This window comes from Salmo salar, chromosome ssa03, assembly GCF_905237065.1.
Source record: "Salmo salar chromosome ssa03, Ssal_v3.1, whole genome shotgun sequence".
NCBI classification, from domain to species: domain Eukaryota; kingdom Metazoa; phylum Chordata; class Actinopteri; order Salmoniformes; family Salmonidae; genus Salmo; species Salmo salar.
In genome coordinates, this window is record NC_059444.1 from 10,751,375 (window position 1) to 10,804,684 (window position 53,310).

The 53,310-nt window shown below is 41.1% G+C and overlaps 3 protein-coding genes across 3 annotated transcripts; 2 read left to right on the forward strand and 1 right to left on the reverse strand.

Moving 5' to 3' along the window:
* The first annotated feature begins 1,115 nt into the window (after window positions 1–1,115).
* LOC123741603 (uncharacterized) lies at window positions 1,116–22,500 on the forward strand. The gene is made up of 6 exons (XM_045714489.1): window positions 1,116–1,189; window positions 15,375–15,428; window positions 15,639–16,340; window positions 17,117–17,173; window positions 17,712–18,947; window positions 19,095–22,500. The coding sequence occupies exons 1-6, from the start codon at window positions 1,159–1,161 to the stop codon at window positions 21,134–21,136; spliced, it is 4,122 nt and encodes a 1,373-aa protein (XP_045570445.1). The 5' UTR covers window positions 1,116–1,158; the 3' UTR covers window positions 21,137–22,500.
* A 14,650-nt stretch (window positions 22,501–37,150) lies between these two features.
* LOC123741656 (uncharacterized) lies at window positions 37,151–38,906 on the reverse strand (the record flags this gene model as incomplete). The annotated part of the gene is made up of 1 exon (XM_045714880.1): window positions 37,151–38,906. A coding segment is annotated over one exon (1,116 nt), but the record flags the coding sequence as incomplete, so codon positions are not given.
* A 2,651-nt stretch (window positions 38,907–41,557) lies between these two features.
* Window positions 41,558–52,981, forward strand: LOC123724052 (GTPase IMAP family member 8-like). Its single transcript, XM_045714490.1, has 6 exons — window positions 41,558–41,642; window positions 47,645–47,698; window positions 47,840–48,538; window positions 49,315–49,371; window positions 49,910–51,145; window positions 51,294–52,981. Exons 1-6 carry the CDS (start codon window positions 41,612–41,614, stop codon window positions 52,094–52,096), a joined length of 2,880 nt encoding a protein of 959 aa, XP_045570446.1. The 5' UTR covers window positions 41,558–41,611; the 3' UTR covers window positions 52,097–52,981.
* Window positions 52,982–53,310: the final 329 nt, after the last annotated feature.

A 53,310-nucleotide genomic window follows, 5' to 3' on the forward strand; every position in this document is an offset into this window, starting at 1 on the left:
TCCTAGCCACCGTGCTTCTACACCTGCATTGCTTGCTGTTTGGGGTTTTAGGCTGGGTCTCTATAGAGCACAGTGTGACATCAGCTGATGTAAGAAGGGCTTTATAAATTCATTTTATTGATTGATTGATTGATTGATTGATTGATTGATTGATTGATTGATTGACTCTCAGACCATGAGAAACAAGATTCTCTGGTCTGATGAAACCAAGATTGAACTCTTTGGCCTGAATGCCAAGAGTCACGTCCGGAGGAAGCCTGACACTATCTCTACGGTGAAGCATGGTGGTGGGAGCATCATGCGGTGGGAGTGTTTTTCAGTGGCAGGGACTGGCAGACTAGTCAGGACCGATGGACAGATGAATGGAGCAAAGTACAGAGAGATCCTTGATGAAAACCTGCCCCAGAGTGCACAGGAACACAGACTGGGGCGAAGATTCACCTTCCAAAAGGACAACGACCCTAAGCACACAGCCAAGACAATGAAGGAGTGGCTTCAGGACAGGTCTCTGAATACCCGTGAATGGCCCAGCCAGAGCCCGGACTTGAACCCAATCGAACATCTCTGTAGAGACCTGAAAATAGCTGTGCAGCGATGCTCCCCATCCAACGTGACAGAGCTTGAAAGGATCTGCAGAGAAGGATGGGAGAAACTCCACAAATACAGGTTTGCCAAGCTTGTAGCGTCATACCAAAGAAGACTTGAGGCTGTAATCACTTCCAAAGGTGCTTCAAAAAGTACTGAGTAAAGGGTCTGAATACTTATGTAAATGTGATATTTCAGTTTCAAAATTTGCAAAAATGTATAAAAACCTGGTTTTCGCTTTGTCATTATGGGGTATTGTGTGTAGATTGATGTGGGGAAAAAAATATTTAATTCATTTCAGAATAAGGCTGTAACATAACAAAATGTGGAAAAAGTCAAGGGGTCTGAATATTTTTCCAAATGCACTGTATGCCAGGTGGAGAACATTCAGTCATATTGTTATTCTCTTTACAAATGCTCAAGTTAGTGGTTTGTAACAAATTCAACATGTAGATTGCAGTCTCTCCACAACTCCACAAAACGAATTGTCCCTTTAACAGGTAGGAGGAATATGTTTTTCTTCAAGTTTCACTTTCACATTTATCTGTCCAGTGCAGACATTTGAAGGATGAAATGGCAGACGCTGCATCATTCAGAGACGAAGGTAAGAGCAGTAAAACCTCAACAATATATATATATATTGGCCTGATGTTCATCAAATCTTGTAACGTATCATTCATATTGTTGGCCTACATTTCTAACTCAATTTGCCGAACTGGCTAAATATTTTTTTTTGTTGGCTCATCTTGGGCAACTGCTCTTCGTCTAGTATGGCCTACAACACTCTATGCTGTATCTTTGGAAAATCATTTACAGGAAATATCTGAAACATGGGGTTCTGGAGAAATGCCTTCACCAGGCAGGCACCATATTATTGTTTTCCAGTTTATTTATAAAAATGTAATACCTGAATGCTAATAATGTAAATAATGTCACGGGTCTGTGTCAGAACGGATATGATTGTCACAGGTCTCGGGTATGTGTAATTTTAACTGACTTGTCGGGAAGGGTCCATACAGATCCGCACACGACTGCTGCAGTAGAGAGAGAGAAATGTTTTCATTTATGCTGACAATCATACATCAAAGCGGCAATAGGCTACAGTCAAAGAGCCTCCGCTTGTGGCAAAAGTTAGGAGATATATAATAAATGGAAGATGGAATTAAAATGATGAATGTAGGTTAGGCAGCACCCACACCTTTCTGATTCAGATGGGTTGGGTTAAAATGCGGGAAGACACATTTCAGTTGAATGCATTCAGTTGTGCAACTCCCTGTGTCATTAGCTCTTAGTACGGCCAAAGACAGTTCAATATAAAGATGGGCTAAAACTGCTTCTCCAGTAGAAATCCCTGATCACACTTGTAGGAGATGTCATGGCAAGCTAAGCTCATGCTCAGCTCACGTCATTGGGTCTAAAGGTCGTCTCGCGCCAAACTGCGCATGTGCAGGCCGTCAAATCAAAGGCACTCCTTAGATATAAAGTCGTTTTTGACTAAAATAAAAACGTGTCAGTTTGTCACTTAATAACATGTTCAGCTACTTAAGACATTGGCTCAAATCTAGGTTGTGCCTTTAGATTTTGAGAAAATGAACAACTAAGGAATACTTTTTCACGTCTCTCATTAACTTCTCAAAGCCCAAACCCCAGCTTGTTCCACATAGTCTCCTTCGCAAGCTTTCCCCAAAGTCTTGCAATGTTGTATCTCTGGGTTTAGAAACTCTGTGGTACGGCCCCTCCCCTGCCTGCTAGAGCGGTGCCTCTCTCCCTCCTCGTGCTTTATCAGCTACGGTTAATAAAGTGAGTATCCACACGAGTTAATGATCAATAGGCATGACTTGCACTTTACATTTTCAACATAGTTGGGAGTTAAATTGGTGGCAAAATTTTCTGTGTTGGATAATCACTGTTTAAAGATCCATCATGAACTAATTTACTGGAGTGCCAATGACAATAGTACAGTAACCGTGGCATAGCTAGTTGGCTGTGGCTGCAGTGCCGTGGTCTGGAATGTGGAAAAGGGTCATGGGTACAGGGTTCGCCTCTCCCGAGTCCGTATGGGAGTTGCAGCGATGGGACAAGACTGTAACTACCAATTGGATACCACGAAAAAGGTGGTAAAAAGTACCAAAAATAATCATAACAAAAAATAACAAGAAGTTAATTATTGCGAGTTTAAGAATATGTTGCAAGAGAAACGATAAATCGCCCTTATTAAACTCTCCAGATCATTTTCCATCAATGGATGTTAATTTAACTTGTTTTGACTGCTATGATTAAGCAATAAGTTCCGAGGAGGTGTGCTATATGGCCATATACCACGGCTAAGGGCTGTTCTTAGGACATAGCCCTTAGCCGTGGTATACTGGCCATATACCACAAACCCCTGAGGTACCTTATTACTATTATAAACTGGTTACAACATAATTAGAACAGTAAAAAGTATGTTTTTGTTTTTCCCATGGTACACGTCTGATATACCAATGTCTTTCAACCAATCATCATTCAGGGCTCAAACCACCCAGTTTATAATTGTGAATAAATCCCTTTTGTGCATGTGCATAACTATAGATAAATCCGACAGGAGAGTTTGAGTGATGAAAGTTGGACAGAGGATCTTGAAATCTCTGTGCAAGAAACACTTGGACGAACTTCTAAAAATGAATGTTATGCTATTTTCTGACAATTGTGTCGTGATTATGTGACAGATGTTAAGACTACAAACCGTTATAAATGGCATATTTGCGAGATTGACTTATTTCAATGGGCATAGAATACTGACTAAAATCTGGGTTTATAATTGCAATTAAATTTTGCCATGGTTATCTGAGCTAGATGCAGGTAGCCTATTACACAACGCTTCAACAACAAACTGAGTTATCGTATTTAATGGTAGGCTACAGTAGCCTGCAATGGCATTGAAATTAATAGCCTACTTGATGGCCAACAGATGCAAATATAGCCTATCATCCTCCTGTCACGCCCTGACCTGAGAGAGATGGTTTATTTCTTTTTATTGGGGTGGGCATTCTATGTCATTATATTTCTATGTTTTGGCCGGGTATGGTTTCCAATCAGAGGCAGCTGTCTATCGTTGTCTCTGATTGGGAACCATACTTAGGCAGCCTTTTCCCACCTGTGTTTTGTGGGTTGTTTTTTCTGTTTTGTGCTTCTGTACCTGACAGAACTGTGCGCTTTCGTTTCCCTTTGTTATTTTTGTTTGGGTGTTTGTTTGATTCAAATAAACAATCAAGAACACGTGCCACGCTGCATCTTGGTCACCTTTCTACGACGATCGTTACACCTCCACATTTCATGTAATTTTCATTGTGGACTTTTTCCCATAACACAAGCACGCGAGGGAGTTCCATAACTTCCATTTCAAATTTCCACCCGTGCAGCGCTCCAGACCTTAGAACTGAGCATGAGTAAAACCCTTAACTGTTATCCATAAGAAAAGTCAACTTAATACTGTTATCCATAAGAAAAGCCGACTTAATACGGTTATCCATAAGAAAAGCCAACTTAATACGGTTATCCATAAGAAAAGCCAACTTAATACTGTTATCCATAAGAAAAGCCGACTTAATACTGTTATCCATAAGAAAAGCCGACTTAATACTGTTATCCATAAGAAAAGCCAACTTAATACGGTTATCCATAAGAAAAGCCGACTTAATACTGTTATCCATAAGAAAAGCCAACTTAATACTGTTATCCATAAGAAAAGCCAACTTAATACTGTTATCCATAAGAAAAGCCAACTTAATACGGTTATCCATAAGAAAAGCCAACTTAATACTGTTATCCATAAGAAAAGCCGACTTAATACTGTTATCCATAAGAACAGTGGACATTAGAATGGAGTTTACTTTAAACCACCTCTGAGCTAATTTATCTAAAGTAGGTTTCCAGTGCTTTGTCTCCGTTATATCAGTTCTAGCACGTTAATATGTTTTATGGAAAAGGAGTGTCTCCATAATCAACAATCTAAGTAGCCTACCTGCCTCTGCTGCAGCATTCTCTCAACCAGTGTACTTTGAGCACACACACCCCTCCGGCCCTCCCCCTCTCCACCACTCACTCACTCACTCACTCACTCACTCACTCACTCACTCACTCACTCACTCACTCACTCACTCACTCACTCACTCACTCACTCACTCACTCACTCACTCACTCAGTAACAGCCTTCTCACTGCCTGATAGTCAGCAGCACAGTGAAATACAGTACCAGTCAAAAGTTTGGACACACCTACTCATTCCAGGGTCTTTCTTTATTTTTACTATTTTCTACATTGATGATTAACAGTGAAGACATCAAAACTCTGAAATAACACTTATGGAATCATGTAGTAACCAAAAAAGTATTGTATGTAACATATATTCTAAAATTATTTTATACAATAGTTTTCATGTTGGTACCAACTTTCATTCAGAAATGATGGCTTAGTAATAATAAAAATGGTGCTCTGGTAGGCTACCCCAAAAAAATACCACTTCACCACTGGTTATAATAGATGTAAAGGAATTACCATGTATGGCCAACTGATGATAATTAAAGCACCATTTTTATTGGGACAGCGTCATTGCGCTGCTTTGAGACAAGCATTGGAACTCATCTTGATAAATAAATCAATGTCAGATTTTTGTTTTCACTGAATCTCCGTTTGGATATTTGGTTACAATTAGAATGGGAATTGTTAGCTAAGTTGAGGTGAGTACTCATGATCATTAGTCAAGCAATTGAAAGCAATGCAGATATTCTCTCTACACACACACATTAGGCCTATTACTTGATGAGTTTCCCTGAACCAATACTTTTCTGATGCAATTCAGTCACTTAGCCTACTGATGCGAATACACATTTGGAAGCTTTTCCCATAGGCTATTCAAGTCATTTTACATCTTTTTTTTTTTTTTTTTTTTTAAAAGGTAGTAAGGCCTACATCATTTCAATGACAATAGAGCTGAGACCGCTATTGGCTTCATTGACGTAAATCAAAATTAAATGAAATGTTATTTGTCGCATACACATGTTAAGCAGATGTTGTTGCGGGTGTAGCGAAATGATTGTGTTCCTAGATCCAACAGTGCAGTATTAACTAACAATTCACAACAATACACACAATATACTAGAGGTCGACCGATTATGATTTTTCAATGCCGATACCGACGTCGATTATTGGGGGGCCAAAAAAATGCCGTTGCCGATTAATCACCCCATTTTGTATTTTTTTTAAATGTATTTGTAATAATGACAATTACAACAATACTGAATGAACACTTATTTTATCTTAATATAATACATCAATAAAATCAATTTAGCCTCAAATAAATAATGAAACATGTTCAATTTGGTTTAAATAATGCAAAAACAAAGTGTTGGAGAAGAAAGTAAAAGTGCAATATGTGCCATGTAAAAAAGCTAACGTTTAAGTTCCTTGCTCAGAACATGAGAACATATGAAAGCTGGTGGTTCCTTTTAACATGAGTCTTCAATATTCCCAGGTAAGATGTTTTAGGTTGTAGTTATTCTAGGACTATTTCTCTCTATACGATTTGTATTTCATATACCTTTGACTATTGGATGTTCTTATAGGCACTTTAGTATTGCCAGTGTAACAGTATAGCTTCCGTCCCTCTCCTCGCTCCTACCTGGGCATGAACCAGGAACACTTCGACAAAAGCCACCCTCGAAGCAGCGTTACCCATGTAGAGCAAGGGGAAACAACTACTCCCAAGTCTCAGAGCGAGTGACGTTTGAAATGCTATTAGCGCGCACCCGCTAACTAGCTAGCCATTTCACATCGGTTACACCAGCCTCATCTTGGGAGTTGATAGGCTTGAAGTCATAAACAGCGCAATGCATTGCGAAGGGCTGCTGGCAAAACGCACGAAAGTGCTATTTTGAATGAATGCTTACGAGCCTGCTGCTGCCTACCACCGCTCAGTCAGACTGCTCTATCAAATCATAGACTTAATTATAACATAATAACACACAGAAACATGAGCCTTAGGTCATTAATATGGTCGAATCCAGAAACTATCATCTCGAAAACAAAACGTTATTCCTGTTACATTGCACAACCTTCAGTGTTATGTCATAATTACGTAAAATTCTGGCAAATTAGTTCGCAACGAGCCAGGCGGCCCAAACTGTTGCATATACCCTGACTGCGTGCAATGAACGCAAAATGACACAATTTCACCTGGTTAATATTGCCTGCTAACCTGGATTTCTTTTAGCTAAATATGCAGGTTTAAAAATCTATACTTCTGTGTATTGATTTTAAGAAAGGCATTGATGTTTATGGTTTTCAAATGCGCTTTTGTTAAATCATCCCCCGTTTGGCGAAGTTGGCTGTCTTTGTTAGGAAGAAATAGTCTTCACAGTTCGCAATGAGCCAGGCAGCCCAAACTGCTGCATATACCCTGACTCTGTTTGCAAGAGAAGTGACACATTTTCCCTAGTTAAAAGAAATTCATGTTAGCAGGCAATATTAACTAAATATGCAGGTTTAAAAATATACACTTGTGTATTGATTTTAAGAAAGGCATTGATGTTTATGGTTGGAGCAACGTGTACCTAAGCGATTATATGCAACGCAGGACAGGCTAGATAAACTAGTAATATCATCAACCATGTGTAGTTAACTAGTGATTTTGATTGATTGTTTTTTATAAGATTAGTTTAATGCTGGCTAGCAACTTACCTTGGCTTCTTACTGCATTCGCTTAACCTCATGGAGTGCAATGTGAAGCAGGTGGTTAGAGCGTTGGACTAGCGTAAGGTTGCAAGATTGAATCCCCGAGCTGACAAGGTAAAAATCTGTCATTCTGCCCCTGAACAAGGCAGTTAACCCACCGTTCCTAGGCCGTCATTGAAAATAAGAATGTGTTCTTAACTGACTTGCCCAGTTAAATAAAGGTAAAAAAAAAAAAAAAAGGCCAAATCGACGTCCAAAAATACCGATTTCCGATTGTTATGAAAACTTGAAATCGGCCCTAATTAATCGGTCATTCCGATTAATCGGTCGACCTCTACAATATACCCAACCTAAAAGTAAAATAATGGAATTAAGGAATATATCAATATTAAAATGAGCAATGTCAGAGTGCCATTGACTAAAATACAGTAGAAAAGAATACAGTATATACATATGAGATGAGTAAAGCAAAAATGTGTTAACATTATTAAAGTGACTAGTGTTCCATTATTAAGTGGCCAGTGATTTCAAGTCTATGTATATGGGGCAGCTACCACTAAGATGCAGGGTTACGTAACCGGGTGGAAGCCGCATTGTGATGGCTGTTTAAGAGAGTTGGGCCTGTAACCGAAACGTTGCTAGTTTGAATCCCCGAGCCAGCAAGGTGGCAAAATCTGTCGTTGAGCAAAGCAGTTAACCCCCCAACAACACTCACTCACCGGGTGCCGATGACATGGATGTCAGTAAAGCAGCCCCCCGGACCTCTCTGATTAGAGGTTGGGTTTGTTAGGTTCTAAATATCAGAGTAAGAACTCGACGGACACTATGAAAGCTTAAACCAAGTTTATTCACCCCAAAGGGCCGAACAGCTGAACAGACAAAGACACATTTCAAATAGTGGTAATATATATACCCCAGTTTGGGTGGAGTCTCCTAATTCTCGCTAAACATTACATCTCTGTTGCTAGGCAGGAAATGAAGTGACGCGGGCAATAAATTGTTCCTTCTCCCTTAACGTGACCTGACCTGACCTCGACCCCCTTCATCACTAATCCACAGCTCTCTCCCCTTATCAGTGCTGCCACGTGATCATTTCCCCTCCACTCAGCACATTCCAAGATTAATTGTACCCACCATATACAATCCTCCTACAGATAACCATTAACTTCTGGTGTAAACCCAAGACTATGGCACTCAATATTTCAATAGGACACCTGATAATTAACCCTATTCAAGTTTTAGGAGTCAGAACCCAGAATCCATCAATCCCCCGTTTTGAACATTTAACTCCTTACTGATCAACATTACATCAACTTCGAAAATACTTTTAAATGGACTAACAATGATAATAAAACATGAACAAAAAATAAAACATAATTCATATTCACAGTGAGGTTTACAAACTCAGAGACGTATGGCCTCTGTTCTATAATCACACCATGCACACTCTTATTTCCATTTCTCATAGAACACTGATAATAACGTGTCCGATAGATCTGTTGACTTCTCCCAGTTCAACTTTCTCCTCCTGGTTCCTAAGAGAGTGATAGCACAGGACTTGAAAAGCAACGAGAAACACAAAACATAACAGTATTAACAAGGTGATAAGCTATGCATAATTATATATGCATGACAACCCAAAGTCTGATAACATGACAATTCCCGTTCTCTCTTCGCCTGACTCTGTGCCTCCAGGATACCTTTCTGCTGGATTCCACAAAGACGAAGGCCCTAGGGAACATCATGCTTTCACCCAGTCTTCCCCTTTTCGGCCACAGGCGCAGAGAGGTGTTCACAAGCCATGTCATTTTCACTTTGTTCCCCATCTCCTTCTTCCTCCATTGCCACCTGACAGGCAAGTCCGTAGCCCTAATCAACCTATCCCTCAACGTGACCAAGACAAAGGAGATAATTGTGGACTACAGGAAAAGGAGGACCGAGCACGCCCCCATTCCCATCGACCGGGCTGTAGTGGAGCAGGTTGAGAGCTTCAAGTTCCTTGGTGTCCACATCACCAACAAACTAGAATGGTTCAAACACACCAAGACAGTCGTGAAGAGGGCACGACAAAGCCTATTCCCCCTCAGGAAACTAAAAAGATTTGGCATGGGTCCTCAGATACTCAAAAGGTTTTACCACTGCAACATCGAGAGCATCCTGAGTGGTTGCATCACTGCTTGGTACGAGCAATTGCTCGGCCTCCGACCGCAAGGCACTACAGAGGGTAGTGCGTACGGCCCAGTACATCACTGGGGCTAAGCTGCCTGCCATCCAGGACCTCTACACCAGGCGGTGTCAGTGGAAGGCCACTAAAAATTGTCTAAGACCCCAGCCACCCCAGTCATAGACTCTTCTCTCTACTACCGCATGGCAAGCGGTAACGGAGTGCCAAGTCTAGGACAAAAAGGCTTCTCAACAGTTTTTACCCCCAAGCCATGAGACTCCTGAACAGGTAATCAAATGGCTACCCGGACTATTTGCACCTAAAATTATATTGAAAAATGATATTGACATGAACAGGGAAGAGAGAAAGTACATGTTTAATAATTTCACACCATCCTTGATGTGACTAAGACTGGGGAAAGAACCGTCCATCCGTTCCATTCTATGCTCAGCCCATGTGATGCTGGTCTCCATGCCCGTCTCCTTACTTTTTATCCTTGGGTGTTAACGCAAGACATAGACTATGAGCCTTGTATGCAATTACTTGTATCATATCATCCAGCAATCTATATGTATTGCTGCGATTTAACATTAGAATTCTGATGACATGGTAAAACAAAGAACCCCTTCATGGTTGACCCAAGCTACCGTCCAGTGAGTTCTCTAATAACTTCCCTCTCGGAGAACACTAAAAGATAAGGTTTCTAGAGAGAGAAACCCTCCCTAGACCCAATAAATTAGAGCAGTACCCCCAGCCCCTCACAGTTTGAGAGCAACTCACTCTCGCTTGTATCCGAATCATAATTAAAACATTTTATAAGTTACCAACCCAAACTTAGGTAGCCTTGTGATTAGAGCATTGGGCTAGACACCGAAAGTTTGCTAGATCGAGTCCCCGAGCTGACAAGGTAAAAATCTGTCTGAGAGCGAAACGGTCTGAATTTACCCAGAGGGTTTTTTCGTTTTTCATGGAATAGAAACACCATAATATTAATCTAATTAATTAAGCAAGTACCAGTCAAAAGTTTGGACACACCTACTCATTCCAGGATTTTTCTTTATTTTTACTATTTTCTACATTGTAGAATAATAGTGAAGACATCACAACTATGAAATAACACATGGAATCATTCTTATTTACAAGGACAGCCTACTCCTTCCTCCCTGTCGGTCTCCCGCGTGCTTGCAATATGAAAGACTATCAAATGCTTCTCAAAGATGCCCTCTGGTGGTCAAACTAGCAAAACTTGCATTAACAGAAGAAATGGCTGACAAATAGATGACGTTCCACAGAATGCTGCAGCAGCCCGCAAGGTGTGCCGCAGTATGACACAACTTTTAAAGGAGGAACCACTGTATACGCCTATGTAGATATTACATAAAAAATCTGCAGTTTCCATCTACAACAGTCATTTACAACATTAGCAATGTCTACACTGTATTTCTGATCAATTTGATGTTGATTTAATGGACATTATTTTTTGCTTTTCTTTAAAAAACAAGGACATTTATAAGTGACCCCAAACTTTTGAATGGTAGTGTATATAGTCATTGGTTTTGAGCTACAGACTTCCTGGATGTGTAATTGCCTCATCTATTTGTTCTGGATCTGCCCATAGCAGCCATTCACCTCTGCGGTAGACGGGAGCTACGTTACAACAGAGTTTGTGAGACAAGACAACATCCTGAAAACGGTTCTTCTCACGAAAACGTCTCTAAACTGAACGGTTTGAGCTACAGACTGTTATGACCCCATAATGAAAAGCTTAGACTGTTTTGCTCACAAGCCGCACAGTCAATCAATGAAATGTATTTTGAAAGTTTATTTTGTGCTTTATCCGGGTAGCCACAAAGTAAAGAATTGCAGTAGTCTAATCCAGTGACAAAAGTAGGAATTCGCTTTTCTGGATTATTTTTGGACAAAAAGTTTCAGATTTTTGCAATGTTACGAAGATGGAAAAAAACTGTCTTTGAAATATTCTTGATATGTTTGTCAAAAGAGAGATCAGGGTCCAGAGTAACGCCGAGGTCCTTCACAGTTTTATTTGAGAAGACTGTACAACCCATGAAAATAAATTGTCAGATCCAACAGAAGATCGCTTTGTTTCTTGGGACCTAGAACTAGCAAATCAGTTTTGTCTACATTTAAAAGTAAAAAAATTGATTCCATTCACTTCCTTATGTCTGAAACACAGGCTTCCAGGGAGGGCAATTTTGGGGCTTCACCATGTTTCATCGAAATGTACAGCTGTGTATTGTCCACATAGCAGTGAAATTTAACATTATGTTTCCGAATGACATCACCAAGAGGTAAAATATATAGTGAAAATAGTGGTCCTAAAACGGAACCTTGATGAACACCGAAACTTACAATTGATATGTGTTTGAGGACAAACCATCCACAGTGACGAATTGATATCTTTCCGACAGATAAGATCTAAAACAGGCCATAACTTATCCGTGTAGACAAATTACGGTTTCCAGTCTCTCCAAAATAATGTGGTTATGTCAGAATCCGTGTATGTAGGTGGCAGGGAAGTCAGGCGCAGGAGAAACCAAAGTGGTTAAAAATGGAGTATTTATTAAAGAAAACAAACTACAAAACCAACGTACTAAATAATCTGGGTAAAAAAATTACCCGTCGCACACCGATACATAATCAACACGTACATAACAAACAATCACCGACAAGGATATGAGGGGAAACAGAGGGTTAAATACACAACATGTAATTACTGGGATAAGAAACAGGTGTGTAAGGAGACCAGACAAAACCAATGGAAAATGAAAAAACTGATCAATGGTGGCTAGAAGACCGGTGACGTCAACCGCCAAGCACCACCCGAACAAGGAGGGGCATCGACTTCGGCAGAAGTCGTGACAGGTGATCGATGGTGTCAATAGCTGCAGGACAGATGCCAAACCTTGGTCTGACGGCATCAAAAGATAATTTACCACCTTCACGAGTGCAGTCTCAGTGCTACGATGGGCTATCAACAGCTTTTCCAAACAATTTTGAGAGGAATGGGAGATTCGATATATGCCGATAGTTTTTTAGATTTTCTGAGACAAGGTTTGGCTTTTTCAAGAGAGGCTTTATTACTGCCACATTTAGTGAGTTTGGTACACATCCGGTGGATAGGGAGCCATTTATTATGTTCAACATAGGAGGGCCAAGCACAGGAAGCAGCTCTTTCAGTAGTTTAGTTGGAATAGGCTCCAGTATGCAGCTTGAAGGTTTAGAGGCTATGACTATTTTCGTGATTGTTGTGTTGAGATGGGATTTAAAAACTTGAGTGTCTCCATTGATCCTAGGTCCTGGCAGAGTTGTGCAGACTCAGGCACACTTAGCTTTGGAGAAATACGCAGATTCAAAGAGGATTCCGTAATTTGCTTTCTAATGATCATAATCTTTTCGTCAAAGAAGTTAATGAATTCATCACTGCTGAAGTGAATCTTCTCTTGGGGAATGCTACTTTTTAGTTAGCTTTGTGACAGTATCAAAAATACATTTTGGATTGTTCTTATTCTCCTCAATTAGTTTGAAAAAATAGGATGATCGATATTGCACAGTAATATCTTTCCAAGCTAGTTGTAAGACTTACAGTTTGGTGGAGCGCCATTTCCGTTCCAATTTTCCGGAGGCTTGATTCAGGGGTCGGGTATTTTCTGTATACCAGGGAGCTAGTTTCTTGTGACAAATGTTTTTTTGTTTTTAGGGGTGCGACTGCATCGTGGGTGTTACGCAAGATTAAATTTAGTTCCTCAGTATGGTGGTTAACCGATTTTTGTACTCCGACGTCCTACATAGAAGATCATGAAGAAGTATTGCATTGTGATAATTTCTGATAACTGTCAGACAGATGTGGGAATTGTAATGTGGCACATTTATCGAGACTCGCTAAACTGCCCCCTCCAAACGGGAGGCTAGTCAGTCCCCTCACATGTCCGGGCTATGTACTCCGATGAACTTACGGCTGTCATTCCACTTCTGACACCAATGTAGCGAACGACAGGGAGGGGAAGGAAGTGAACCTGGGTCACTGGCGTGAAAGGCCAACACTCTATGCATTGGTAGGGTTAGTCCACTTGGTGGAAATTGTAAACTGTAAAAACTGTTTTCAGAGGATTGCGGGTAATATATATATTTTTTACATTACAATACTTCTACACAATGTTGTATGCATGTTTGAAGAAACAAAAGCACATTTGTATATTACTATCAAACAGTTTGTTGTGCAATGGATCATGATGAAAGGATAGCAAAACCGTTGGGAAAGATTAAGTAGATCTAATGTACAATAACAGTTCTGGATTTGATACAATTAAGTTAGGTCTTAGCCATTGTTTTATGCTGGACTTAATATATTAGTGTTTGAGAAACATTGAAAGTTAAATATATTATACATAAAAATACATCATCTTGAGAATACCCGAAAAGCTGATGCAAATAATTGCAATTTGATTTTGAAGAGGAACCAGCACAATATTTTATTTATTATTTGATAAATTGTTCACAATAATGTTGATATGACATTAAATTAGCTTAGCAAAAACCTACATAGCTACTCAACAAAAAAATGATTTCAGAAGAAAGTAGCAGGAGCATTCAGTATTCTACAAGAACCACGGTGTTCTTAGAGGGGAATCAGGGTGTCTGACCTGATGGAGCTGATATGTGTTGGTGTATTTTAATAACGTTTTATCCCATACTGACCTGATGGAGCTGATATGTGTTGGTGTATTTAATAATGGTTTATCCCATACTGACCTGATGGAGCTGATATGTGTTGGTGTATTTAATAATGGTTTATCCCATACTGACCTGATGGAGCTGATATGTGTTGGTGTATTTAATAATGGTTTATCCCATACCGACCTGATGGAGCTGATATGTGTTGGTGTATTTAATAATGGTTTATCCCATACTGACCTGATGGAGCTGATATGTGTTGGTGTATTTAATAATGGTTTATCCCATACTGACCTGATGGAGCTGATATGTGTTGGTGTATTTAATAATGGTTTATCCCATACTGACCTGATGGAGCTGATATGTGTTGGTGTATTTAATAATGGTTTATCCCATACTGACCTGATGGAGCTGATATGTGTTGGTGTATTTAATAATGGTTTAGCCCATACTGACCTGATGGAGCTGATATGTGTTGGTGTATTTAATAATGGTTTATCCCATACTGACCTGATGGAGCTGATATGTGTTGGTGTATTTAATAATGTTTTAGCCCATACTGACCTGATGGAGCTGATATGTGTTGGTGTATTTAATAATGGTTTATCCCATACTGACCTGATGGAGCTGATATGTGTTGGTGTATTTAATAATGGTTTATCCCATACTGACCTGATGGAGCTGATATGTGTTGGTGTATTTAATGTTTTAGCCCATACTGACCTGATGGAGCTGATATGTGTTGGTGTATTTAATAATGGTTTATCCCATACTGACCTGATGGAGCTGATATGTGTTGGTGTATTTAATAATGGTTTATCCCATACTGACCTGATGGAGCTGATGTGTGTTGGTGTATTTAATAATGGTTTATCCCATACTGACCTGATGGAGCTGATATGTGTTGGTGTATTTAATAATGGTTTATCCCATACTGACCTGATGGAGCTGATATGTGTTGGTGTATTTAATAATGTTTTTGCCCATACATTAGTGGGTTTTTAATTTTCAAACTCTCACGAGTGCCTGGACTTTGACTTTTTTTTATGCCACTTAGCACCTATTTGTGGTTATAATTGTTCCTTTTTGCTTTTCAAATAATGATTTCAGTTAGTCTTTAAATCGCTCATGTATACCCTGAGTTTCACAAATTCAACTAAAGCAACAATCAATATGAACAACTTTACAAAATACTGAGGCTTGTTAATTGGATGTGTTTTCAGTCTCGAATCCAGTGGCCCAGAAACGCAGCAGTATGGAACTATTGCCCCCAAAGAGTGAGTGATTAATAAAATATCAACCTGATTTATTTCAACTGATTTTTGATTTCTCTAGATTGTAGAGTTGTGGATTTATGTTGTTCTATTGTAATATGGTGTGTAATGTTCATGGTGTTATACTGAAAGAAAAGCAAACAATAATGTTAGTGTCAACAGTGTTTTACAGCAAACATTTTAAATAAGGTTGTTGTGGTGGTTATGTTACAGTGTCTGAAAGTCCTACAGAGATAAGGATTGTGCTGCTCGGCAAGAATGGCTCTGAGAAGTGTGCTGTTGGAAACGTCATCCTGGACACAGTGGCATTTGACACCAACTATGTACAAAACCACTGTGAGAGAGTCAGTGGTCAGGTGGAGGGAAGACACATAGCTGTGATCAACACTCCAGACCTGTTAGACCCTCACATGTCACATGACAAACTCTCAGAGGATCTGCGTTGGTGTGTCACTCTGTCTGACCCGGGACCTCATGTGTTCCTGTTGGTGCTGCAGCCTGAGGAGTTCACACAGGAAGAGGGAGACAGAATCAGGACAATCCTAGACACCCTCAGTGACCGGTCCTTTGACTACTCAATGGTATTGACAACTCATGAAGACAAGAGGGGACACATGGATGAGAATCACCCTCTGAATCAGATGGTCAGAGCCTGTAGAGGGAGGCAGCACCTCAGTGACCGTACTCAACTTATGGCAGATGTTGACAAGATTGTAAAGGAGAATGGAGGAGGCTATCTCACCTGTGATGTATTTGAAGAGAGTTCAAGTGACATGAAACAAGGGAAAGAGGAAATCCACAGGAGTAAAACTGATGGAAGTCTCAAATCTTTCTCTGAGGAAGAACTTGGAAAGGATGTTTTGGAACAAGGTAAATCAGCACAATTGGACAATTGGAAGAAAATGAGAGAAATTGGTAAGTATACAGCACACTGACAAAAGTTATAGTAATATGAGCAGTGAATATAAGTTGACAGTATTAAAGTGATAGTCCCCCCACATTACCCTGTCAGCACTCTTTGGACAAGGTAAAACAGCAACCCACGCTTTGGTTTTGTTTACCTGGCCACTGTCTCCAAATGCTAACTTTTTAGCATCTGTGGCACAAATCCAATGCGACTCCACATCCCTAATATTAGTATTTTTTAAAGCTTCAGGTCAAAATCATCATAGTCTCTTGTGTACAGAACTACGAAAATATTACTTGTACTGTAGAATCTGTCAGGAGGAATGCGACCGTGGGATAGGGAGCAGCAGTAGTACCAGCATTTGTGTTTTTCGTCCTTTATTTGAACAAATCACGATTTCGCAGGTGTTAGCGTCTTTCGACTTTTGGTGGGGGAGGGAACATTTGGCCGTAACTTCCAAAGAGAGAAGGTGGAGCTCCTTGTTCCGGTTCTGCTCCTCGTTCCCGAACTGAATCGAGCAGCTGACCAATTACATATGAATTTAGTTATGGGATAAACGAGATTAAAATCATGTTAAAGTAACTTCATTGAACTACAATCAATTTCAGACACTTTAGGATGATTTGGACTTAAAATGTGAAAAATGCAATTGAACTATAGCATTAATACTGTCAACTTATATTCACTCCTCATTAAGGATGACTGCTTTGTTGTTTCATCATGCTTGGTTGAAAGGGACTGCGAAGATAAAGTCACTGGTATTAATTGTCAACACATTTTTCAGGATTGACGTCAATTAATGAAAACCTGGGGGAGCAATCACGCAGTGGAGAAAAATATGGTGGGTAAAATTCAGTCTCATTTACACCATGTTGACACTTCTATATTAAAGTTGGATGGCTACGGCTCAGTTAGGATCTGTCCACATTATAATTATTTTTGAAGCTGTTTTTATTTTTGAAGCTGTTTTTAAAATGTCTAACAGCTGTGTAAGCAGAATTTACATGTGGAAGTAAATAGATAATTGTTTTCTTATTCACTTGACTAACTATGATGTACTCATCTTGCAGAGCAGGACTGCAAAACTTGTATAATGTAATCGTAAAATTCTGAACAATTGTGAAAACATTCCCAAGAGGGACATGGGTCATGTAATTTGTTGTATTAGTAGTACATTGTATTAGCTTAATTGAGGATTTAATCCACAGGTATTTATTTAATATTACTGACTATTGCTATCAAGCTTTTTAATCACAAGCATCACAAGAAAAGGGCCCATTTTCATTTGCAGCAGGGACAATCCAGTATGAAAATTGATAAACTACATTGTTTTGTTCTGCATATCTTTATATCAATCAATGTGTAAATATGATTTACAGAGTCTCAACTCCGGATTGTGCTTCTGGGGAGGAGTGACGACAAGAAGAAAACAGTGGGTAACATTATCCTACAGCAAAGGGCTTCTCCAGGAATAGGCCTTTCTGCTGGTTTGTTTGGCAAAAAACAGCAATGTGAGTCAGCCAGTGGGAAGATGAATGGCAAATCTGTTACTGTTGTAAAGACTCCAGACTTATTTGCTCTGCCTGTGGAGTCCCTGATGCAGGAGATGGAGAAATGTAAGTCCCTCTCTGCTCCTGGGCCTCATTGGGTCCTGCTGGTGTTGAAGCCTGAGGACTTCACAGAGGAGAACAGAAACACATTCAAGTTGATCCTGAGCATATTTGGTAAAGAGGCCTTCAAACATTCAATGGTGATCATTACTCACAAAAAGGGATTCACAAGAAATCCTCATCTGAGACAAATGATCGAAGAATGTGGAGGAAGGTATCATGAAATGTACAAACAAGGAAGTGACCACGAAGAGTTAACTAAAAAGATAGAAAAGATGGTAGAGGAGAATGAATGGAGATACCTCACCTCCAATGAAGAGACGACACATGATACCATGACACCAAAGGCTCAGAGACTGAACGTGGTGCTGTGTGGCAGAAGAGGAGCTGGGAAGACTTCTACAGCCAATGCCATACTGGGTCAGACAGAGTCCAGTCCAAAGTCCAGCTCCTCCTCAGTGTGTGTGAAGAGAGAAGGAGAGGTGTGTGGTCGGCCGGTCACCCTCATCGAGCTGCCTGCTCTGTATGGAACACCTCTCACTCAGGAGGAAGTGATGCGTGAGACTTTCCACTGTGTCTCTCTCTGTGACTCTGGAGTCCATGCTTTCCTCCTGGTTGTACCTTTGGGTCCAATCACTGATGAAGACAAAGGAGAGTTGGAGACCATCCAGAAGATACTCAGCTCACGAGTCAATGACTTTATCACGGTCCTGTTTAGACAGGATAACATTCCAGTTGATAAAACTGCAGTTAAGTTTGTGGAACAAAATGCAGACACAAAGCAACTGATCAAGATGTGCGGAGGGCGATATAAAATCTTTGATGCGTTGAAGATTGTTAACGCCAAGCAGACGACAGAACTTGTAGCAGAAATAGTCAAAATGATGGATCAGAACAGAACCTGCTACACTCTGTACATGTACATGGAGGCTAAACACCAATCAGAACTGGACCAAAACAGAAGAATCAAGGATTTAGAGGAGAGAATCAGGAACATGTCACAAGGTGAGTTTGTTGAACACAGGGAGGAACAAATATTGGGGGTGATTGGGAAAACAATGATTTAACACTATGAACCTTCTGTGTTGATTTCAATATCAGTTAATGCAGTAATTAACATTCATATCTTATCATTTATTGCTTAATTTCTAGGTGCTGAATTGGAGTGTTCCAGCACAGAGTGCATAAGGGTGGTGCTGATTGGGAAAACTGGAAATGGGAAGAGCGCCTCCGCAAACACTATCCTGGGCAGAAAGGAATTTGAGTCTAAACCCAGCACTGATTCTGTGACAACAGTTTGCAAGAAGGCAGTCGGCAAAGTTGATGGAAGAACAGTTTCTGTCGTGGACACACCTGGACTTTTTGACACAACATTGTCTAATAAAGATGTTCAGCAAGAGATAGTGAAATGTGTTTCCCTGTCAGCTCCTGGACCCCATGTGTTTATCATAGTGTTGAGTATCGGGAGAATCACACAAGAGGAGCTGGACACTTTGGACCTCATAGAGACAACCTTTGGTCCACGGGCAGGAATGTTCTGCTTAGTTCTGTTTACTAGAGGAGATGACTTGGAAAATGAATCAATTCAAGATTACATTGGGAACAGCAAGATTGCCAAACTGAAAAAACTGATCAGAGATTGTGGAGACAGATTCCATGTCTTCAACAACAAAGACAAAACTAACCACACACAGGTCACTGAGCTTCTTAAGAAGATTAACAAAATGGTGTCCATGAACAAGGGCAGTTTCTACACCAATGACATGTTCCAGGAGGCAGAGGCAGCCATTAAACAAAAACAGGAAGCAATACTGAAGGAGAGAGAGATGGAGATAAAGGCTGACATGGAGAAACTGAAGGTCAACCATGAAACAGACATGGAAAAGATGAAGTCAAAGTTGGAAGAGGAGAGATTGAAAGTTCAGGAGGAAAGACAGCTTAGAGAAAAAATGTTGAGAGAGAGAGAGGAAGCTATTAGAAAAGAGCATGAAGACAAGGAGAAAGCAGAGAAGGAAGGAAGAGAGTTGGAGGACAAAAAAAGGAAAGAAGATGAAAAGTTGAAAAAAGAAATATGGGACACAGAAAAAGAGAAGATGGAAAAAGAGATTAAAACTCACGAAATAAAGTTGAAAACCCTCCAAAGAGAAAAGGAAGAAGAATATAACATGAGGATGGAAAAACTGAGAAAAGAAGAGAAAGACAGAGAAGAACAGCTTCAAAATCAAGAAAGGAAGTTTGATCAACTAAAATTGAAACAGGAGGAAGAAATTAAAAGGAGAGAGAAAGAAGAGGATGAGAGGAGAAAGAAGGAAGAGAAAGTAAGACAAGAGTGGCAAAGCAAAATAGAGGAAGCAGAGAAAGGTCAAACAGATCTCCAAGAGGTCATGCGTAGAGAAAAAGAGGCATGGGAGGAACAGTTGAAGAAAGAAAGAGACACACAACAGGAAGAAGAAAGGCTAAGGAGACAGAAGGAGGTAGAAACTCTTGGAGAACAGGAGGAAAAACAGAGGAGATTGAGAGAGCAGTTTGAAAGAGAGAGGGAACAAGATAGAATAAAGATGGAGGAATCAGAAGAGCAGAGGAGAGAAATAGACCAAAAAGAAAGAGACCGAATAGAAAAACACTTTGAAGAAAAGAGGAGAGAGTTGACAGACAAAATGACAATGCAACAAGAGCAGTGGGAGAGAGAACGTAGAGAGGAACAGGAAAGAAGATTTCAAGAGAATGTAAATCGAGGAGTGGAGGAGAGACTAAGACTAAGAAAACTGGAGGAAACATTTCAAGAAGAACGTGAAGAAGAAAACAGGAGGAAAGAGGAGGAAGATAAAGTCAGGAGAGAACAAGAAGAGAAGAAATTGAAGGAAATGAAGGCAGATTATGAAAGGAAAACAAAAGAAAAGAAGGATAAATATGAACAAGAGGCCAGAAGACATGCAGAGGAAATGAATAACTTTAAAGAGAAATATGAAAATGACATCCAAAAACTATTGGATCAACTTGAAGAAGAGAAGGAGAAACTAAGACAAAAGCACAAAGAGGAGTGTGATCGTTTAAAGGATCAATATGGTGATAATGAAAAAGCACTGACTGATAAAATGAAGGAATTGGAGGAAAAACAGAAAGAAGAGATAGAAAACATGACAACGGTAAAGGGAATCGCTAAACAAGTGGTGAACAAATGTACTATGCAGTGAGAGTCTTAACTACACGACAATGTGCATTAGTTTAAACTAGTCCCATTCAAATAAGGCTTAACCCTATGATATTTACTGCCCTAATACATAGATTTGTTTTAAAATAGTAATAACAACATTACTGATGGAAATGAATATGTATATACTGTATGTAAATACAACATAGTACATAAAATGTCAATACCTACTGGACAGTAATGATGATGATGATGAGGAGGATGAAGATGGTGTAATAGCTGAAATAGTATAAAACTAAGATCTTTGCTCCACATTCCTTTAACAACTGTTGTAAATCACATGTTTAAACTGCTATAGCTATAGAACGATAACTATAAATGTGCAGAATGTTCACCTGTACTATCCCAGAGAAATTGGCAGAGGCTGGACACCTGTACCTGCGTCCTAAATAGTAGGCTGTTTGGGTATGCAAAAATAGAAATTTATATAGTAGCCTATGTGAAATTTCTTGCCTACTAATTACTAAAACGACATACTGTGTACTAATCATACTACATACTAGATAGAACGTATCGTTTAGTAAAAACACATTCAGAAAGCAACAAATGTCAACATACTACTTATCCGTACTGAGAAGGCTTCATCTAATGCGCAATCGCGATTGTCCCGCTCCCTTGGTTTATTTTTGTAGAGTGCGTCCCCTATTCTGATTACCAGCTGTTGTCAAACACACTTGTGAGAAGACGATTCTCTTCCTCAATAGGGTGCAGTGAATTCTACTAGATGAAAGGCCAAATGAGTATGACATCCTGGCATTTAAGCATGCTTGATGTTTGAAATTTCAACATACTATAAAACTCTAATTTCACATACACAAAAAGCCTACTATGTAGAACGCAAGTGTGGGTATTCAGTCACGGCAAATGTTTTAAATGCAAGGATGTTATTCTCATTTCGGTTAAGAATTCACTGCATGCTATTGAGGAAGAGAATTATCTTTTCAGACCCAGTTGAGTTTGACAACAGCTGCAAATAAGATCAGGGGACGTGTTGTACCAAAATGAACGTATGGCAGTAAACAACGCAATTGGGCATTAGATCAGTTTCCCAACCCCCAAGTACCCCCAAGAGCACAAATTTTTATTGTAGGCCGGACAAAAACACCTGATTAACACTTGTCAAGGGCTTGATGATTAGATGACAAGTAGAATAAGGGGTACTTGTCTGTGTGCCACAGAAATATGGTACTACTTCTGGTTGTACTTGAGGACCAGAATTGGGAAACACTGCATTAGATGACACATTCTCAGTATGTATGTCCTAGTATGTATGATCCTAGTATGTATGATCCTAGTATGTATGATCCTAGAACATTTATATTTGTTGCTTACTGCATTATTTTTTTTTACTTAACAGTACATTTTAATTAGTATTTAGTATGATTACAGATTTCGTACACACCCATTGCCTTCCTGGCCTGTACTAGCAGCCACTGCCTTGCTTTTATTTGTTGATTTCATATGTTTAACTTTTATATACGTGACTGTGCTTTATATATCCTGATGCTATTTCTGCCTTTTGTGCTGTTCAAACCAGAGAATAACAGACAAAAGAGACATATCAACACATCTGTTAATTATTGATTTATATCAGTTAACAACTGTTCCCAGATATTAATTTCTTCTAGTTCTTGCATTCTAAATATTTAGACTGATTGGGTGTGTGAAAATACAATGTTTTATAGTAGACTATGTGAAATGTATAGTAGACTATGTGAAATAATCATTAAAGGTCCAGTGCACTACAAAAAAAATAAAACAATTGTTGTTTATAAAAAAATATTGGTTTTCTGATTTTTCAGGGGGTGCTCCAGCACCCTCAGCACCCCTACTTCCTGCAGCTATGGCTGCAGATAACCAGCTAATAAAGCATTGCATGGGTTAGGGTTAGGCAATTCTACTTCCTTTTACATGACTGGCAACATTAGCAAAATATTTTTAAGTACCACACAAATGAGAGAAAGTACATGGTTAGTATATAGTTGTAATAGGGCATATTTTCAATAATAAATAGGCTGACCTTATAGAATATCTTACCACTTCCATTGCATTCTCTCTCGCTCTGCTTTATAACTTTCTCGAGCGGGTGTAACGCCCTGGCCATAGAGAAGGGTTTTTTGTTCTTTATTTTGGTTAGGCCAGGGTGTTACATTGGGTGGGCGTTCTATGTTATTTTTCTAGGTTTTTGTAATTCTGTGTTTTGGGCCGTGTGTGTGGCTCCCAATCAGGCACAGCTGAAGTTCGTTGTTGTTGATTGGGAGTCACACATAAGGAGCACGTTTTTCCTTTGGGTTTTGTGGGTAATTGTTTCTGTTAGTGTTTTGTACCTGACAGGACTGCTTTGCTGTCGTCTTTTGTTTATTTTTGTAGTGTTCTCTTTTTCATAAAAAATATTCTAATGATGAACACATCCTCCGCTGCGTATTGGTCCACCTTTTCCGACGATGACTTCTCTGTTTCATCTGACGACGAAGACAGCCGTTACAGCGGGTAGAGACGTGCAGAGAGAGGGGCTCTCAACAGTTTAATGAAATAAGGTTAGTTGTGAAAACATGTCAATATCGATGTTAGCTCTCTTATCCATGTAGTATCTGTGATCTACATCTGTGATCTACATCTGTTTCTATTAGTTACTATGCTGTTACTACGCAGTAATGTATTACGGCAGTGTTACGTTACCAAACCTAATAGGAAATGCACATGCGCACTATTGTGCCGGGGGCTGTAGAGCACGAGGGGTTTTGACTAAAGCAAACTAACTGTACTCCCGTCTCCTGCCTGGTCATTTCTCCACAACACAAATATTACAATCCATAGATTCTTTAATGATAAAGATCAGTGACCAAACCCTTTGAGTAACCATGTCTGTCTAATATTCTATGCAGTTTGTTGTGGTAGGGATGATCCCCGATAGATGCCATATGCCCACATGCTGATCTTAAATTGATTTAAAATTTTAACATGTAATGAATTTTTGAAAAACCAAATAAATTGACCTTAAACGTATTAAGGAAAAAAGAGGCACCAGTTAATTTATATTTAGCCATTAGGTCAGCGCAATACAATAAGAATACACACATAATACAAAAAGTTAAAAAAAAATAGAAATTACAAAATGTCAGAATGAGCAATATGAGAATGAGCAATATATATGCATTCGAAAAGTATTCAGACCCATTACAGCCTTATTCTAAAATGGATTAAATAACATTTTCCCCCTCATCAATCTACACATAATACCCCATAATGAAAAAGTGAAAACTGGTCTTTAGACATTTTTGCTATTGTAAAAAAATGAAATAATACTTATTTACATTTACAAGTATTCAGACCCTTTGCTATGAGACTCGAAATTGAGCACAGGTGCATCCTGTTTCCATTGATCATCCTTGAGATGTTTCTACAACTTGATTGGAGTCCACCTGTGGTAAATTCAATTGATTGGACATTATTTGGAAAAGCAAACACCTGTCTATATAAGTTCCCACAGTTGACAGTGCATGTCAGAGCAAAAATCAAGCCATGAGGTCAAAGGAATTGTCCGTAGAGCACCGAGATGGGATGGTGTCGAGGCACAGATCTGGGGAAGGGTACCAACATTTTTTTGCAGCATTGAAGGTCCCCAAGAAAACTGTGGCCTCCATCATTCTTAAATGGAAGAAGGTTGGAACCACCAATACTCTTCCTAGAACTGGCCAGCAATCGGGGGAGAAGGGCCTTGGTCAGGGAGGTGACCAAGAACCCGATAATAACTCAGACAGAGCTCCAGAGTTACTCTGTGCAGATGGGAGAACCTTCCAGAAGGACAACCATCTCTGCAGCACTCCACCAATCAGACCTTTATGGTAGATGGGCCAGACGGAAACCACTCTTCAGTAAAAGGCACATGACAGCCCGCTTGGACTTTGCCAAAAGACACCTAAGGACTCTTGAGAAATCATGAGAAACAAGATTCTCTGGTCTGATGAAACCAAGATTGAACGCTTGGCCTGAATGCCAAGCGCCACGTGGAGGTAACATGGCACCATCCCTACGGTGAAGCATGGTGGTGGCAGCATCATGCTGTGGGGATGTTTTTCAGTGGCAGGGACTGGGAGACTAGTCAGGATTGAGGGAAAGATGAACGGAGCAAAGTACAGAGAGATCCTTGATGAAAACCTGCTCCAGAGTGCTTAGGACCTCAGACTGGGGTGAAGGTTCGCCTTCCAACAGGACAGCGACCCTAAGCATACAGCCAAGACAACGCAGGTGTGGCTTTGTGACAAGTCTCTGAATTTCTTTGAGACGCCCAGCCAGAGCCCGGAAGATCGAGACCTGAAAAGAGAACCTGTGCAGCAACCCTCCCCATCCAACCTGACAGAGCTTAAGAGGATCTGCAGAGAAAAATTGGAGAAACTCCCCAAATACAGGTGTGCCAATCTTGTACCGTCATACCCAAGAAGACTGGAGGCTGTAATCGCTGCCAAAGGTGCTTCAACAAAGTACTGAGTAAAGAGTCTGAATACTTATGTAAATGTGATATTTCTAAAAACCTGTTTTTGCTTTGTCATGATGGGGTATTGCGTGTAGATTGATTAGTCAAAAAAACTATTGAATCCATTTTAGAATAAGGCTGTAACATAACAAAATGTGGAAAATGTCAAGGGGTCTGAATACTTTCCAAAGGCACTGTACTAGTGCAGGTTACAATTTTGTTAATATTGTTAATGTTAACAGTAAAAAGTACAGGACCCTGAATCGACCCCTGTGGCACAACTTTCGTAATATCCAGGATATACAAACAATTGCACATACTATAAAACGTTCTATTTTCACGCACTCAATCAGTCTACTATTTAGAATGCAAGTAGGGATAATCGGACATGGCCATGCTTTCAGTGAGCAGTAAATCTATAGTAGCCTTAGTAGTGCAATCTTAACGGAGATGACTCTAACTCTTTTAACGAGCAGGATCACACCAGAAACCAAACGTTTACAAGACGACACCTGCAATTTAGGGCATATTTCCACAGGTTTCCAGAAGCACAATTTGGGTTCAGGTAGTCATTACATTCTCCACTGCATGCTACCTGATTTTAAAACTGTCAGCAGCAGTTGGCTACACCTTGAAGCCAATGTGTGTGCTCAACGTCTGGTGACAGTTGAAAAACAAGAGGTTCCCATCACCATTTCTTCTATGCTTCTCAGTCAGGAGTTCTGTAATATACTGTCGGTCCTTTTACGAGGGCTGGATGGAGCTCTGGCAATTCAATGTCCAGTCCAAGATATAAGAAAAGCCATGAAATAGGTGTAGAATCCATGGCTCAGTTTAAATGCATGTTATGTCTTCTACATCTGAGTCTTTATATAATGTTTCAGTCAGCTTTCAGTCATAGAAAAGCTCTGTCATGATACCTTTGTCTGTACATTATTCCTTGAATCTATTCTACTAGACGACCAGTTCTTATAACCTTTAGCCGTACCCTTATCCTACTCCTCCTCTCTTCCTCTGGTGATGTAGAGGTTAATCCAGGCCCTAGCTCCACTCCCATTCCCCAGGCGCTCTCATTTGTTCACTTCTGTAACCGTAAAAGCCTTGGTTTCATGCATGTTAACATTAGAAGCCTCCTCCCTAAGTTTGTTTTATTCACTGCTTTAGCACACTCTGCCAACCCGGATGTCATAGCCGTGTCTGAATCCTGGCTTAAGAAGGCCAACAAAAACCCCGACATTTCCATCCCTAACTATAACATTTTCCGACAAGATAGAACTGCCAAAGGGTGTGGAGTTGCAATCTACTGCAGAGTTCTGTCTTACTATCCAGGTCTGTGCCCAAACAATTTGAGCTTCTACTTTTAAAAATCCACCTTTCCAGAAACAAGTCTCTCACCATTGCCGCTTGCTATAGACCACCTTCTGCCCCCAGCTGTGCCCTGGACACCATATGTGAATTGATTGCCCCCCATCTATCTTCAGAGCTCATGCTGTTAGGTGACCTAAACTGGGACATGCTTAAAACCCCGCCCATCCTACAATCTAAACTTGATGCTCTCAATCTCACACAAATTATCAATGAACCTACCAGGTACAACCCCAAATCCGTAAACACGGGCACCCTCATAGATATCATCCTAACCAACCTGCCCTCCAAATACACCTCTGCTGTCTTCAACCAGGATCTCAGCGATCACTGCCTCATTGCCTGCGTCTGTAATGGGTCTGTGGTCAAACGACCACCCGTCATCACTGTCAAACGCTCCCTAAAACACTTCAGCGAGCAGGCCTTTCTAATCGACCTGGTCCGGGTATCCTGAAAGGATATTGACCTCATTCCGTCAGTTGAGGATGCCTGGTTATTCTTTGAAAGTGCTTTCCTCACCATCTTAAACAGCGAAGTCAATGAATCAGCACAATTACCAATGTGGCTTACAGTACAAATCTCAAACGAAAACAACCAAACCAATGCTGCTTTAGATGACAATTGTCTCTCATAAAAGCCTGGCACACTGCAAATTCCCAGATCAGATGATGCTGTGTGATTGATTGACAGACTTAAATCAGTCTTCGAACACGGATTTTAACTTCTTATGGGTTAGGGGAAGTATTTCGACGTCTGGATGAGAAGCGTGTCCAAAGTAAACTGCCTGTTACTCAGGCCCAGAAGCTAGGATATGCATAGAATTGGTAGATTTGGATAGAACACACTGTAAAGTTTCCAAAACAGTTCAAATGATGTCTGTGAGTATAACAGAACTGATATGGCAGGGGAAAATCTGAGGAAAATCCATCCGGGAAGTGGGATTTTTTTTGATGTGGAAGTTTTCAATTGAATGCCTATTGAGTTTCTAATAGGTTAGGACCCAGATTGCAGTTCCTATGGCTTCCACTAGATGTCAACAGTCTTTAGACATTGTTTCAGGATTGTTTTCTAGCCCTGAGAGGTTAAATAAGCATGCCCCATTCAAAAAATGTAGAACCAGGAACAGGTACAGCCCTTGGTTCACTCCAGACCTGACTACCCTTGACCAGCAGAAAAACATCCTGTGGCGTATTGCATTAGCATCGAATAGCCCCCGCGATATGCAACATTTCAGGGAAGTTAGGAACCAATATACACAGGCAGTTAGGAAAGCAAAGGCTAGCTTTTTCAAACAGAAATTTGCATCCTGTAGCACAAACTCCAAAAAGTTCTGGGACACTGTAAAGTCCATGGAAAATAAGAGCACCTCCTCCCAGCTGCCCACTGCACTGAGGATAGGAAACACTGTCACCACCGATAAATCCACAATAATTGAACATTTCAATAAGCATTTGTCTACGACTGGCCATGCTTTCCACCTGGCTACCCCTACCCCAGTCAACAGCCCTGCACCCCCCACAGCAATTTGCCCAAGCCTACCCCATTTCTCCTTCACCCAAATACAGATAGCTGATGTTCTGAAAGAGCTGCAAAATCTGGACCAATACAAATCAGCCGGGCTAGACAATCTGGACCCTCTTTCTAAAATGATCTGCCGAAATTGTTGCAACCCCTATTACTAGCCTGTTCAACATCTCTTTCATATCATCTGAGATCCCCAAAGATTGGAAAGCTGCCGTGGTCAGCCCCCTCTTCAAAGGGGGAGACACTCTAGACCCAAGGTCTTCGAAAGCCAAGTTAACAAACAGATCACCGACCATTTCGAATCCCACCGTACCTTCTCTGCTATGCAATCTGGTTTCCAAGCTGGTCATGGGTGCACCTCAGCCACGCTCAAGGTCCTAAACGATATCATAACCGCCATCGATAAGAGACAATACTGTGCAGCTGTATTCATCGACCTGGCCAAGGCTTTCGACTCTGTCAATCACCACATTCTTATCGGCAGACTCAACAACCTTGGTTTCTCAAATGACTGCCTCGCCTGCTTCACCAACTACTTCTCAGACAGAGTTCAGTGTGTCAAATCAGAAGGCCTGTTGTCCGAACCTCTGGCAGTCTCAATGGGGGTGCCACAGGGTTCAATTCTCGGGCCTACTCTTTTCTCTCTATACATCAATGATGTCGCTCTTGCTGCTGGTGATTCTTTGATCCACCTCTACGCAGGCAACACCATTCTGTATACTTCTGGCCCTTCTTTGGACACTGTGTTAACTAACCTCCAGACGAGCTTCAATGCCATACAACTCTCCTTCTGTGGCCTCCAACTGCTCTTAAATGCAAGTAAATCTAAATGCATGCTCTTCAACTGATTGCTGCCTGCACCTGCCCGCCCGTCCAGCATCACTACTCTGGACGGTTCTGACTTAGAATATGTGGACAACTACAAATACCTAGGTGTCTGGTTAGACTGTAAACTCTCCTTTCAGACTCACATTAAGCATCTCCAATCCAAAATTAAATCTAGAATCGTCTTCCTATTTCGCAACAAAGCATCCTTCACTCATGCTGCCAAACATACCATTGTAAAACTGACTATCCTGCCAATCCTTGACTTCGGTGATGTAATTTACAAAATAGCCTCCAACACTCTACTCAGTAAATTGGATGCAGTCTATCACAGTGCCATCCGTTTTGTCCCCAAAGCCCCATATACTACCCACCTGTCACGGTTCCGTAAGGCAGGAGGAAAAGGCAGAGTCAAACGCAGGAGACGTAGTCCAGTTGTGCCGTAGAACGGTATATTATTTTCACCGGAAAAAAACCACTCGGCGTAACACAAGGGCATAGGGTGTGCCCAGAGACCACCCGGGAACACAGTTAACCCCGAGAAAACAAAGATACGCACGGGGCGCAGCCCGGCAAATATAACATTCCTCTAGCGAGAAGCCGCTGGGGAAAAATTTGCAAAAACACAAACGTTCACAGACCTGCCCGCTGACGAATAAACAATCCCGCACAAAACACAAACCACAAGGAACAAACTAAATACCCCACCACTAATTACAGAAACGGAAACGGGTGCGGACTTAAACAGACAAAACACAACGAACACAGACCATAGATCGGTGGCAGCTAGTAGACCGGCGACGACGACCGCCGAGCGCCGCCCGGCCGAGGAGGGGCACCATTTTCTGTGGATACTGTGACACCACCACTGTGACCTGTATGCTCTCGTTGGTTGGCCCTCACTTCATATTTGTCGCCAAACCCTCTGGCTCCAGGTCATCTATAAGTCTTTGCTAGGTAAATCCCCGCCTTATCTCAGCTCACTGGTCACCATAGCAGCACCCACCTGTAGCGCGCGTTCCAGCAGGTATATTTCGCTGGTCACCGCCAAAGCCAATTCCTCCTTTGGCTGCCTCTCCTTCCAGTTCTCTGCTGCCAATGACAGGAACAAACTGCAAAAATCACTGAAGCTGGAGACTCATATCTCCCACACTAGCTTTAAGCACCAGCTGTCAGAGCAGGTCACAGATCACTGCACCTGTACATAGCCCATCTGTAAACAGCCCATCTATCTACCTACCTCATCCCCATACTGTATTTATTTATTTATCTTGCTCCTTTGCACCCCAGTATCTCTACATGCATGTTCATCTTCTGTACATCTACCATTCCAGTGTTTAATTGCTATATTGTAATTACTTCGCCACCATGGCCTATTTATTGCCTTAACTTCCCTCATTTGCACTCACTGTATATAGGCTTTTTGTTTTCTTTTGTTTTACTGTATTATTGACTGTATATTTTGTTTATTCCATATGTAACTCTGTGTTGTATGTGTCGAATTGCTATGCTTTTTCTTGGCCAGGTCGCAATTGTAAATGAGAACTTGTTCTCAACTAGCCTACCTGGTTATATGAAGGTGAAATAAAAATAAAATGTACGACGGAGTCCCTGGATACAGCCCTTAGCCATGGTATACTGCTCAAAAAAATAAAGGGAACACTTAAACAACACAATGTAACTCCAAGTCAATCACACTTCTGTGAAATCAAACTGTCCACTTAGGAAGCAACACTGATTGACAATAAATGTCACATGCTGTTGTGCAAATGGAATAGACAACAGGTGGAAATTATAGGCAATAAGCAAGACACCCCCAATAAAGGAGTGGTTCTGCAGGTGAAGACCACAGACCACTTCTCAGTTCCTATGCTTCCTGGCTGATGTTTTGGTCACTTTTGAATGCTGGCGGTGCTTTCACTCTAGTGGTAGCATGAGACGGAGTCTACAACCCACACAAGTGGCTCAGGTAGTGCAGCTCATCCAGGATGGCACATCAATGCGAGCTGTGGCAAGAAGGTTTGCTGTGTCTGTCAGCGTAGTGTCCAGAGCATGGAGACGCTACCAGGAGACAGGCCAGTACATCAGGAGACGTGGAGGAGGCCGTAGGAGGGCAACAACCCAGCAGCAGGACCGCTACCTCCGCCTTTGTGCAAGGAGGAGCAGGAGGAGCACTGCCAGAGCCCTGCAAAATGACCTCCAGCAGGCCACAAATGTGCATGTGTCTGCTCACACGGTCAGAAACAGACTCCATGAGGGTGGTATGAGGGCCCGATGTCCACAGGTGGGGGTTGTGATTACAGCCCAACACCGTGCAGGACGTTTGGCATTTGCCAGAGAACACCAAGATTGGCAAATTCGCCACTGGCGCCCTGTGCTCTTCACAGATGAAAGCAGATTCACACTGAGCACGTGACAGACGTGACAGAGTCTGGAGACGCCGTGGAGAACATTCTGCTGCCTGCAACATCCTCCAGCATGACCGGTTTGGCGGTGGGTCAGTTATGGTGTGGGGTGGCATTTCTTTGGGGGGCCGCACAGCCCTCCATGTGCTCACCAGACGTAGCCTGACTGCCATTAGGTACCGAGATGAGATCCCTCAGACCCCTTGTGAGACCATATACTGGTGTGGTTGGCCCTGGGTTCCTCCTATTGCAAGACAATGCTAGACCTCATGTGGCTGGAGTGTGTCAGCAGTTCCTGCAAGAGGAAGGCATTGATGCTATGGACTGGCCCGCCCGTTCCCCAGACCTGAATCCAATTGAGCACATCTGGGACATCATGTCTCGCTCCATCCACCAATGCCACGTTGCACCACAGACTGTCCAGGAGTTGGCGGATCCTTTAGTCCAGGTCTGGGAGGAGATCCCTCAGGAGACCATCCGCCACCTCATCAGGAGCATGCCCAGGCATTGTAGGGAGGTCATACAGGCACGTGGAGACCACACACACTACTGAGCCTCATTTTGACTTGTTTTAAGGACATTACATCAAAGTTGGATCAGCCTGTAGTGTGGTTTTCCATTTTAATTTTGAGTGTGACTCCAAATCCAGACCTCCATGGGTTGATAAATTGGATTTCCATTGATTATTTTTGTGTGATTTTGTTGTCAGCACATTCAACTATGTAAAGATAAAAGTATTTAATAAGATTATTTCTTTCATTCGGATCTAGGATGTGTTGTTTAAGTGTTCCCTTTATTTTTTGGAGCAGTGTATAATGGCCATATGCTACAAACCCCTGAGGTGCCTTATTGCTATTATAAACTGGTTACCAACATAATTGGAACAGTAAAAATATTTTGGGGTCATACCTGTGGTATACGGTCTGATTTTCCACGGCTTTCAGCCAATCAGTATTCAGGGCTCAAAGCACCCAGTTTATTATAACTAATGAACATTGTAACTTAATACCTGAAATGTAATTAAAAAAAAAAAAATAGACTGCGGTGATATGAACAGCAGTGTGAACCAAAGATAATTCAGAGTGAGCGTGGTGCAAGAGGTTAGACTCCCACACAGAACACCTGTGGCTGTGTGCTTGTGCATGGGAGTTCACTTCACTCTCCTGTGATGTGATAGCTGCCTGATACTATTTTGAATAGATGTTCTCTGTCCTAGAACATCAGTACATAAAGGGGAATTGTCCAAAACTCCATTTATGGTTTCTAAACCCATTTGTTTGATTTGTTTATTATCCTTGTTCACAGCCCTTTCCTTGGACAGATCAGACTGGTCATGACTCATGAAAGTAGAGATGTTGCTGGATTGTTGGTCATTTTTTATCAATGTGCTAGGGTGTCATTTTCCTAAAGTCTGAAATTAGCATGTTGAGCACTTTAGTTAGTCTCCATTCAAGGACACTGTCAGTTTCACTAAATACTACCATCCACAATATACACGTGATAAAGCAGCAGTCTATTGAACCCTATTTGAATGGGACTGGTATAATTAAGCAGTAAGGCCAGAGGAGGTGTGGTATATGGACAATATACCATGGCTAAGGACTGTTCTTATGATGTCATATGTTTCATTTTTCTATCTGTGACTGTGCTTTATATATTCTGATGCTATTTCTGTCTTTGTGTTGTACAAACCAGAGAATAAAAGACAAATCAACAAATGTGTTAAATCTTTATTTCTTACTTTCACTTCATAGTTGTTCCCATAGCCTGGTTTAAAACGCAGCTGAGTTCTTTTAAACTTGGAGGTCCTACATTTATTTTATTTATTTATTTCATCTTTATTTAACCAGGTAGACAAGTTGAGAACAAGTTCTCATTTACAACTGCGACCTGGCCAAGATAAAGCAAAGCAGTTCGACACATATAACAACACAGAGTTACACATGGAGTAAAACAAACATACAGTCTATATACAATGTGAGCAAATGAGGCGATAAGGGAGGTAAAGGCAATAAATAGGCCATGGTGGCGAAGTAAATACAATATAGCAATTAAAACACTGGAATGGTAGATTTGACAGTAGATGAGTGTGCAAAGTAGAAATACTGGGGTGCAAAGGAGCAAAATAAATAAATAAATACGGTAGGGGAAGAGGTAGTTGTTTGAGCTATTTATAGATAGGCTATGTACAGGTACAGTGATCTGTGAGCTGCTCTGACAATTGGTGCTTAAACCTAGTGAGGGAGACAAGTATTTCCAGTTTCAGAGATTTTTGTAGTTCGTTCCAGTCATTGGCAGCAGAGAACTGGAAGGAGAGGTGGCCAAAGCAGGAATTGGCTTTGGGGGTGACAAGTGAGATATACCTGCTGGAACGCGTGCTACGGGTGGGTGCAGCTATGGTGACCAGCGAGCAGAGATAAGATAAATATAGATTCTCCATTGAAAATGTATTATAGTCCAGGACTAGGATTAATGTATGTGAGGGAATTTGGCACTACACGTGAAAACTAAGATAAAACTGCAGAGCTGTTTTACTCAAAGCTGTTTTAAAACCTTTTTGAGAAAAGAGATGGTTTCAGGGAGCAGTAAATCTGATTCATCCTCAGTAGTCCATTCCCTAGTGGAGATGGTTTCAGTGAGCAGTAAATCTGATTTGTCCTCAGTAGTCCATTCCCTAGTGGAGATGGTTTCAGTGAGCAGTAAATCTGATTTGTCCTCAGTAGTCCATTCCCTAGTGGAGATGGTTTCAGTGAGCAGTAAATCTGATTTATCCTCAGTAGTCCATTCCCTAGTGGAGATGGTTTCAGGGAGCAGTAAATCTGATTTGTCCTCAGTAGTCCATTCCCTAGTGGAGATGGTTTCAGTGAGCAGTAAATCTGATTTAGCCTCAGTAGTCCATTCCCTAGTGGAGATGGTTTCAGTGAGCAGTAAATCTGATTTAGCCTCAGTAGTCCATTCCCTAGTGGAGATGGTTTCAGTGAGCAGTAAATCTGATTTATCCTCAGTAGTCCATTCCCTAGTGGAGATGGTTTCAGTGAGCAGTAAATCTGATTTATCCTCAGTAGTCCATTCCCTAGTGGAGATGGTTTCAGTGAGCAGTAAATCTGATTTGTCCTCAGTAGTCCATTCCCTAGTGGAGATGGTTTCAGTGAGCAGTAAATCTGATTTATCCTCAGTAGTCCATTCCCTAGTGGAGATGGTTTCAGTGAGCAGTAAATCTGATTTAGCCTCAGTAGTCCATTCCCTAGTGGAGATGGTTTCAGTGAGCAGTAAATCTGATTTGTCCTCAGTAGTCCATTCCCTAGTGGAGATGGTTTCAGTGAGCAGTAAATCTGATTTATCCTCAGTAGTCCATTCCCTAGTGGAGATGGTTTCAGTGAGCAGTAAATCTGATTTGTCCTCAGTAGTCCATTCCCTAGTGGAGATGGTTTCAGTGAGCAGTAAATCTGATTTGTCCTCAGTAGTCCATTCCCTAGTGGAGATGGTTTCAGTGAGCAGTAAATCTGATTTATCCTCAGTAGTCCATTCCCTAGTGGAGATGGTTTCAGGGAGCAGTAAATCTGATTTAGCCTCAGTAGTCCATTCCCTAGTGGAGATGGTTTCAGTGAGCAGTAAATCTGATTTGTCCTCAGTAGTCCATTCCCTAGTGGAGATGGTTTCAGGGAGCAGTAAATCTGATTTATCCTCAGTAGTCCATTCCCTAGTGGAGATGGTTTCAGTGAGCAGTAAATCTGATTTATCCTCAGTAGTCCATTCCCTAGTGTAGATGGTCTTAACTCAGAAACACCAGAAAGCAAACATTTACAAGACGACACCTGCATTTCAAGGCATATTTACACAGGTTTCCAGAAGCACACTTTGGCCTCAAGGTGTAGCCAACTGCTGCTGACAGTTTTAAAAGCAGGTAGCACCCAGGGGAGAATGTAATGACTACCTGAACCCAGTGTTTGTGATCTGTCTGGTGACAGTTGAAAATCAAGAGGCCCCATCACCAACAGTGGCTGCTAATGCAAACGGATACCTGTGAAACTCAAAACAGTTGTGGTATTTCCTTCTATGCTTCTCAGTCAGGAGGTAATATAATGTACTGTATGTTCATTTGGTTTCAGAGCTTTTATGAGGGCTGGATGGAGCTCTGGTAATTCAATGTCCAGTCCAAGATACAGTGCCCTCCATATTTAATGGGACAGTGAAGCATATTTTCTTGTTTTGGCCTTGGGGTTAAAGTCCAGACGGTCAGCTTTAATCCATATTAAGTGAACCGTTTCGAAATTATAGCACTTGTAAATAGTCCCCCCATTTTAGGAAACTAAAAGTATTCATTTGTATGTGTATCAAAATAGTAAAAAGTGAAGTATTTGGTCCCAGATTCCTAGCATGCAGTGACTACATCAAGCTTGTGACTACGTTTGCTTTTGCTGTTTGTTTTGGTTGTGTTTCAGATTATTTTGTGCCCAATAGAAATGAATGGAAAATATGGTATTGTGTAACATTAATTTGACACAATAAAATATCACTCATCATTATGCACGATTCTTTCGGCAATATCCGTAATCATGGTAGCATCCACATTAATGTAGAAGTGTTTAGAAACATTTTCTATTGTTATTTAGAATAAAGGTGACTCAACACATTATTTACCATTCATTTCTATTGGGCACAAAATATCTGAAACACAACCAAAACAAACAGCATATTCATCCAACAAATGTGTAGTCACAAGCTTGATGTAGTCATTGCATGGTATGAATATGGGAACATAAACTTACTACTTTAATACACACTTTTGGTACCCTAAAATGGGAGGACTACATACAAAAAGTGCAGTAATTTCTTAACTGTCACCCTATATGAATGAAAATACCCTCAAATTAAAAAGCTGACAGTCTGCACTTTAACACATTGCCATTGTCTCATTTCAAATCCAAACTTTTGGAGTATAGAGATAAAATAATAAAAAAATGCTTCACTGTCCCAATAATTACAGAGGGTACGGTCTAAGAAAAGCCATGAAGTATGTGTAAATAATGAGTCCATGGCTGAGTGGAAATACATCTTCTACATCTGAGTCTTTATATGATGTTTCAGTCAGCTTTCAGTCATAGAGAAGACCTGTCATGATACTGATACTCATTGTGACTTCCTGGATTCACCTACAATGGCCTCACCACACCCCTGGATCCCACTGCTGACACCACTGATGGATTCAGGAGATGACCAGCACAGAGTATTCTTAACTCTAAAATGCAGAACATGTTTGCTAATATGACATACATTTCAGACAGCAATGGCTTTTTACTGTGTTTTCATGTGTTTTCACACATTATCAGAACCACTGTGATAGATTGGTTATGTTGTTGTGAAGTTCGGGTATTAATTAATGTTTCCATAAGAAAATTCAAGCTTGTTTCAAAACTTTTTATTTGGAACTAAAATAAACAAACTGACCAGAGGAAGGATTTGAGGTTGACAGGTTTTAGAAATACTATGAAAACAACATTAAATACACTCAGGAGAGACTATGTTCACAAAACACTGGAAATGGACAATGTACAACCACAGAAAACATACCAACATATCGACACAAATTTAGATTAGGCCGTCTTCAAGTATATTAGCTAACCCTATTCTACAAACACAATACAGACATTTATTTCTACAGACAAACGTAGTATTAAATGCTGAACTTTCACATAGACTTTTATGGGACCATAAAACCTAGAGGGACTAATGTTGGGTTCCCCACAGCCAGTATATCACAGACAGTACAATTATATACCTTCAGGCACTGTAATTGAGCAAATCTGATTAACTATTGCAGGTCTGGAACTTCCTGTTGATAAAGCACTAGCCGTCCTGCTTTAGCAGTATTGGACCATGGGAGATATTTTAGCACCTTGGGAGGACCATGAGCGTGTGTGTGTGTGTGTGTGTGTGTGTGTGTGTGTGTGTGTGTGTGTGTGTGTGTGTGTGTAAAACATTAACTTGTCTCACTTTCTTCCAGATCTATCGTCTAGTTGACATTTGAGTGACGTGTGTTTTTTTTAGATGTACTTCTTCCTGTACTGACCCATGTAACTCCTCAGGAAGTCTTCCAACTGTGGGACAGCGTACCCGGGCCCGGCCTTCTGCTGCACCGGCTCCTCAGAGTCCTCGGCACGACGAAGGCGACAGTTGTAGTCGTATTCGGGGTCGCAGTCGGGATCGGGCAAGATCACACCGCTCTTGGGCTCGTTGGCCTCGGCGGTGAGGGTAGCGGGGGCAGACATGCCGTTGCAGGTGAAGTCGTAGGGGTGGCACTGGGGTACGGCGGGGGTCTTGGGTTCGTCGCTGGCCTCCACAGGAGTGCAGTCCTTGTCGTAGTGCACGTAGCAGTCATGGCCCTCCTTGGTCTTCCCGAGGAAGCCCAGGCGGGAGCGGATCTGGAACTGAGGCAGCGCTGGGGGGGCCTTATGGAGCGCGGCGGCGGCACCAAGCAGGCAGTATGGGTCGTAGCGCAGGTCACACGCCAAAGGGTCGGGGGCTGGCGCAGGTACGTCTTTGGGCGTGTACTCCAGGACGGGCTTGGTGAGGGGGTTACAGCCCTTGTCAAAGAGGGGGTTGCAGTGCTGCTCCTTGGGGGTCTCCAGGGGAGCGGGAGGAGGGGTCGCTACGCTAGCCATGCACAGGGGGTCGGTGGCCGGGTCGCAGGTGGGGTACAGGTGGAAGAAGCCGGAGGGGGCCTTCTTCACCAACTGGGGCCGGCAGTAGGGGTCCTTGGTGGGATCGCAGCCCAGGGCAGCATAGGACGGGGCGGGTCCAGGAGCGGGCCTGTAGCCGTAGGCGGCACGCAGGTGGTACTGCAGACACTCTGTGTCGTCAGGGTTACAGATACGCAGCAGCTCTGTCTTCTGCTCAGCGGTGAGGAAGGGCTCCAGGACTGGGGCGTAGTAGAGCCCTGTGGGGGTCTTCAGAGGGTACGGCAGGAAGGGGGTCAGGCCAGGCACTGGGGCGGCTTTGACCGGAGCCGGGGCTGGAGTCAGAGGAGGCTTTGGGGCAGCCATCTTAGGGGTCATGGGGAAGAGGCCGTAGGGGTCGATATAAGGGTTGCACATTCCGACTGTGGCGGTCTTGATGGGCGCGGGCATCAACACCTTGGCCTTGGGCTTGCTGGTGGAAAGTATTCAGACCCCTTGACTTTTTCTACATTTTGTAACACTACAGCCTTATTCTAAAAATCCTCATCAATCTACACACAATACCCCAAAATGACAAATTAAAAACAGTTTTTTTGAAATTTTAGCACATTTATAAACAATAAAAACATTTGCAAAATTATTCAGACTCCAGCACAACTCTTCGTCAATCCACGGCCTAACTCACAACTCTTCGTCAACCCACGGCCTAACTCACAACTCTTCTACAAGCCACGGCCTAAATCACAACTCTTCTACAACCCACGGTCTAACTCACAACTCTTCTACAACCCACGGCCTAACGCACAACCCTTCTTCAATCACATGACTTTTTCTATACTTCCTCCTCTCTCTCCTATTCTAATTATTTTTTTATATTTATTTTAACTTTATTTAACTTGGCAAGTCAGTTAAGAACAAATTCTTATTTTCAATGACGGCCTAATATCAATTAACAGAGCCCGTGTGTAACAACCTCCCCTGGCTCTTTCGTATGTAACTATGGTTACTATCTCCATATCATTCTCAATGTATCACATATATCCATAACATTCAACTTGTATCATTGAAATACTGTAGCGGATGGTTTGGTTAGTATCAGTACTACCTTCCTGAAATCTGTAGGTTACTGTCAGTCCTGACCTAGAAATGCCTTGTGTTTTCTGGATCAGTGGTATTGACAGTGTTCCTGGAGTAGGTGGCGTTGTGGCGTGGGTTCTCGGGTCCGCCATGGTAAGGATGGACCATTTTATTACAACACTATATAGAGGTACTGTACCTGGAGATTTTAGCATTCTGTCTTTACAGTTTTGTTTTGCCTAACCTGATATACCTCACCAACTGAAATCACTTCAGAGTAACATCAAACCAAGTAATTTAGCTTATTAATTTGATGTGGGATTGGAGATGTGTATGCCCAATATCAATCAAATATTACATTTATTTGAATTGTACAATAAAAACCTTTTTTGTTGCTGAACAATGTTTGCCAAAATACTCTCAATAGCTTCATCTAGAAAGGGGCAGAATGTTTGTATGTGGGTTTTTTTCAACTGCAAGCTGGCTAAATGAGCTGGGTTTAATTCACTTAGATGACTTGGGTATGCAATTTAAAGTAGAGTGCATTTGGAAAGTATTCAGACCCTTTGACTTTTTCAAAATGTTGTTACGTTACAGCCTTATTCTAAAATGGAATAAATTGTTTTTTTCCCCCTCATCAATCTACACACAATACTCCATAATGACAAAGCAAAAACAGTTTTTTAGAAATGTGTGCAAATATATAAAAAATATTAAACTGAAATATCACATTTACATAAGTATTCAGACCATTTGCTATGAGACTCGAAATTTAGCTCAGGCGCATCCTGTTTCCATTGATCATCCTTGATGTTTCTACAACTTGATTGGAGTCCACCTGTGGTAAATTCAATTGATTGGACATGATTTGGAAAGGCACACACCTGTCTATATAAGGTCCCACAGTTGACAGTGCATATCAGAGCAAAAACCAAGCCATAAGGTCAAAGGAATTGTCCGTAGAGCGGCGAGACAGGATTGTGTCGAGGCACAGATCTGGGGAAGGGTACCAAAAATGTTTTGCAACATTGAAGGTCCCAGAGAACACAGTGGCCTCCATTATTCTTAAATAGAAGTTTGGAACCACCAAGACTCTTCCTAGAGTGATGCTCACCATCCAACCTGACAGAGCTTGAGAGGATCTGCAGAGAAGATTGGGAGAAATTCCCCAAATAGAGGTATGCCAAACTGGTAGCGTCATACCCAAGAAGACTCGAGGCTGTAATCGCTTCCAAAGGTGCTTCAACAAAGTACTGAGTAAAGGGTCTGAATACTTATGTAAATGTTATATTAAAGTTTTTTTTTTTTTTTTACTATTTTACCCCCTTTTTCATGGTATCCAATTGGTAGTAGTTACTGTCTTGTCTCATCGCTGCAACTCGCGTATGGACTCGGGAGAGGCGAAGGTCGAGAGCCATGCGTCCTCCGAAACATACATCCAACCCGGAAGCCAGCCGCACCAATTTGTCGGAGGAAACACAGTACACCTAGCGACCTGGTCAGCGTGCACTGCGCCCGGCCCACCATAGGAGTCGCTAGTGCGCGATGAGAAAAGGATATCCCAAACCCTCCCTAACCCCGACTACACTGGGCCAATTGTGCGCCGCCCCATGGGCCTCCCGGTCGCGGCCGGCTGCGACAGAGCCTGGGCTCAAACCCAGGATCTCTGGTGGCACAGCCTTAGACCAGCTTTAGACCACTGCGCCACCAGGGAGGCCCTTTAAAGTATTTTTTATTTTATACATTTGCGGAAGTTGATAAAAAACTGTTTTTGCTTTGTCATTATGGGGTATTGTGTGTAGATTGATGAGGGGGAAACACGATTTAATCCATTTTAGAATAAGGCTGTAACGGTACAACATGTGGAAAAAGTCAAGGGGTCTGAATACCTTTCTGAATGCACTGTATGCCAGGTGGAGAACATTCAGTCTTATTGTTATTCTGATTACAAATGTGCACGTTAATGATTTGTAAACATATTCAACATGTAGATTGAAGTCTCTCCACAACTCCACAAAATGAATTGTCATTTTAACACGTAGGAGGCACATGTTTGGTGCAACTTTCACTTTCACATTTATCTGTCACAGTGCAGACATTTGAAGTATGAAATGGCGGACTCTGCATCATTCAGAGACGAAGGTAAGAGCAGTAAAACCTCAACAATATATATTGGCCTGATGTTCATCAAATCTTGTAACGCATTCGTATTGTTGGCCTACATTTCTCACTCAATTTGCCAAACTGGCAAAATATTATTTTGGGGGGGCTCATATTGGGCAGCTGCTCTTCGTCTAGTATGGCCTACAACACTCTAAGCTGTATCTTTGGAAAATAGTTTACCGGAAATATCTCAAACATGGGGTTCTGGAGAAGGCCTTCATCAGGCAGGCACCGTATTATTGTTTTACAGTTTATAAAAATGTAATACCCGAATGTTAATAATCTAAATGTCACGGGTCTGTGTCGGAACTGATATTATTGTCTCGGGTACTGTAGGTGTAATTTTAACGGATTTGTCCGGAAGCGCCCGTACAGGTCCGAACGCGACTGCTGCAGTATATAGAGAGAGAAATGTTTCATTTATGCTGCCAATTATACATCAAAGCGGCAACTGGATACAGTCATAGATCCTCCGCGTGTTGCAAAAGTTAGGAGATATATAATAAATGTAAAATGGAATTAAAATGACGAATATCGGTAAGGCAGCCCCCGCACCTCTCCTATTCAGATGGGTTGGGTTAAAATGCGGAAGACACATTTCGGTTGAATGCATTCAGTTGAGTAACTCCCGGTGTCACTAGCTAACTGTACGGACAAAGACAGTACAGTATCAACATAGGCTAAAACTCCTTATCCAATAGAAATCCCTGATCACACTTGTAGGCGACGTCATGGCGACGTTGGCAAACGAAGCTCATGCGCAGAAACAAGTCATTGGGGCTTAAGGTCGTCTCGCGCCAACCTGTGCATGTGCAGGATGTCAACTCAAAGGCACTCCTTTGATATAAAGTAGTTTTGACAAAAATACAAACTTGCCAGTTTGTCACTTTCACGAGTTTGTAGTAATAACATGTTCAAATACTTAAGACGTCGGCTCGAATCTACGTTGTGCCTTTAAATTTCGAGAAAATGAACAACTAAGGAATAATTTTTCACTTCTCTCATTGACTTCTTAAACCCCATACCCCGGCTTGTTCTACTTAGTCTGCTTCGCAAACTTTGCCCGAAGTCTTGCAATGTTGCATCTCTGGGTTTAGAAACTCTGCGGTACGGCCCCTCCCCTGCCTGCTAGAGCTTCAACAGCTACGGTTAATAAAGTGAGTATCCACATGGGATAATGTTCAATAGGCATGAATTACAGTTCACATTTGCAACATAGTTGGGAGTTAAATTGGTGGCTAAATTTACTTTGTTGGATAATCACTGTGAAAAGATTTATCATGAACTAATTTACTGGAGTGCCGATGACAATATAGTACAGTAACCGTGGCCTAGCAAGTTGGCTGTGGCTGCAGGGTCTGGAATGTGGAAGAAGCTGCATGGGTTGCCAGGTCAAGTTAAAATGTCTAGCCCAATGACCCCTGAAAAACCTGCCTACAAGGGATGAAAACTAGCCCCAACATTTTTATTTTTTCACAGCAAGAGTGGAGTTGACACATTTATCCAATAAATCCTTTTCCCATGATGTTATTGAGCGAATTAAGGAGGAATATCGATGTAATTAACGTAGGCTAAGAAGCTAAATTTGGTTTTCCAACACAATAATAATTATTGCGAGTTTAAGAATATGTTGCAAGAGAAAAGATACATCGCCCTTATTAAACTTTCCAGATCATTTTCCATCAATGGATGTTAATTTAACTTGTTTTGACTGCTATGATTAAGCAATAAGGCCCGAGGAGATGTGGTATATGGCCAATATACCGCGGCTAAGGGCTGTTCTTAGGACATAGCCCTTAGCCGTGGTATATTGGCAATATACCACAAACCCCTGAGGTGCCTTATTGCTATTATAAACTGGTTACAACATAATTAGAACAGTAAAAAGTATGTTTTTGTAATTCCCACAATACATGTCTGATATACCATGGCTTTCAACCAATAAGCATTCAGGACTCAAGCCACATAGTTTATAATTGTAGCATGTGCATAACTATAGATAAATCCGACAGGAGAGTTTGAGTGATGAAAGTTGGACAGAGGATCTTAATCTCTGTGTAAATAATTAAAAAAAATGAATGTTGGGCTATTTTCTGCCAATTGTGCCGTTATAATGTGACAGATGTTAAGACTACAAACCGTTATAAATGGTCTATTTGTGAGATTTACTTATTTCAATAGGAATAGGCTACTGATTAAAATCTGGGTTTATAATTGCAATTCAATTTTGTATCCTATAGCCCCTGATAGGCCAACTTCTCATTTCAGGGAAAAGTCCACAATGAAACTGACATGAAATGTGGAGAATGATACATTTGTGATGGAGTTGTGACCATGATCACAATTCATAACTTCCTATTTAATTAGCTAAACATGAATAATTGCATAATAACACAAGGCTACAACAACAAACGGAGTTATAGGCTATTCAATCCGTTTGCCAGGTCCAGGTAGGCTACACAAGTGGCACAGATTGATTTGCTATGCCTCCAGTGATAGCGTCATTTCTTTATATACTTATTGTATCTAATGGTAGGCTACACTAGCCTGCAATGGCATAGAAATTAATAGCCTACTTGATGGCCAACCGATGCTAATGTAGCCGATCATCCTTCACATTTAATGTAATTTTCATTGTGGACTTTTTCCCATAACACAAGCACACGAGGGAGGTCCATAACTTAAATTTCAAATGTCCACTCGTGCAGCGCTCCAGACCTTAGAACTGAGCATGAGTAAAACCCTTAACTGTTATCCATAAGAAAAGCCAACTTAATACTGTTATCCATAAGAAAAGCCAACTTAATACTGTTATCCATAAGAAAAGCCAACTTAATACTGTTATCCATAAGAAAAGCCAACTTAATACTGTTATCCATAAGAAAAGCCAACTTAATACTGTTATCCATAAGAAAAGCCAACTTAATACTGTTATCCATAAGAAAAGCCAACTTAATACTGTTATCCATAAGAAAAGCCAACTTAATACTGTTATCCATAAGAAAAGCCGACTTAATACTGTTATCCATAAGAAAAGCCGACTTAATACTGTTATCCATAAGAAAAGCCAACTTAATACTGTTATCCATAAGAAAAGCCGACTTAATACGGTTATCCATAAGAACAGTGGACATTAGAATGGAGTTTACTTTAAACCACCTCTGAGCTAATTTATCTAAAGTAGGTTTCCAGTGCTTTGTCTCCGTTATATCAGTTCTAGCGTGTTAATATGTTTTATGGAAAATGAGTGTCTCCATAATGACCATTATAAACAGACTACCTACAACTGGTAAAAAGTTGTCAGGACGTGCACCCATGCTGCTCTGTCAACGTGACTCAGCTGCCTGTGCTGCAGCACTCAATTTACATTTAAGGGCTTTATTGGCATGGGAAACATATGTTAACATTGCTAAAGCAAGTGAAGCAGATAATAAACAAAAGTGAAATAAACAATAAAAATTAACAGTAAACATTACACTCACAGAAGTTCCAAAAGAATAAAGACATTTCAAATGTCATATTATGGTGGCTATATACAGTGTTGCAACAATGTGCAAATAGTTAAAGTACAAAAGGGAAAATAAATAAACATAAATATGGGTTGTTTTTACAATGGTGTTGTTCTTCACTGGTTGCCCTTTTCTTGTGGCAACAAGTCACAAATCTTGCTGCTGTGATGGCACACTGTGGTATTTCACCCAATAGATATAGGAGTTTATTAAAATTGGGTATGTTTTCGAATTCTTTGGATATGTGTAATCTGAGGAAAATATGTTTCTCTAATATGGTCATACATTTGGCAGGAGGTTAGGAAGTGCAGTTCAGTTTCCACCTTATTTTGTGGGCAGTGTGCACATAGCCTGTCGTCTCTTGAGAGCCAGGTCTGCCTACGGCGGCCTTTCTCAATAGCAAGGCTATGCTCAGTGAGTCTGTACATAGTCAAAGCTTTCCTTAAGTTTGGGTCAGTCACAGTGGTCAGGTATTCTGCCACAATGTACTCTCTGTTTAGGGCCAAATAGCATTCTACATTGCTTTGTTTTTTTGGGGGTTAATTATTTCCAATGTGTCAAGTAATTATCTTTTTGGTTTCTCATGATTTGGTTTGGTCTAATTGTGTTGCTGCCCTGGGGCTTTGTGGGGTCTGTTTGTGTTTGTGAACAGAGCCCCAGGACCAACTTGCTTAGGGGGCTCTTCTCCAGGTTCATTTCTCTGTAGGTGATGGCTTTGTTATGGAAGGTTTGGGAATCGCTTCCTTTTAGGTGGTTGTAGACTTTAACTGCTCTTTTCTGGATTTGATCATTAGCGGGTATCGGCCTAATTCTGCTCTGCATGCATTATTTGGTGTTTTACATTGTACACGGAGGATATTTTTGCAGAATTCTGCATGCAGAGTCTCAATTTGGTGTTTGTCCCATTTTGTGAATTCTTAGTTGGTGAGCGGACCCCAGACCTCACAACCATAAAGGGCAATGGGTTCTAAAACTGATTCAAGTATTTTTAGCCAGATCCTAATTGGTATGTTGTATTTGATGTTCCTTTTGATGGCATAGAAAGCCCTTCGTGCCTTGTCTCTCAGCTCGTTTACAGCTTTGTGGATGTTACCTGTGGCGCTGATGTTTTGGCTGAGGCATGTATCGTTTTTTGTGTGCTTTAGGCCAACAGTATCTATATGGAATTTGTATTTGTGGTGCTGGCGACTGGACCTTTTTTGGAACACCATTGTTTTTGTCTTACTGAGATTTACTGTCAGGGCCCAGGTCTGACAGAATCTGTGCAGAAGATCAAGGTGCTGCTGTAGGCCCTCCTTGGTTTGGGACAGAAGCACATGATCATCAGCAAACAGTAGACATTTGACTTCAGATTCTAGAAGGGTGAGGCCGGTGCTGCAGACTGTTCTAGTGCCCTCGCCAATTCGTTGATATATTTGTTAAAGAGGGTGGGGCTTAAGCTGCATCCCTGTCTCACCCCACGGCCCTGTGGAAAGAAATGTGTGTTTTTGGCCAATTCTAACCACACACTTGTTGTTTGTGTACATGGATTCTATAATGGGGCGGCAGGTAGCCTAGTGGTTAGAGAGTTGGGCCAGTAATCAAAAGGTTGCTGGATCGAATACCCGAGCTGACAAGGCAAAAATCCTTCGTTCTGCCCCTGAACAAGGCAGTTAACCCACTGTTCTGCCAGTAGGCCATCATTGTAAATAAGAATTTGTTCTTAACTGACTTGCCTAGTTAAAGGTCACATTTTTCCCAAAAAATATTTCTTTCTTATTAGAATTCTTTCTTCACAATAATGTTGATATTATATTAAATCAGCTTACCAATAACCTACATAGCTACAATAAAAAATGATTTCAGAAGAAAGTAGCAGGAGCACTTCAGGTATTCCACATGAACCACAGGTGTTCTTAGAGGGGAATCAGGGTGTCTGACCTGATGGAGCTGATATGTGTTGGTGTATTTAATAATGGTTTATCCCATACTGACCTGATGGAGCTGATATGTGTTGGTGTATTTAATAATGGTTTATCCCATACTGACCTGATGGAGCTGATATGTGTTGGTGTATTTAATAATGGTTTATCCCATACTGACCTGATGGAGCTGATATGTGTTGGTGTATTTAATAATGGTTTATCCCATACTGACCTGATGGAGCTGATATGTGTTGGTGTATTTAATAATGGTTTAGCCCATACTGACCTGATGGAGCTGATATGTGTTGGTGTATTTAATAATGGTTTATCCCATACTGACCTGATGGAGCTGATATGTGTTGGTGTATTTAATAATGGTTTATCCCATACTTTGAAGGGTTTTTTTATCCACAAACACCTATTAGTGCTTGTACTTGGGAGTTTTTATGCCTAGCACCTATTTGTGGTTTTTCTTTTTTGTTTTCAAAAACGGATTCAAATCAAGCAAAAATCAACATAAACAACTTTACAAAATACTGATGATTGTGTTAATTTGATGTGTTTTCAGTCTCGAATCCAGGGGCCCAGAGACGCAAAAGTGTGGATTTATTACCCCCTACAAGTGAGTGAGTCTAGATTGAAGAGTTGTGTATTGGTGGTGTTTGGTTGTAATATAGTGCATAATGTTCATAGTGTAATCCTGAAAGAAAAGCAAACAATAAAAAAAAAATGAAATAATGTTGTGGTGGTGTTTATGTTACAGTGTCTGAAAGTCCTACAGAGATAAGGATTGTGATGCTCGGCAAGAATGGCTCTGAGAAGAGTGTTGTTGGGAACTTGATCCTGGATACAATGGCATTTGATCCTATCTGTGTACAAAGTCGCTGTGAGAAAGTCAGGGGTCAGGTGGAGGGAAGACACATAGCTGTGATCAACACTCCAGACCTGTTAAACCCTCACATGTCACATGACAAACTCTCAGAGGATCTGCGTTGGTGTGTCACTCTGTCTGACCCGGGACCTCATGTGTTCCTGTTGGTGCTGCAGCCTGAGGAGTTCACACAGGAAGAGGGAGACAGAATCAGGACAATCCTAGACACCCTCAGTGACCGGTCCTTTGACTACTCAATGGTATTGACAACTCATGAAGACAAGAGGGGACACATGGATGAGAATCACCCTCTGAATCAGATGGTCAGAGCCTGTAGAGGGAGGCAGCACCTCAGTGACCGCACTCAACTTATGGCAGATGTTGACAGGATTGTAAAGGAGAATGGAGGAGACTATCTCACCTGTGATGTATTTGAAGATACAAGTGACATGAAACAAGGGAAAGACGAAATCCACAGGAGTAAAACTGATTGGAGCCTCAAATCTTCCTCTGAGGAAGAACTTGGAAAGGATGTTTTGGAACAAGGTAAATCAGCACAATTGGGCAATTGGAAGAAAATGAGAGAAATTGGTAAGTATACAGCACACTGACAAAAGTTATAGTAATATGAGCAGTGAATATAAGTTGACAGTATTAAAGTGATAGTCCCCCCACATTACCCTGTCAGCACTCTTTGGACAAGGTAAGACAGCAACCCACGCTTTGGTTTTGTTTACCTGGCCACTGTCTCCAAATGCTAACTTCTTAGCATCTGTGGCACAAATCCAATGCCAGTGCACATCCCTAATATTAGTATTTTTTAAAGCTTCATGTCAAAATCATCATAGTCTCTTGTGTACAGAACTATGAAAACGTAACTTGTACTGTAGAATCTGTCAGGAGGAATGCGACCGTGGGATAGGGAGCAGCAGTAGTACCAGTGTTTCTGTTTTTCGTCCTTTATTTGAACAAATCACGATTTCGCAGGTGTTAGCGTCTTTCGACTTTTGGTGGGGGAGGGAACATTTGGCCGTAACTTCCAAAGAGAGAAGGTGGAGCTCCTTGTTAAGGTTCTGCTCCTCGTTCCCGAACTGAATCGAGCAGCTGACCAATTACATATGAATTTAGTTCTGGGATAAACGAGATTAAAATCATGTTAAAGTAACTTCATTGAACTACAATCAATTTCAGACACTTTAGGATGATTTGGACTTAAAATGTGAAAAATGCAATTGAACTATAGCATTAATACTGTCAACTTATATTCACTCCTCATTAGGGATGACTGCTTTGTTGTTTCATCATGCTTGGTTGAAAGGGACTGCGAAGATAAAGTCACTGGTATTAATTGTCAACACATTTTTCAGGATTGACGTCAATTAATGAAAACCTGGGGGAGCAATCACGCAGTGGAGAAAAATATGGTGGGTAAAATTCAGTCTCATTTACACCATGTTGACACTTCTATATTAAAGTTGGATGGCTACGGCTCAGTTAGGATCTGTCCACATTATAATTATTTTTGAAGCTGTTTTTATTTTTGAAGCTGTTTTTAAAATGTCTAACAGCTGTGTAAGCAGAATTTACATGTGGAAGTAAATAGATAATTGTTTTCTTATTCACTTGACTAACTATGATGTACTCATCTTGCAGAGCAGGACTGCAAAACTTGTATAATGTAATCGTAAAATTCTGAACAATTGTGAAAACATTCCCAAGAGGGTCATGGGTCATGTAATTTGTTGTATTAGTAGTACATTGTATTAGCTTAATTGAGGATTTAATCCCCAGGTATTTATTTAATATTACTGACTATTGCTATCAAGCTTTTTAATCACAAGCATCACAAGAAAAGGGCCCATTTTCATTTGCAGCAGGGACAATCCAGTATGAAAATTGATAAACTACATTGTTTTGTTCTGCATATCTTTATATCAATCAATGTGTAAATATGATTTACAGAGTCTCAACTCCGGATTGTGCTTCTGGGGAGGAGTGACGACAAGAAGAAAACAGTGGGTAACATTATCCTACAGCAAAGGGCTTCTCCAGGAATAGGCCTTTCTGCTGGTTTGTTTGGCAAAAAACAGCAATGTGAGTCAGCCAGTGGGAAATTGAAGGGCAAGTCTGTAACTGTAGTAAAGACTCCAGACTTCTTTGCTCTGCCTGTGGAGTCCCTGATGCAGGAGATGGAGAAATGTAAGTCCCTCTCTGCTCCTGGGCCTCATGGGGTCCTGCTGGTGTTGAAGCCTGAGGAGTTCACAGAGGAGAACAGAAACACATTCAAGTTGATCCTGAGCATATTTGGTAAAGAGGCCTTCAAGTACTCAATGGTGATCATTACTCACCACAAGGGAGTCACAGGAAATCCTCATCTGAGACAAATGATCGAAGAATGTGGAGGAAGGTATCATGAAATGTACAAACAAGGAAGTGACCACGAAGAGTTAACTAAAAAGATAGAAAAGATGGTAGAGGAGAATGAATGGAGATACCTCACCTCCAATGAAGAGACGACACATGATACCATGACACCAAAGGCTCAGAGACTGAACGTGGTGCTGTGTGGCAGAAGAGGAGCTGGGAAGACTTCTACAGCCAATGCCATACTGGGTCAGACAGAGTCCAGTCCAAAGTCCAGCTCCTCCTCAGTGTGTGTGAAGAGAGAAGGAGAGGTGTGTGGTCGGCCGGTCACCCTCATCGAGCTGCCTGCTCTGTATGGAACACCTCTCACTCAGGAGGAAGTGATGCGTGAGACTTTCCACTGTGTCTCTCTCTGTGACTCTGGAGTCCATGCTTTCCTCCTGGTTGTACCTTTGGGTCCAATCACTGATGAAGACAAAGGAGAGTTGGAGACCATCCAGAAGATACTCAGCTCACGAGTCAATGACTTTATCACGGTCCTGTTTAGACAGGATAACATTCCAGTTGATAAAACTGCAGTTAAGTTTGTGGAACAAAATGCAGACACAAAGCAACTCATCAAGATGTGCGGAGGGCGATATAAAATCTTTGATGCTTTGAAGATTGTTAACGTCAAGCAGACGACAGAACTTGTAGCAGAAATAGTCAAAATGATGGATCAGAACAGAACCTGCTACACTCTGTACATGTACATGGAGGCTAAACACCAATCAGAACTGGACCAAAACAGAAGAATCAAGGATTTAGAGGAGAGAATCAGGAACATGTCACAAGGTGAGTTTGTTGAACACAGGGAGGAACAAATATTGGGGGGTGATTGGGAAAACAATGATTTAACACTATGAACCTTCTGTGTTGATTTCAATATCAGTTAATGCAGTAATTAACATTCATATCTTATCATTTATTGCTTAATTTCTAGGTGCTGAATTGGAGTGTTCCAGCACAGAGTGCATAAGGGTGGTGCTGATTGGGAAAACTGGAAATGGGAAGAGCGCCTCCGCAAACACTATCCTGGGCAGAAAGGAATTTGAGTCTAAACCCAGCACTGATTCTGTGACAACAGTTTGCAAGAAGGCAGTCGGCAAAGTTGATGGAAGAACAGTTTCTGTGGTGGACACACCTGGACTTTTTGACACAACATTGTCTAATAAAGATGTTCAGCAAGAGATAGTGAAATGTGTTTCCCTGTCAGCTCCTGGACCCCATGTGTTTATCATAGTGTTGAGTATCGGGAGAATCACACAAGAGGAGCTGGACACTTTGGACCTCATAGAGACAACCTTTGGTCCACGGGCAGGAATGTTCTGCTTAGTTCTGTTTACTAGAGGAGATGACTTGGAAAATGAATCAATTCAAGATTACATTGGGAACAGCAAGATTGCCAAACTGAAAAAACTGATCAGAGATTGTGGAGACAGATTCCATGTCTTCAACAACAAAGACAAAACTAACCACACACAGGTCACTGAGCTTCTTAAGAAGATTAACAAAATGGTGTCCATGAACAAGGGCAGTTTCTACACCAATGACATGTTCCAGGAGGCAGAGGCAGCCATTAAACAAAAACAGGAAGCAATACTGAAGGAGAGAGAGATGGAGATAAAGGCTGACATGGAGAAACTGAAGGTCAACCATGAAACAGACATGGAAAAGATGAAGTCAAAGTTGGAAGAGGAGAGATTGAAAGTTCAGGAGGAACGACATCTGAGAGAAAAATGTTGAGAGAGAGAGAGGAAGCTATTAGAAAAGAGCATGAAGACAAGGAGAAAGCAGAGAAGGAAGGAAGAGAGTTGGAGGACAAAAAAGGAAAGAAGATGAAAAGTTGAAAAAGAAATATGGGACACAGAAAAAGAGAAGATGGAAAAAGAGATTAAAACTCACGAAATAAAGTTGAAAACCCTCCAAAGAGAAAAGGAAGAAGAATATAACATGAGGATGGAAAAACTGAGAAAAGAAGAGAAAGACAGAGAAGAACAGCTTCAAAATCAAGAAAGAAAGTTTGATCAACTTAAAAGGGAACAGGAGGAAGAAATTAAAAGGAGAGAGAAAGAAGAGGATGAGAGGAGAAAGAAGGAAGAGAAAGTAAGACAAGAGTGGCAAAGCAAAATAGAGGAAGCAGAGAAAGGTCAAACAGATCTCCAAGAGGTCATGCGTAGAGAAAAAGAGGAATGGGAGGAACAGTTGAAGAAAGAAAGAGACAGACAACAGGAAGAAGAAAGGCTAAGGAGACAGAAGGAGGTAGAAACTCATGTAGAACAGGAGGAAAAACAGAGGAGATTGAGAGAGCAGTTTGAAAGAGAGAGGGAACAAGAGAGAATAAAGATGAAGCAATCAGAAGAGCAGAGGAGAGAAATAGAGCAAAAAGAAAGAGACCGAATAGAAAAAGACTTTGAAGAAAAGAGGAGAGAGTTGACAGACAAAATGACAATGCAACAAGAGCAGTGGGAGAGAGAACATAGAGAGGAACAGGAAAGAAGATTTCAAGAGAATGTAAATCGAGGAGTGGAGGAGAGACTAAGACTAAGAAAACTGGAGGAAACATTTCAAGAAGAACGTGAAGAAGAAAACAGGAGGAAAGAGGAGGAAGATAAAGTCAGGAGAGATCAAGAAGAGAAGAAATTGATGGAAATGAGGGCAGATTATGAAAGGAAAACAAAAGAAAAGAAGGATAAATATGAACAAGAGGCCAGAAGACATGCAGAGGAAATGAATAACTTTAAAGAGAAATATGAAAATGACATCCAAAAACTATTGGATCAACTTGAAGGAGAGAAGGAGAAATTAAGACAAAAGCACAAAGAGGAGTGTGATCGTTTAAAGGATCAATATGGTGATAATGAAAAAGCACTGACTGATAAAATGAAGGAATTGGAGGAAAAACAGAAAGAAGAGATAGAAAACATGACAACGGTAAAGGGAATCGCTAAACAAGTGGT

Bases quoted from the DNA above. Each gene is read 5' to 3' on its own strand.
- LOC123724052 (XM_045714490.1), top strand. From the start codon at position 41,612: ATGGCGGACTCTGCATCATTCAGAGACGAAG. The intron at 41,643-47,644 runs GTAAGAGCAGTA...ATGTGTTTTCAG, and splicing joins TGCATCATTCAGAGACGAAG to TCTCGAATCCAGGGGCCCAG. The intron at 51,146-51,293 runs GTGAGTTTGTTG...CTTAATTTCTAG, and splicing joins AATCAGGAACATGTCACAAG to GTGCTGAATTGGAGTGTTCC.
- LOC123741603 (XM_045714489.1), top strand. From the start codon at position 1,159: ATGGCAGACGCTGCATCATTCAGAGACGAAG. The intron at 16,341-17,116 runs GTAAGTATACAG...CACATTTTTCAG, and splicing joins GAAGAAAATGAGAGAAATTG to GATTGACGTCAATTAATGAA. The intron at 18,948-19,094 runs GTGAGTTTGTTG...CTTAATTTCTAG, and splicing joins AATCAGGAACATGTCACAAG to GTGCTGAATTGGAGTGTTCC.